Source organism: Malus domestica, chromosome 05 (genome assembly GCF_042453785.1).
Source record: "Malus domestica chromosome 05, GDT2T_hap1".
In the NCBI taxonomy this organism is placed as follows: Eukaryota; Viridiplantae; Streptophyta; class Magnoliopsida; order Rosales; family Rosaceae; genus Malus; species Malus domestica.
The window spans coordinates 1,219,944-1,292,032 of NC_091665.1; the positions used below are offsets into that span (position 1 = coordinate 1,219,944).

General features: G+C 40.7%; 1 protein-coding gene and 1 long non-coding RNA gene across 2 annotated transcripts; both read left to right on the top strand.

Moving 5' to 3' along the window:
• The first annotated feature begins 26,315 nt into the window (after window positions 1-26,315).
• Window positions 26,316-28,382, top strand: LOC139196312 (uncharacterized). The gene is made up of 4 exons (XR_011581128.1): window positions 26,316-27,213; window positions 27,297-27,394; window positions 27,570-28,184; window positions 28,339-28,382. It is a non-coding gene; the product is annotated as an uncharacterized lncRNA (long non-coding RNA).
• An 18,079-nt stretch (window positions 28,383-46,461) lies between these two features.
• Window positions 46,462-57,252, top strand: LOC103455061 (dynamin-2A-like). Its single transcript, XM_008394654.4, has 22 exons — window positions 46,462-47,156; window positions 47,917-47,967; window positions 48,059-48,179; window positions 48,432-48,521; window positions 48,611-48,672; window positions 48,780-48,897; window positions 49,225-49,561; window positions 50,311-50,458; window positions 51,119-51,220; window positions 51,301-51,420; window positions 51,734-51,817; window positions 51,928-52,055; window positions 52,389-52,473; window positions 52,629-52,773; window positions 53,514-53,590; window positions 54,293-54,349; window positions 54,650-54,794; window positions 54,897-55,054; window positions 55,843-55,956; window positions 56,046-56,113; window positions 56,261-56,439; window positions 56,764-57,252. The coding sequence occupies exons 1-22, from the start codon at window positions 47,013-47,015 to the stop codon at window positions 57,012-57,014; spliced, it is 2,784 nt and encodes a 927-aa protein (XP_008392876.3). The 5' UTR covers window positions 46,462-47,012; the 3' UTR covers window positions 57,015-57,252.
• Window positions 57,253-72,089: the final 14,837 nt, after the last annotated feature.

Consider the following 72,089-nt stretch of genomic DNA (forward strand, 5'->3'; position numbering starts at 1 on the left):
TAAAAAAAAATATACAATCACTCATAGTGACAAACTTTACAACTTTCATGAAGGGGTCAGCTTCGAAATCCAACACTATAATTCATAAACCTTAAATTTATATTTAACCATCGATTGTCATTTACGCTTTAATCTTCTTACTGAATTTCATTTTTAAAATTTTCTTTTTTGAAAACATGATCATCTGGCGGATGTAAGAAGATGAATGGTCTTTGATATCACGTTTCGATATTTATGATTAACTGAAATATGAGTCGATGTCATATAGTTTGTAGAAACTTTATAAACATCAAGCAATATTTTCACTAACCGTAAAACTCTGAATATAATATCAACGATCCAAACCGTTCATCTTCCTACATCCTCTAATAGATCAAGTTTTCAAAAAAAGAAAATCTGAAAAAAAAAAAAAAAACAAAATTTGATGATAACAATGAAGAGTAAATGTAAACAACAATCAACGGTTAAATTTTGATCTATGATTTATATGATTAATATGATTATAATGGCGAATTTCGAAGTTAAGCTCTTCATGAAAGTTGTAAAGCTTGTCATTACGAGCGTTTATATATTTTTTTCTATATTTTTAGAAAACTAATGAAAAGGGCTTGAAAACTTTGAGTTTTAATGATAAGGACAAAATAAAGGGTAAAGTGAATAGTACCATGATTGACTTTTTAGTGTAAAAATGTGGTTTTTCGTTAAAGTGAACAGTATCGGGTGCTTTTCGTTAAAGTTCCCATATTTTTTTACACTTCTACATTAATTATAAACTATTACAGACTTTAGGTAAGTGAAAATATACTTAAAAGAAAAATGTGTTTTTATGTTTTGGATGTGACAATGTAGTATGTATATACTTATTTAGTATTATGTTTTTCATTTGATTATTTATTGGTTTAAAATATATTTTTCTTAACAGGTAACGGGTCGGGTCATATTACCTGTTAATATAATCGGGTCAATTTCAGGTCGGGTCATTTTACCCGTTTATTTTAACGGGTGTTACACGACACGACCTGTTAAGATATCGGGTATGACATGAAAACGACACGAACACGAAAAACACGACATGAATGCCAGGTCTACTGCCGAAGCACAAGAGTTTCCTTCCACCCAGGAGGTCAATCACAATACGTCATATGTCAACGTCAGAATAAAGCTCCTAGAGTCCCACATCAACTGTGGACGAAAGCCGGAAACTCTCCTTAACTATAAAAGAAGACCATTCTCCTACAATTAAGGAAAAATGTCATTATTGTACTTAAACTAGTCATTAGAACTCACTAATGATGATTATGTTTGAACCTATGTATTTGTGTAAACTCTTTTCTATTAATGAGAACTCCTCTACTCCATGGACGTAGCCAAACTTATGGTGAACCACGTACATCTTGTGTTTGCTTCCCTATCTTTGTATCTTTACATATTTATTCTCACTAGTGACCCAAGCAACCGAGCAAATGTCACAAACTTGACACTTTATGTTGTTCTAAAGTCTTCATAGATTTTGTGCATTAACATTTGGCGCTTTCTGTGGGAATGACACTTATTCCTACTCTCGCCAGCTTTGTCAAACTGGTTTTCATCGTTCGTACACTCTCCTTTGATCATGCATCCTTCTCCAACATGTGAAGCTAAGGAAGCAACATCACACAGAACAACACCTCTTTCTTGCCTAGTGTGAGACAGAGAAGAAAGGAAAGAAAGAAGTTTGTTTTTCAGGCTAAGGTCGAAGAGCTTGAGGCTCAGAACAATAAGATAGCAATGAAGAATAAGATCCTCCAAGAACAGTATGAGAAACTCTTCGAGATGCTCCATGAGGCTAGGCAGACTCAATTTCACAAGCCTATCGCCCCTGTGGATGGTAACCATCACTTTTGTGCCCCCCAACATGGAGAGTCATCGGTCTTCAACATGGATACTCCTAATGACGAGCGAACTACCCATTAATATGTTGATCAACGTGAGACTTCTCTTAACCAAAATGCTTCCATCTGAGGCATGAGAAGTGGAGAGAGGCACCTCCTCACAAAAGGAATGGAAGGATCGAAGGCTATTTATGGCAATTGTCGAGACTTCTTGAGGCAGCGTTGAGAAAACCACATCCACATAAGCTTAAGGATCGAAGACCCAAAGGTCATCGAAGGGCTCAGTCCTCTACCACAACGTAGGCCAGCCCTCATTCCAGGAAAGGAACCACAAGCCTTAGAGGGACAAGAAGATGTAGGAGACTCGGAGGATTTCCAATGGGCATGTTCCGGAAACAAGTACGGTGAATCTGAAGAAAGGTCAGATGCCTTTAACCAAACTTCCCTACTTCCAAATGATGAGGAAAACTTATGAAGAAGCGTTCTAATAGGGCCCAACTCCACTGAATACCCCCTTATCTTGCAGCGTCTCGAAGAAGTGAACAGGCTGAAGGCCAAGTGTAAAGCCAAAATACCTGGCTGGAGTCAGCCAAGGCCATGCCCTCTAACAAGGAGGATTATTTGACCCCTCTACAAGGAAAAACTAAACATAAGCTTGGCTTAGAATCGTATACTGGGAGGAAAAATCCAATTGAGCATATTCGCGTCTTTGAATTTACCATGGCATACCGAATACACAATGATGAGGAACAATGTCTTATATTCCCCTAAACTCTCTTTGGTGGAGCTGTCAATTGGTATTATCGTCTTCAACCTAATACTTTGGATTCATTCGTTGAGCTAAGAAGACTCTTCATGGCTCAACACATCTTCCAAGATGATCGTTTACACTCCGCTGATGAGTTATACACCATTCGTCAAAAGTCGGACAAGTCATTATGTGAATATGTTGGTCGCTTTAGGAATACTCTCGTTGCACTGAAGCAGATGATAAAACAGCACTCAGAGCCTTCATGGTAGACATGTGTGAATGCTTCTTCAAGTACATGATCAATGTTAACACTTGGAAGACTTACTCTGAGGTGATGATACAAGCTTACAATCATGCCTTTGCCGAGGCAAATACATACCAAGGGAACCCTCCTATGAATAACCTCTATCAACAAGTAGGGAATGGAAGTCAAGTTCTACTAAGTGAAAATGTTTTAACTATCCAGACACCCATTGCATCCTCTCCTGCCTCACTTAGCTACCCACTAAGTCACCAAACGTATTTGTCTTTTGGCAAGAGAAAGGATTTTTACCCTCAACGAGCTCATTACAACAAGAAGGATAAAGGTTCGTATCAAGACAACCAGAAGTGAACGTACCTTCAACTATTATGACCATGGGGTCAAGCCTCACTCTTTCAAAATGGGAGAATGGGTGCTAAAGGAAATGCTTTTACAAGAAGGTATACGCATTACAAACTTAACACTTTCTGATGTACCAAAGTTCTCACTGATTTTGTGCATCAACAAAAAGTTTACAAGGTTTTTTATTTATGAATCCTAACATAACATTTTTCAAAACAGGGATTACAATAACTGACCAAAGTAATATTGTAGAAGAATACAAAAGTATAAGTATAGAAGAGTCTAGTGGCCAAGATAGTTATCATTTAGAAAACTCAAAAGAAAATGATGAGCATAATAACATAAGAGAGTTTGATGAAGAAATATTTGAACATGAATATCCGATTTTAAAAGAAGGAACCTGTATAGAAATATTACAGTTAGATAAACCAAAGAGTTTAGAAGAATTATTACAATTAGCAGAACAAACTAGAATCATAGGAGAACACCAACAATTACATTCGAGTAAAAATAAAATATTAGCAAAATTAGATATAATTAATCTAGATTTAACCATTAAGACAACTGATATGCCTTGTAGTTTAATAGACAAACAAGAATTTGAGCAGCAAATAAAAGAGTTGTTAAATTTAAAAGTAATTAGACCCTCTAAGTCTAGACATAGATCAGCAGTATTTATTATGAGAAAGCATTCAGAGCTTAAGAGAGGTAAGGCTAGAATAGTTTATAATTACAAGAGATTAAATGATAATACATATGAAGATAGTTATAAGTTACCAAATAAGGATGAGCTCATAAATAAAATTCAAGAAAGTAAATATTTTAGTAAATTTGATTGTAAATCAGGATTTTGGCAAATATGATTAGCAGAAGAATCAATTGAGTGGACAACTTTTACTTGTCCAGAATGACATTTTGAGTGGCTTGTTATGTCATTTGGACTTAAAAACGCTCCATCGATCTTTCAAAGAAAGATGGATCAAATTTTCAAGAAATATTAAAATTTTTGTAGTGTTTATGGAGATGATATTTTAGTACATAGTATAAATAGAAATGAACATAGAAAGCACTTAGAGATAGTTTTATAAGAATTTATCAATAATGGAATTATGATTAGCAAAAATAAAATTGCATTAGAAAAGCAAGATATAGAATTTTTAGGAATGTATATCAAGTCAGGTACAATACAATTACAATATTATATAGCTAAAAAGGTTTTAGAATTTCCAGATAAATTAGAAGATAAAAAACAGTTACAAGCATTTTTAGGATTGTTAAATTATGAAAGAAATTTTATCCCTGATTTAGGAAGAAAAATAGCAGTATTACACAGTAAAACTAGCAAAACTGGACAAAAGTATTTTAAAAGTGAAGATATTAAATTAGTTCAAAATATAAAGGAAGAAATTACTAAACTTAAGCCATTAACATTACCATTAGATGATAGTTACAAAATAGTTGAAACAGATGCTTCATCATTAGGATGGGCAGGTATACTATACTAGAAAAAGCATAAGGAGTCACCAAAGTCTGATGAACAAGTTTATAGATATTCATCAGGAAAATTTAGTGATGTACAGTCAAGATTACCATCAACAGATTTAGAAATTTTAGGAATAATTAACTCACTTGAAGCATTCTCTTTATTTTTACATAATGAAGTATTTACGATTAAAACAAATTGTCAAAATATAAACTTCATTAAGGATGTGTTTTATGTAAGTTATGTGTTCTATTGATAAGGATTCTAAGATGTGGTCTGATAATTGTTCTAGGCGCCAATCGTTCGTGGCTCTTTGATATTCGTGCTAGGGAGTTGTAGCGTGGACTCCAGGTCTGTGCGCTTTTGTTTTCTATATATACGTATATACGCTTTACGATTTCCAGAAAATGCTTTTAAATGAATTTACGATTTAAATGCCATGTCAAGGATGCATTATGTTTTAGTATTGCATTAGTATAATTTTGAAAAATTTTGAATGACGATGTGGACGCCAAGGTAAGCTTTAAGTGAGTGCATGTTGATGATAGTGATTGCATTATGTATGGTTATGTTTAGATGCATTAGTGCTCATTATCTTGCACCCCGGTGTTGGTGCTCCACCCGAGGCGGGGTTATTATTATTTTGGAAAGAGAAATGGTTTCAAAAATCTTTGTTTTTGCCCACTAACATTTTCGGTTTTGCGCCCCTCCAGGTTTTAGTTGCTGAAAGTTCGTATCGACGAGGATTCTTGGAAAATCTCAGTATAGGTGGCTACCTCTAAGGGTATGATCATTACCCACACTACTGTACTTTACTTATGCTTGATAGGATTAAAAGCACACCACAAAGTAGCACACATATATCCTATTGATTTTCCTTATTAAAGCTAAGATTTGTCAATTATAGCATATGAAAATAAGGGTCTTTCCCACAGAAGATTGTTTTATCTAACTACTTAAAATGTCACAAAAACTGGTTGCTATCCCTACTGACCAGCCACCGAAAAATAATTATTAGACTGACTTACACTAATCTAAAGTCTACGACATTTTATAAGCAAACACTAGACACACAGAGCTACACTTCTACAAATTTTTGGGATTTTTGGAGTTGATTTGCTATTTAAATTAAATCGAACAAAAACAGGACAGAAACAGATATTAAGTAATTCATAAATTAAGAAAAACGAGTTAGGGGTATTGCTATCCACCACCAAATAATCATGCAAACAAGTTATGTTTCATTCAAATTCCTTTTATTTCCGGATGAAGATGCTCAAGTTGGCTCAATGTTAGAACTCAACCTATTACTCTTTCTTACGTAGTATGTTAAGAGAATGGCGTTTTCAACTTAACTTAGTCCCTAGCATGCAATCTAGAATGGCGTGCTCATAGATTTAACAAGTAGAAATCATTAAGAATGAAAAGAGTTTGAGTCATCACAAGGCATCGTAAGTACTGGCGTTGTCTTACTTATCCTAGAAATTGATTCACATGTTAATCGCAATTAACAAGTACTACTCTAGAATATATCTAGGTCCTCATTCGACAAGGGCAGGCACACACATATTCATAGCATTAGAATCCTATATATGCTTACTACGTATGCATCCATAGAAAACAAATAAAGAATTCATCAATGAGACAAGTAGTGAACCAATTTTTATCCATTCATAAAAGTAATTCAACGAAATGTCATAACAAAATTGCAATCATATTCGAGGCTTCAAAACAGCCCCTAACCTCTAAAAAATTAGTTACACATAGTTCTCAAAATAAACCAAAAGAAAGACATGAGTTTGAGAAGATAAAACCGAGAGAAGAGAATGCCAAGATTTCCTCCTTCCTTTCCTTCCTTTCTCAACGTAGCAGCCTTGCTTTTTTTTTCTATCTTTTTTTTTCTCTCAAGAACTCTCATTTGCTGCTACAACCTGCAGCCTTTATGCCCATGCTTGCTGCCCCATTTCTGCTCCATAACTCACCCCACTAACAGCCATTTAGTGATGACAATAAGTGAGAGGAAATTGTAAAACAATTGTAACTCTTTGGGCAACCTTTATGCCAATTACTCCCACTTAATCCTCATCTTTAATTCCATTTCATCTGATATTTGAGGAGATGTCAGCTGGCTTGTTCTTGGCTGCAAGTTTTATTGGATTTATTGCCTTCAATGCAGTTACAAACTGTACAGCGTCTTGGAAACCTTTCAGTGTTAAAACGGCCATAACTTCTTCTACAAAAATGCTATTAACAATCCGCAAAATGCTCCAGAAAATAGACATCCGTGGATTTCTAAGCATATAAGGCTCATTATCTAATTCATTCTGAGCTGTTCGCAACTTGCTTCCAAAGTCAGTTGACCTGCACAGGCAGTTTTGACGAATTTGTCATTTAATATCCAACTTGTGCTATTTTTCTTTTATTTGCTTGACAAATCCCACAAAACACAAAAACAAAGTAAATAGCTCAAAAATATAAGCAGCTAACTAAGAAAAGACAAGTGAATTTGATGTAAAATATATATATAAATATGAGCTTATCAAATACCCCCACACTTAGCTTTTGCTAGTCCTCGAGCAAAACAAAGAAAACATGAAAAACATTAGCTTCCCCCTATGTGGCCCTCATAGAATTTCATTCAAGAAAACAAATCATCAAAAACCTTAGCTAGCACCAAACAAGTTAATCCAAGCTCATCTTTCTTATTCAAATGTTAGCAGTAACCTTTTAATCATCCATGAAGTGTAGTGTGTGTAATAGCCATGCTAATGCAATTTCAGTTTTTTTTTTAAAACACCACATGCTAACTAGTGATCTTCTCACGGGACATACACTCAATCACACATATGTTTAGTTTAACGTGTTTCACTCAAAGAATCAAATGTGAAAGATCTACCATAAGCTTGCATAAAGATCTCATCTCCACAATCATAATTGCAAAACTTAAATCAAGAGGACTTTTATTGGTTGTAATGAGGCTTAGGGAGAGGGTTGTAGAAATGAAGGGATAGGTAAACACAAGTTCCAAGCTACATTGCAAGCAATTCTCTTGTTGAGATTTATAAGAACTCAAGCTCTCCAACCACTCTGCTAATACCTCCAACCACACCCCTATACTGAAACTTAGAAGAAAAAAAAAACTTTTTATTTGCTTTGTATACAATTTTTCTTTTCTTTTTCTTCTTTTTTTTTTTGTTTTGTTTTTGTTTTTTTTTTTTTTTGAACCAATTTTGCACATAACTAAATACAAACATGAAATACCCCCACACTTATTCTTTTTCCAAACTCCTTCAAAGTACTTCACAAATATTTCTCATAAGACAATCTCACATTGCTCACTAGCTAGCTTGGAAAGGGTAAGGAAAAATGTTTAAGGTATAAGTGTAGACAGATCTGGTGATAAGAAATAAAAGGCTCAACATATACGGCTCAAATTGGCAATCTAATGATATCATTTTTCTTTAGGAAACATGCTTATTTGGGCCATGGTGATAAACCTAATGCCTCTATCCTTTTCAAGTTCATGCAATCAATGACAAACATTTCAAAAGATCGTTACGCAAGTTCTAGAGATGTAAGTCACATAAGTTCATCACACATGAAAGAATATGAGTGTATGAAAAATGCACACACTTTCAATTGGCTCAAAAACTCACATAGGCTGTATATGGTCACTATGTTCACATGCGAAGCTTTAAGTCATGCTTTAGTTTCACATCAACAAGGTTATGTACATTTGGTTTTTCAAAGATGATTAAACATGTGTAAGGCTAACAAGAGAATAAGGAATTTCACACAACACATGCTTACTAAGTTCTTGATCACCGTGGTTCAAATTCACTCCAATTATATCATTGAGTCGGGAAACTAACAAAAATATAGTTCAAAACGATAAAGAAAATAAGATAATATTTTTTTGAATTTTCACATTTTCTGAATGTTTTTTTTTTTTTTTGGTTTTTTTAAAGTAAACAAAACTAATTAAGAAAACAAAAAGAAACAACACGGAAACAAATCAAACCAGTTCTTAGTCGAAGGTATGAAAATTTTCAATTTCGTCAGTTTTTCAATCCTTACCCCCAAACCTAAACTGGACATTGTCCCCAATGTCAAAAAACACAATAATGCATAAAATAAAAATAAAAATAAAATAAAATAGTAAGAAACAAAATAAAGCATTTTGATTGAAAACTTCCCCAATTTGTATTTAAATCAAGCGATGACCCCCAAACTCCAATTTTACAATCAACTTCAAGGGTGGACATGATCAAACTTTCCGAGAGTAATCATCCAAGGGGGGCTGGTTCTTGGACCTTCGAGTATACATATACTACGAAGAGTACCTGACATAAAAACAAAAACAAAAACACTAATTAGACAAGAAAAGAAAACAATAGAGAAATAAGTAATTAGAAATAACAATCCCCGGCGACACGGCGCCAAAAATTTGATAGGATTAAAAGCACACCACAAAGTAGCACACAAATATCCTATTGATTTTCCTTATTAAAGCTAAGATTTGTCAATTGTACCATATGAAAATAAGGGTCTTTCCCGCAGAAGATTGTTTTATCTAACTACTTAAAATGTCACAAAAACTGGTTGTTGTCCCTACTGACCAGCCACTGAAAAATAATTATTAGACTGACTTACACTAATCTACAGTCTACGAAATTTTATAAGCAAACACTAGACACACAGAGCTACACTTCTACAAATTTTTGGGATTTTTGGAGTTGATTTGCTATTTAAATTAAATCGAACAAAAACAGGACAGAAACAGATATTAAGTAATTCATAAATTAAGAAAAACGAGTTAGGGGTATTGCTATCCACCACCAAATAATCATGTAAACATGTTATGTTTCATTCAAATTCCTTTTATTTCCGGATGAAGATGCTCAAGTTGGCTCAATGTTAGAACTCAACCTATTACTCTTTCTTACGTAGTATGTTAAGAGAATGGCGTTTTCAACTTAACTTAGTCCCTAGCATGCAATCTAGAATGGCGTGCTCATAGATTTAACAAGTAGAAATCATTAAGAATGAAAAGAGTTTGAGTCATCACAAGGCATCGTATGTACTGGCGTTGTCTTACTTATCCTAGAAATTGATTCACATGTTAATCGCAATTAACAAGTACTACTCTAGAATATATCTAGGTCCTCATTCGACAAGGGCAGGCACACACATATTCATAGCATTAGAATCCTATATATGCTTACTACGTATGCATCCATAGAAAACAAATAAAGAATTCATCAATGAGACAAGTAGTGAACCAATTTTCATCCATTCATAAAAGTAATTCAACGAAATGTCATAACAAAATTGCAATCATATTCGGGGCTTCAAAACAGCCCCTAACCTCTAAAAAATTAGTTACACATAGTTCTCAAAATAAACCAAAAGAAAGACATGAGTTTGAGAAGATAAAACCGAGAGAAGAGAATGCCAAGATTTCCTCCTTCATTTCCTTCCTTTCTCAATGCAGCAGCCTTGCTTTTTTTTCTATCTTTTTTTTCTCTCAAGAGCTCTCCTTTGCTGTTGCAACCTGCAGCCTTTATGCCCATGCTTGCTGCCCCATTTCTGCTCCATAACTCACCCCACTAACAGCCATTTAGTGATGACAATAAGTGAGAGGAAATTGTAAAACAATTGTAACTCTTTGGGCAACCTTTATGCCAATTACTCCCACTTAATCCTCATCTTTAATTCCATTTCATCTGATATTTGAGGAGATGTCAGCTGGCTTGTTCTTGGCTGCAAGTTTTATTGGATTTATTGCCTTCAATGCAGTTACAAACTGCACAGCGTCTTGGAAACCTTTCAGTGTTAAAATGGCCATAACATCTTCTACAAAAATGCTATTAACAATCCGTGAAATGCTCCAGAAAATAGACATCCGTAGCTTTCTAAGCATATAAGGCTCATTCTCTAATTCATTCTGAGCTGTTCGCAACTTGCTTCCAAAGTCAGCTGACCTGCACAGGCAGTTTTGACGAATTTGTCACTTAATATCCAACTTGTGCTATTTTTCTTTTATTTGCTTGACAAATCCCACAAAACACAAAAACAAAGTAAATAGCTAAAAAATATAAGGAACTAACTAAGAAAAGACAAGTGAATTTGATGTAAAATATATATAAATATGAGCTTATCAATGCTTTGACGTCGCGTGTGAAATGAGTTCATTCCCATTCACAGCACACTCTGGTATTTAGGTATTTATGTATTTTTAGGTTTAAATTTATTCACATTTTCCACATCACTATACTTTATGGCTTCGTCAACTTCCAGTTGTCGGCCAGCACGGCTTGATTCGAAGTCCTAGTGGACATTACGGGTTGGGGTGTGTCAATATGTAAAGTTACAATGACTGTATCAAATCATAATACAATCAGCTATTTATTAAAATATTATATTTTCTTTTTTTAAACACATGTAAAACATCTTAAGAGGCGCGTAGCACCTGTGATTCAAAAAAAAGCATGGTTTAAAAAGAAAATGTTAATGAAGCACAAAGCAATTCTTGAATAGACTAACATATGTAATTATATTTGAAAAAGAATTTGTAGTTTGATTGCAAACATTGTGAAGCAACAAAAAAGAATTTGTAGTTTCATGAGGAACCATTAATTCACCAAGGATTTGAAGCAGCAAAAAATGATACGCAATGCACCAAAGCATCTCGAGGACTTTTTTTGTAAACAATGTGAGCCTTTCTTCGTTCATTAATGTGTGTTATTTTTTATATGCTAGCTTTTTCATGTAATTTTGTTGTTCAATGTATTCAATTAGGGTGGTTTTTCCTTTTCTTTCCAGACTATTTGATTTGGTTTGTATCATTGTTTGTTTTATTAGGCACAAGAGACCTATAAATGGCGTTTTACCTTTTTTTTTTAATAATCTTGTTGATGCACAAAATCAGTGAGGACTTTGGTACAACAGAAAGTGTTAAGTTTGTGACATTCGCTAGATTGCTCCGGTCACTAGTGTGGATAAGTATGTAAATGGATATGGACAGGGAAGCAAACACAAGATGTACGTGGTTCACCCAGATTGGCTATGTCCACGGAGTAGAGGAGTTCTCATTAATTGTGAAGGGTTTACACAAGTACATAGGTTCAAGCACTCATTTAGTGAGTACTAGTGAATGATTTAGTACAAATGACATGAGGAAATATTGTGGGAGCATGATCTCCTTTTATAGAAGAGAGTTTCTAGCTTTTTTTTTTAACATTGACACGTGTCGCGCTATGATTGACTTCTGATGTCGATACGTGTTGCGCTGTGATTGGCCTCCTAGTTAGAGGGAAACTCTTCTGGGTCCTTAACAGTATAACGTTGACCGATGCTCAGTAGTTTCGGGATTGGTCAAGTATGATACAAACAGTGCTCCCCTAAGTTCCCGAATGAGGGAAGCTCCTCGGTTGGGGACTTGCAAGATCCAAGCAGCTGAGTAATCATGAAACTTCTAAGTACCGAAGTGTGGTATCGTCTTCACTTGCCTTATTTGTCTCATAGGTAGATGTGGCATCTTCTCTAGAAGTACTCTTCCTCCATCTAGGGGTGGTATCTTTAACCGGTGGAGATGCACAAGGTAATGTATCAATTTCGCTTGAAGCTTACTTGTAGTTTTAAGTTTGGTCAAGCGTGATAAAAACTATGTAGTAGGAGTCCCCCAAGTCGCCGAGCTAGGAGATTTGCTGAAGAAGGTAACAGACAAGGTAAGCAATCAAACTTCCAAGCAAACAACCTGGATCAGAGGTTAGACTTCGGCTTCCGGTTGATTGTTATCCTTCTCCTTGTGTCGTAAACAGCAACAAGGATAAGGAGAAGCAAATGGAGAATAGATGATATGAGATACTTTTGCTTTTGAAGAAGTAACTTTCCACAAGCTTATTCTTGAACTAGGCTGGAGGGTTTTCTGGTTTCCTCTAGAGTATAAGGCCGACACAAGAATTTGAGGGTCAAAACAAGTCCATCAAATCTAGAGTACGTTTGACCCTGATGATATGGGATACTTTTGTTGTTGACAAACTAGTGGATGTATCGGCACGTGTTCTCTTACGCTTGTCTCCACATGCTTCCTTATATCTTTCTCACTTGCCCTATATGTTCCTTAGGTAGATGTGGTATCTTCTTTGGAAGCATAAGATGTTGAAGATGAGTACTCGAGAGCAATGTCAGATAAGTAATCAGGCAAAGGGTTCCAGGCAGTCAGTTCCTGACTGGAAGCTTGATTCCAAATGCTGACTGATTGCTCTCTTTCTCTTTGTCTTACAGGTAAGAACAAGGTCAAAGGAAAATACAGGGAAAAAACATCATATGGGATACTCTTGCTTTTAACCCTGATGATATGAGATACTCTTGCTATGGTGTGGCTTGTTTGCAGAGGTATTATCAGGGGAAAAGAAGCTGAGTATTTCGAGAGACTCTGCTAAGAATGCCCTCTCGGATGTGAAAAAAAAGTTGAGCATTTTTTTTATTTGCAGGTCTGTTTGGCTGTGGAGGATGAAGGTCAACATATATAGGAATTGTCCCAACAGCGAGTGGTAACGCTGTTCCTTTACCCTTCTCGGTCATAGCAATGTAGTGGGAGCTCCAAGATTCACGTGTTTTAACTTTGTCAGAGCACTTTAAAAAAATGGTCTGTGGTATTTGGAAAGTTGATGTTGCGTGTGAAGATTGCAGACAAGCTTTATCTAAGGAAATCTAGCTCTTGAAGTTCGGAGAGTGGTGCCTCTTCGGTTTTTGAACAAGTAATCCAGTCGGGGATCTGGCTCTCGAGATTCGAAGAACGGTGCCTCTTCGATTTTTGAGAAAGCAATTCTATTGGGAGTCTGGCTCTTAAGATTTGGAGAGCGGTGCCTCTTCGATATTTGAGCAAGTAATCCTCTTGGAAGTCTAGCTCTCGAGATTCGGAGATATGAGCCTCTTCAATTTTTGAGCAAGTAATCCTGTTGGGAGTTTGGCTCTTGAGATTCGGAGGGCAATGCCTATTCGATTTTTGAGCAAGTAATCCTGTTGGGAGTCTAGCTTTCGAGATTCGGAAAGCTGTGTCTCTTCGATTTTTGAGCAAGCAATCTTGTTGGGAGTGTTTTCTCGAATGTGAGTAAAGGTTGGCATTTTTGCCAGTCTGCCTTGTCACGGAGCACGGAGGTTGACACACATAGGGACTTTTTAGTTATCAAGCAGTGGTGCTGTTCCTTTACCCTTGTGGGTAATAGTAGGGCAGCTGGACCTTCAAAATTTATGTGGCTAAACTTTGTCAGAGATCTTTGGCAAAGTTATATGTGGTACCCGAGGAGCTAATGTTACGTGTGGAAAGTGGTGCCTCTTCAATTTTTTAGCAAACAATCTTGTTGGGAATGTTTTCTCGAATGTGAGTAAAGGTTGGGCATTTTTGCCAGTCTGCCTTGTCACGAAGCACGGAGGTTGACACACATAGGGACTTTTTAGTTATCAAGTAGTGGTGCTGTTCCTTTACCCTTGTGGGTAATAGTAGGGTAGCTGGACCTTTAAAATTTATGTGTCTAAACTTTGTTAAAGATCTTTGGCAAAGTTATATGTGGTACTCGAGGAGCTGATGTTGCGTGTGGAAAGTGGTGCCTCTTTGGAATCCGAAGAGTAGTGCCTCTCGATTTTTGAACCAACGGCCCTGTTGCCCTTTCTTTTATAAGGGCACCAATTGTGTGCAAGAAGTACATTCAGAGAGTTATTGCTTGTAGGAATTTTCCCCTTACTTCAGAGATTTATTGCACCTCATTTCTCCTTCATCATTTTTTAGAATGTCTGGCTCATCTGACCGTCGTTTTGACTTGAACTTTGGTGAAGAGGCAGCCATGCCTTCTCAAGAAAACATATGGCACCCATCCTTCTTATCCCCTACTGGTCCTCTTACTGTTGAGGACTCTGTGATGAAGAATGATATGACCACTGCGGTGGTGGCCAGGAACCTTCTCACTCCCAAAGATAACAGACTACTTTCCAAACGGTCTGATGAGTTGGCTGTTAAGGATTATCTGCCTCTTAGTGTTCAGTGTGCAACTTCTGTGTCTAATATGGCCCAATGCCTATTTGCTCGAACCCACCAAGTTGAATCATTGGCGGCTGAAGTGATAAGTCTCAAGCATGAGAATAAACAGTTGCATAGGCTCGCACATGACTATGCTACAAACATGAAGAGGAAACTCGACCAGTTGCAGGAATCTGATGGTCAAATTTTACTTGATCATCAGAGGTTTGTAGGTTTGTTCCAAAGGCATTTATTGCCTTCGTCTTTTGAGGTTGTACCGCGTAATGAAGCTCCAAATGATCAACCTTCGGTGCCTCCTCCTTCTAGGGTTCTGCCTAGTACTGAGGCTTCGAATAATCACCCTCTGGTGCCTCCTCTTTCTGAGGCTCTGCCGACTGCTGAGACTTCTCCTGAGCAACCTTTGTGAAACCTCCCTCTTGGTTTGTTTATTTTGATTTATGTATATGTACATATTTGTAACTTATCGGAGATATCAATAAATAAGTTTTGCTTCATTTCAACGTATTGTGTTAAATACACCAAGGCCTTCTTCACTAAGTTCTTTGAATTTTTCCTTTTGTTGAAGCTTGTATGTTGAAGCTTTGTGAGTGAAGCATGTAGGTTGAGGTAGTGCTCCCTTAATTTCCCGAGTGAGGAAAACTTCTCGATTGGAGACTTAAAAAAATCCAACTCACTGAGTGGTCGTGAGACTTCCGAGATTCAAGGTGCAGTAACATATGGTAGGAGTCCCCCAAGTCTCTGGTCGAGGGAGTTGACGAATAAGCTGTCTTGCTAGTAGCCAAGTTTCCAAAGTAACAAAACTTCACCATTTTCCTTTCTAAGTACTAGCCCAAAACTCTTCCTTCATATATATTTGTTATGAAAGTTGTTAGGCCCAAAGAAGATGAGACCTAGGCAATTTGGTTTTTTTTTTTTAATGTTCGATTTTTTTTTTTTTTTTTTTTGAATTTTTGAATTTTCAAATTTTCAAATTTCTGAATTTTTGAATTTCCGAAAATATATATATATATATATTAAGCTTTATAGGTGAAGCTTTGTAGGTGAAGCTTTGAGGTTGAAGTTTTGTTAGGTACCATGAATTGATTTTGCTTTACACTATCTTGATCAAGATAGTGTGAAGCTTTTGTAGGTGAAGCTTTTGTGTTGAGGCTTTGTAGGTGAAGCTTTTGTGAGTGAAGCTTTTGTGGTGGGGGAAGCTTTTGTGGGTGAAGCTTTTGTGGTGGGGGAAGCTTTTGTGGGTGATACTTTTGTTGGTGAAGCTTTTATGGGTGAAGCTGTTATGGGTGAAGCTTTTGTAGGTGAAGCTTTTGTGGTGGGTGAAGTTTTTGTTGGTGAAGCTTGCTTTTGTGGGTGAAGCTTTTGTTGGTGAAGCTTTTATGGGTGAAGCTTTTGTGGTGGGTGAAGCTTTTATAGGTGAAGCTTCTGTAGGTGAAGCTTTGTAGGTGAAGCTTTGGAGTTGAAGCTTTTGTTGGGTACCATGAATTGATTTTGCTTCACACTATCTTGATCAAGATAATGTGATGTTTTTGAGAATTTGTAGTTATCCTTCATCGATGAAGCTTTTGTTGGTGAAGCATCTGTGGTAAATCTTTGTTGGGTACCACGAATTGATTTTGATTCACACTATCTTGATCAAGATAAGGTGAAGCTTTTGAGAATTTATAGTTGTCCTCCATGGATGAAGCTTTGTTGAATTTCTAAATTTTTTTTTTTTTTTTTTGGAAACTAGAAATTTGAAAATGTGAGAGAGACAACATATACAAATTTTGCTTCCCCACTGTTGAGAAAGAGATTGTGAAGCAAGCCACACCTTGTAGTAGTCGAAGGTTTGGATGAACCATATAAATTGAATTTGTTTCAAACAGTCTTGAATTTTCTTCGAAGGTTTGAGAATTGTAGTTGCCTTATATTGATGAAGCTTTTGTTGGCACCATAAATTGGTTTTGCTTCACACTGTCTTGATCAAGAGTGTGTGAAGCTTTTGAGAATTGTGGTTGCCCTCCATTGATGAAGCTCTTGTTGGCACCACAAATTGGTTTTGCTTCACACTGTCTTGATCAAGAGTGTGTAAAGGTTTTGAAAATTGTGGTTGAACTCCTTTGATGAAGCTCTTGTTGGCACCATAAATTGGTTTTGCTTCACACTGTCTTGATCAAGAATGTGTGAAGCTTTTGAGAATTATGGTTGAACTCTTTAGATGAAGCTTTTGTTGGCACCATAAATTAGTTTTGCTTCACACTGTCTTGATCAAGAGTGTGTGAAGCTTTTGAGAATTGTGGTTGCCCTTCATTGATGAAGCTCTTGTTGGCACCATAAATTGGTTTTGCTTCACACTGTCTTGATCAAGAGTGTGTGAAGCTTTTGAGAATTGTGGTTGCCCTCCATTGATGAAGCTCTTGTTGACCCCATAAATTGGTTTTGCTTCACACTGTCTTAATCAAGAGTGTGTGAAGCTTTTAAGAATTATGGTTGCCCTCTATTGATGAAGCTCTTGTTGGCACTATAAATTGGTTTTGCTTCACACTGTCTTAATCAAGAGTGTGTGAAGCTTTCTATGAGTTATAGTGTTCGCATTGTTACAGAGGGGAAATGTCTGAAGCAGATGCAAGAGGGCTGAATAGCTTGATCTTCTTATGCCATGCACTGAAGTTGTTATTAGCTTGCAATAAGACTTTGTTGGTGACTATAGCTTTTGTTGGGCATAAGTGCTCCCCTAGTTGAGTTGTTAAGCTTGAGGGTTTTTGATTATTTATGAATGCTAGGAGTTCACATGTACAAGTTGTACGACTCTTCTTCTGGTAGGTGGAATGAATGGTGAGTTGCTTTCATCACTTGGTTGGTGGTACGAATGTGAGTTCCTTCATCACCTTTCATCACATTTCATCAACTGGTTGGTAGCACGAGGATGAGTTCTTTCTTCACCTGTTTGGTGGCATGAATGGCAAGTTGCCAAATGATATTAGGGTACGGGTTGTACATTTCATCACCTGGTTGGTGGCATGAAGGAGAGTACGGGTTCTATATTTCATCACCTGGTTGGTGGCATGAAGATGAGTTCCTTCTTCACCTGGTTGGTGGCATGAGTGGCAAGTTGTCAAATGATATTAGAGTACGGGTTGTACATTTCATCACCAGGTTGGTGGCATGAAGGAGAGTACGAGTTGTACATTTCATCACCTGGTTAGTGGCATAAGTGGCAAGTTGCCAAATAATATTGGAGTACGGGTTGTACATTTCATCAGCTGGTTGGTGGAATGAAGGAGAGTACGGGTTTTACATTTCATCACCTGGTTGGTGGCATGAAGGAGAGTACGGGTTGTACATTTCATCACTTAGTTGGTGGCATGAAGATGAGTTCTTTCTTCACCTAATTGGTGGCATGAGTGGCTAGTTGCCAAATGATATGAAAGTACGGGTTGTACATTTCATCACCTGGTTTGTGGCTTGAAGAAAGTACGGGTTGTACATTTCATCACCTGGTTGGTGGCATGAAGATGAGTTCCTTCTTCACATTTCATCACCTGGTTGGTAAGAATAAGGGCAAGGTGTCGAGGCACATTATAGAAAGTGTCGAATGACACAAAGTATGTTGAACCCTTTCAAAGCACAGTTAGCTTATGTATGGATGTGTTGGAATGTATGGATGTGTTGGAATGTATGATGTTTATGTATAAATGTGTTGGAATGTATGATGTTTATGTATGAATGTGTTCTAATGTGTGATGTTTATGTTGATTGATATGATTGATGCTTATGAATGTTTTACTATACATGAAGGGATCCATGCTTTTGATATGTGAACCATGTTGGTTGTAACACTTAGTATCACATACTTTGTGTCAAAGTACGCATGTTGAAGCTCTGAGTTGGAGTATAAGGATAGGTCAGTGTAGACCAAGTGTTCCAGTGCTAGGAACGCAAAAGACTTAGAAGAAGTTGTCTGAATTCCCTTTTCTTTAAATATTTGCCGAATGGCTTGTGTGACAAAAGATCTCAAGCGGTTGAGAGTCAAAACATTTGTAATGTGTATGCCTTCTTATAATAGCATTTCCTTTAGTACCTAGTCCTCCACTTTGAAAGAGTGAGGCTTGGCCCCATAGTCATAATAGTCGACGGTATGTTCACCCCTAGTTGTCTTGATACGAACTTTTATCCCTCTTGTTGTAATGAGCTCACTGAGAGTAAAAATTCTTCCTCTTACCAAGAGACAGATACGTTTGGTGACTTAGCGAGTAGCTAAATGAGGCAGGAGATGATGCAATGGGTGTCTGAATGGCCAAGATCTCCTCACTTGGTAGAACTTGACTTCCACTTCCCACTTGTTGATAGGGGTTAACCATATGGGGGTTCCCTTGGTATGTCCTTGCTTCGGCGGAGGCGTGGTTGTAAGCTTATGCCATCACCTCAAAGTAAGTTTTCCAAGTGTTGGCATTGATCATGTACTTGCAGAAACAATCACGTAGGCCTACCGTGAAGGCCTTGAGGGTGGTCTTGTAATCTGCCTCAGCGCAGCGAGAATACTCATGGCTGAATCGCCCAGCATACTCTCGTAGTGACTCGTCCGGCTTCTGGCGAATAGTGTACAAGTCATCTGCAGAATGTAAGCGATCGGTCTGGAAAATGAGTTGAGAGACAAACAGTTTCCTCAGTTCCTCAAATAAGTCTACTGTCTCAGGTGGAAGACGGCAATACCAGTTTAGAGCTCCGCTAGAGAGGATGGAGGGGAGGAGAAGACATCGCTCTTCGTCGGTGTGCATCCGATATGCCATGGTGGACTCAAAGAGGTTAAGGTGTTCAATTGGGTCATCTCTTCCAGTGTAGAGTTGTAAACCAAGCTTTTGTTTTGTCTTCGCTTGAAGGGGGTGTCGAGGATCCTCCTTATGAGAGGGCCAGGCCTGGGTTGGTTCCAGTTAAGTATCTTGGCCTGACGTTCGGCCTTCAACTTGTTTACTTCCTCAATGAGTTATAGAACAAGGGGGTTCTGAGTGGAGTCATGTACCATTGGAATTTTCTTTTTAAGTCTCCATCGCCTCTTGGAAGTAGGAAAGTTTGAGCAAGGGCGTGTGGTTTTTCCTTGGACTCGCCGTACTGACTTCTGGGACGAGTCTGTCAAAATACCTCAGAGTCTCCTACTTCAAGTCGAAGCATCTAGGTTGAGAGAAGTATCATGTTGATAAATGTTTTGATGATTAGCTCGCTCCTCATCAGGGATACCTATGTCGAAAGAAGGTGACCCTCCGTGTTGGGGGGCACCCAGATGATGGTTGATGTCCACAGGAGCAACGAGCTCACGTGTTTGAGTACGCCTAATTTCGTGGAGCCTCTTAAAGACTTTCTCATACTGCTCTTGGAGGATCTCATTCTTCATCGTTATCTTGTTGTTCTGAGCCTCTAGCTCATCGACTTTAGCCTGAAGAACAAACTTCTTTTGTTCCTTCTTTCGTTGCTTCACACCAGGTGCAAGAGGGGTGTCATTCTATGTGCTACGGTTTCCTTCGCTCCCCATGTTCGAAAGGGATGCCTAGTCAAAAGAGAGTGTACGAATAGTGGAAACCAACTTAACAAAGCTGAAGAGAGTGGGAATAAGTGTCGTTCCCACAGACGGTGCCAAATGCTGATGCATAAAATCAGTGAGGACTTTGGTACAACAGAAAGTGTTAAGTTTGTGACCTTACTACAAGTGATGATTAGCTTGCCCCTTGGCCTTATTTTCACCAACCAGGTGATGAAATGTACAACCCGTACTCTAATATCATTTGGCAACTTGCCACTCATGCCACTAACCAAGTGAAGAAAGAACTCATCTTTATGCCACCAACCAGGTGATGAAATGTACAACCCGTACTCTCCTTCATGCCACCAACCAGGTGATGAAATGTACAACCCGTACTCTAATATCATTTGGCAACTTGCCACTCATGCCACCAACTAGGTGAAGAAGGAACTTATCTTCATGCCACCAACCAGGTGATGAAATGTACAACCCGAACTCTCTTTCATGCCACAAACTAAGTGATGAAATGTACAACCCGTACTCTAATATCATTTGGCAACTTGCCATTCATGCCACCAACCAGGTGAAGAAGGAACTCATCCTCGTGCCACCAACCAAGTGATGAAATGTGATGAAAGGTGATGAAGGAACTCACCTTCGTACCACCAACCAAGTGATGAAAGCAACTCACCATTCATTCCACCTACCAGAAGACGAGAGGTATAACTTGTACATGTGAACTCCTAGCATTCACAAATAATCAAAAACCCTCAAGCTTGATAACTCAACTAGGGGAGCACTTATGCCCAACAAGAGTTATAGTCACCAACAAAGTCTTATTGCAAGCCAACAACAACTTCAGTGCATGGCATACGAAGATCAAGCTATTCAGCCATTTTGCATCTGCTTCAGACATTTCCCCTTTGTAACAATGCAAACACTATAACTCATAAAAAGCTTCACACACTCTTGATCAAGACAGTGGGAAGCAAAACCAATTTATAGTGCCAACAAGAGCTTCATCAATGGAGGGCAACCACAATTCTCAAAAGCTTCACACACTCTTAATCAAGACAGTGTGAAGCAAAACCAATTTATGGTGCCAACAAGAGCTTCATCAATGGAGGGCAACCACAATTCTCAAAAGCTTCACACTCTTGATCAAGACAGTGTGAAGCAAAACCAATTTATAGTGCCAACAAGAGCTTCATCAATAGAGGGCAACCGCAATTCTCAAAAGCTTCACACACTCTTGATCAAGATAGTGTGAATCAAAACCAATTTATGGTGCTAACAAAAGCTTCATCAATGGAGGGCAACCACAATTCTCAAAAACTTCACACACTCTTGATCAAGACAGTGTGAAGCAAAACCAATTGACAATGCCAATAAGAGCTTCATCAATAGAGGGCAACCACAATTCTCAAAAGCTTCACATACTCTTGATCAAGACAATGTGAAGCAAAACCAATTTATGGTGCCAACAAAAGCCTCATCAAAGGAGTTCAACCACAATTCTCAAAAGCTTCACACACTCTTGATCAAGACAGTGTGAAGCAAAACCAATTTATGGTGACAATAAAAGCTTCATCAACGAAGGGCAATTACAACTCGTAGAAAGCTTCACACACTCTTGATCAAGACTGTTCGAAGCAAATTCAATTTATATGGTTCATCCAAACCTTCGATTACTACAAGGTGTGGCTTGCATCACAATCTCTTGCTCAACAGTGTGGAAGCAAAATTTGTATATGTTGTCTCTCCCACATTTTCAAATTTCTAATTTTCCCACAAAAAAAAAGGAAATTGGGTAATTCAAAAAAGCTTCACCACAAAAGCTTCATCAATGGAGGACAACTACAAATTCTCAAAAGATTCACACTATCTTGATCAAGATAGTGTGAAACAAAATCAATTCATGGTACCCAACAAAAGCTTCAACTCCAAAGCTTCACCTACAAATCTTTAACTCCAATGCTTCACCTACAAAAGCTTCACCCATAAAAGTCTCACCAACAAAAGCTTCACCCACCACAAAAGCTTCACCCATAAAAGCTTTACCCACCACAAAAGCTTTACCTACCAAGCTTCACCCACAAAAGCTTCACCCATAAAAGTCTCACCAACAAAAGCTTCACCCACCACAAAAGCTTCACCCACCACAAAAGCTTCACCCACAAAAGTTTTACCCACCACAAAAGCTTTACCCACCACAAAAGCTTCACCAACAAAAGCTGCACCCACAAAAGCTTCACCCACCACAAAAGCTTCACCCACAAAAGCTTCACCCATAAAAGCTTCACCAACAAAAGCTTCACCCACAAAAGCTTCCCCCACCACAAAAGCTTCACCCACAAAAACTTCCCCAACAAAAGCTTCACCCACCATAAAAGCTTCACCCACAAAAGCTTCACCTACAAAAGCTTCACACTATCTTAGAAAGGAAAATGGTGAAATTTTGTTACTTTGGAAACTTGGCTACTAGCAAGACACCTCCTTTGTCAACTCTCTCCACCGGAGACTTGGGGGACTCCTACCATATGCTACTGCACCTTGATACTCAGAAGTCTCAGGACAACTCAGTGACTTGGATGTTTTCAAGTCTCAAACTGAGAAGTTTTCCTCACTCGGGAAATGAAGGGAGCACTACCTCAACCTACATGCTTCACTCACAAAGCTTCAACATACAAGTTTCAACAAAAGGAAAAATTCAAAGAACTTAGTGAAGAAGGCATTGGTGTATTTAACACAATACGTTGAAATGAAGCAAAGCTTGTTTATTGATATTGTTGATGCACAAAATCAGCGAGGACTTTGGTACAACAGAAAGTGTCAGGTTTTGTGACCTTCGCTTGGTTGCTTCGGTCACTAGTGAGGATAAGTACGTAAATGAATAGAGACAGATAAGCAAACACAGGATGTACGTGGTTCACCCAGATTGGCTACGTCCACAGAGTAGAGGAGTTCTTATTAGTAGTGAAGGGCTTACACAAGTACAAAGGATCAAGCTCTCAATTTAGTGAGTTCTTGTGAATGATTTTAACACAAATGGCATTAGGCAATATTGTGGGGGAATGACCCCTATTTATAGAAAAACTTGTAGCTTTGTCACATTGACATGTGTCATGTTATGATTGGTTCTTGATGTCGACACGTGCTGCGCTCTAATTGGCTTCTAATCTTGACACGTGTCGAGTAGTGATTGGCCTCCTGGTCGGAGGGGAACTCTTCTGGGTCCTTGACAGTATAGCGTTGGCCGGTGCTCGGTAGTTTCGGGATTGGTCAAGTATGGTACAAACAGTGCTCCCCTAAGTTCCCGAGTGAGGGAAACTCCTCGGTTGGGGACTTGCAAGATCCAATCCCTTGAGTAATCACGAAACTTCTAAGTACCAAAGTGTGGTCTGATCTTCATCTGCCCTTCTCTGGAAGTACCTTTCCTCCATCCGGGAATGGTGTATTTAGCTGATGTTGACGCACAAGGTAATGTATCAATTTCACTTGAAGCTTACTTGTAGTTTCGGGCTTGGTCAAGTGCGATACAAACCCTATAGTAGGAGTCCCCCAAGTCGCCGAGCTAGGAGATCTGCCGAAAGAGGTGACAGACAAGGTAAGCAGTCAAACTTCCAAGTAAGCAACCCAGGAGCAGAGGTTTGACTTCGGCTTCCGGTTGATTGTTCTCCTTCTCCTTGTCTCTCATTCAACTGCCAGGATAAGGAGAAGCAAATGGATAAGAGATGATATGAGATACTTTTGTTTTTGAAGAAGTAACTTTCCACAGGCTTATTCTTGAACTGTGCTGGAGGGTTTTCTGGTGCCCTTCAGAGTATAAGGCCGACTCAAAAATTTGAGGGTCAAAACAAGTCCATCAAATCTAGAGTACGTTCGACCTTGATGATATGGGATACTATTGCTGTTGACGGAATAATGAATGTGGTATGGAAAGGTGTCGTGCTGTAGTGATCTGTTTCAGCCCACCGTTGAACCTTCTGCTTCAATCTTTTGCATGGCAGAATTGGTGTGCAACCTTTGCATTTAAATGGTCCTTCAGAACATTCCTTCATAGTGACTCATCCACGCTTGGCAGCTTCAGTGTAAAGAGCCAATATCTGATCAACTGTCATGAGGTATTTGCAGGTGGAATTCGTGACCTTGACAGCAGTTGAGGATGAGTACTCGAGAGCAATGCTAAGTAAGCAACCAGGCAAAGGCTCCAGGCAGTCAGTTCCAAATTGGAGGTTTGATTTCAGGTTCCGACTGACTGCTCTCTTTCTCCTTGTCCTGCAGGTGTGGACAAGGACAAAGACAAAGACAGGGAGAAAGCATGATATGGGATACTCTTGCTTTCGACCCTGATGATATGAGATACTCTTGTTCTTGGTGTGGCTTATTTGCTGAGGTATTATCGGGGGGAAATAAAGCTGAGTATTTCGAGAGGTTATGTTGAGGGTGCCTTTTCGAATGCGAGAAAGGGTTGAGCATTTTTGCAAGTTTGCCTGTCCGTTGAGGAGGGAAGTCAATGTATATAGGGATTTCCCAATAACAAGTAGTAATGCTATTCCTTTACCCTTCTTGGTCACAGCAATGTAGTGGGAGCTGCCAGCTTCACGTGTTTTAATTTTGTCAGAGCACTTTGAAAAAGTGGTATGTGGTATCTGGAAAGCTGATATTACGTGTGAAGATTACAGACAAGCTTTATCTAAGGAAATCTGGCTCTCGAAGTTCTGAGAGTTGTGCCTCTTCGGTTTTCGAACAAGCAATCCCGTCGAGGATCTGACTCTCGAGATTCGGAAAGCGGTGCTACTCCGGTTTTTGAGAAAGTAATTATGTTGGGAGTCTTTTCTCGAATGTGAGTAAAGGTTGGACGTTCTTGCCAACCTGTCTTGCCGCAAAACACGGAGGTCGACACACATAGGGACTTTCCAGTTGTCAAGCAGTGGTGCTGTTCCTTTACCCTTATGGGTAATAGTAGGGTAGCTGGAACTTCGAAATTCTCGTGCCTAAACTTTGTCAGAGATCTTTGACAAAGTTATATGTGGTACCCGAGGAGTTGATGGTGCATATGGAGAGCGGTGATTAAACAGTAAGATTCACGTGCTTTCTACTTCACCAGAAATCTTCGACAGATTGCCCGTAATTTCCGCAAAGCTGAGTGTGCATGTGACAGGTGCTGACGAGGCTGAAAAAGCAGGTGCTTCTTCGATTTCTGAGATCGGCCCTCGTGGTCTCTGAGCAGCCCAGCTTTTGAGAAAGCAAACGCCTCTTCGATTTCTGAAGCTCCGTCGAGTGCAGATTTTTATAGAGGCTGGCATTAAGTTCCACAGCACACTTGAATCTCTACCAGTAGAAGCTCATTTCTTGCACTTCTAAGATCTTGATTTGTCTGACCTCTTCCTTCTTCAACACATTTGAAAATGTCTGGACCCTCCGACCGTCGTTTTGACTTGAACCTTGGAGAAGAGACAGCCACGCCTTCTCCAGACAACATATGGCGCCCATCCTTCATATCCCCTACTGGTCCTCTTACCGTTGGGGATTCTGTGATGAAGAATGATATGACCGCTGCAGTGGTGGCCAGGAACCTTCTCACTCCCAAAGATAACAGACTACTTTCCAAACGGTCTGATGAGTTGGCTGTTAAGGACTCTCTGGCTCTTAGTGTTCAGTGTGCAGGTTCTGTGTCTAATATGGCCCAACGCCTATTTGCTAGAACCCGCCAAGTTGAATCATTGGCTGCTGAAGTGATGAGTCTCAAACAGGAGATTAGAGGGCTCAAGCATGAGAATAAGCAGTTGCACCGGCTCGCCCATGACTATGCTACAAACATGAAGAGGAAGCTTGACCAGATGAAAGAATCTGATGGTAAGGTTTTACTTGATCATCAGCGGTTTGTGGGTTTGTTCCAAAGGCATTTATTGCCTTCGTCCTCTAGGGTTGTACCTGGTAATGAAGCTTCAAATGATGAACCTCCAATGCCTCCCTCCTTCTGGGGTTTTGTCAAGTACTAAGGCTCCGGATAACCACCCTCCGGTGCTTTCTCTTTCTGGGGCTTTACCGACTGCTGAGACTTCCCCTAAGCAACCTTTGTGAAGGCTCCCTTTTGTTTGTTTATTTTGACTCATGTATATGTACATATTTGTGGCTTATCGAAAATATTAATAAATAAGCTTTGCTTCATTTCAACATATTGTGTTAAATACACCAAAGCCTTCTTCATAAAGTTCTTTGAATTTTTGCTTTTGTTGAAACCTGTATTGTTGAAGCTTTGTGAGTGAAGCATGTAGTTTGAGGTAGTGTTCCCTTAATTTCCCGAGTGAGGAAAACTTCTCGGTTGGAGACTTGAAAAATCCAAGTCACTGAGTGGTTGTGAGACTGCCGAGTATCAAGGTGCAGTAGCATATGGTGGGAGTCCCCCAAGTCTTCAGGCGAAGAGAGTTGCCGAATGAGGTGTCTCGCGTGTTACTAATTTGTCAAAGTAACGAATCCTTGTTTCGATGTCACACATTCGTATATGCTTTATCTAAAAATATTTCCAACTTTTGTGTGTTTGATGCTGCATGCTATTGACTAGACAAGATCAAGTGCAATTAGTAGCTTTTCTCTCTTTTTCATCTTTTCTTTGGTGGAATTGCTTTTCGTTTCCACTAATCAGCCTGAGTGGATGCAAGATAACACCTTTCTCTATAGCTCAGATTGCAAAGTCGTCTTCATGAAAGTTTTTCCTTATCTTGTGAACTACAACATATCCAAATTTGAGATCCATCGGAGTAGTACAACTTCAGAAATTCAAGTATGATGAGTAACTGTTCATCAATGTTCTGTTAATCCGTCAGACTTGTTGTGAGCTTCGAAACTCCATTTTCTCTTGTTCAGATCAACATACTTTCTTCATCGAAGTTGTTCCTTAACTTGTGAACTACAACATATCCAAATTTGAGGTCCCTCGGAGCAGTATAACTCCAGAAATCCAGGTATGATGAGTGACTGTTTATCATTTGTCTGTCAACCCGTCAGATTTGTTGTGAGCTTTGAAACTCTATTTTCTCTTGCTCAGATCAGCATTCTTTCTTCATTGAAGTTGTTCCTCAGCTTGTGAACTACAACATATCCAAATTTGAGATCCCTCGGAGCAGTATAACTCCAGAAATCCAGGTATGATGAATGACTGGTTATTATTTTTCTGTCAACCCGTCAGATTTGTTGTGAGCTTCGAAACTCCATTTGCTCTTGTTCAGATCGGTATGCTTTCTTCATTGAAGTTGTTCCTCATCGACTCTTTCATAACATATCAAAAATTCAGGATGAACTAACGGTTAAATATATCCAGATCTTCGAAACATCACAACAGCTTCGAAATCTGCAAGAAGCCGACTATCATGTTTGGAGCTTCAACACTGTAATTTCCGTCGCTCAAACAGAAATGGTTCCTTCTTGAAAGTTGTTCATATGCTCAAGAACTATAGGGTGTCTAAAATTCAGCTCCATTAGAGAAGAGCAGAGGTTGCAGAAATTTGATAGATGAAAGGAGGCGGAAGAGGGAGAGAGAGAAAAAGTCTCTTGGGTTGGATTTCTATTTTGGGGCAGATTCCAATTTTTGTAGCACCTTCATTATTGATGAATTGCTTGTACTTTTGTCCATTATGAAACTTGGGACTTTGGCTTGTTGTTGGATCTATTATAATATGTTTGGGAACATATATAAGTGAATAAATAAGAAGGAAAATTTTGGGCCCTTGTGGGTGTAAAACAAAAAATGTTTATGTTTACCCAAGTGTTTTTGTACAAGTTCAAGGGCATCTTGGGTTTTGTGAACAAAATTTGTTTATTTGGAGCAAGGTTTTGTGTTGAAGCTTTGTAGGTGAAGCTTTGGTGTTGAAGCTTTCTAGGTGAAGCTTTGATGGTGAAGCTTTGTAGATGAAGCTTTGTAGATGAAGCTTTCTAGGTGAAGCTTTGATGGTGAAGCTTTGTAGATGAAGCTTTGTAGATGAAGCTTTCTAGGTGAAGCTTTGTAGATGAAGCTTTGTAGATGAAGCTTTCGAGGTGAAGCTTTGATGGTGAAGCTTTGTAGATGAAAGTATGTAGAGGGAGCTTTCTAGGTGAAGATTTTTTAGGTGAAGCTTTGTAGGTGAAGCTTTTTTAAGTGAAGCTTTTCGGGTGAAGTTTTTTTTTGGGTGAAGCTTTGTGGGTGAAGCTTTTTAGGTGAAGCTTTGTGGGTGAAGCTTTGGAGGTGAAGCTTTTCGGGTGAAGCTTTTTGGGTGAAGCTTTTTAGGTGAAGCTTTGTGGGTGAAGCTTTGGAGGTGAAGCTTTTCGGGTGAAGCTTTTTGGATGAAGCTGTTTTTTTTTTTTTTTTTTTTTTTTTTTTTTTTTTTTTTTTTGGCGCTTGACACGGTCTTCATTTGCTTGTTTTGTAGTGACTGTGGAAGACGGATTGCTTTCTGATTGAGAAGGGTTCCGGCATCGCTTACTATGAATGTAAAAGAGTGAGGGCTGAGTTGGCGAAATTACCTCTTTATTGAATTCATTGCCAAATGGCCTTCATTACATAGGATGCCGAACGGCTATAGCTCAACACTTGTACATCGTGAGTCTATTTGTAGTAGTACTTCAAGTGATCAGCGTTCCATGGATGGCCAAGGGTCTTGCCATCGGAGCTTCTAAGTGTGTAAGAGCCAGGGCGACTGATGCCAATGACTTCATACGGTCCATCCCAGTTTGGACTAAGTGTGCCTTCACTCGGGACTCTGTCGCAGAGTAATCTTTTCTTTAAGACCCAGTCTCCTATTTTGAAAGAACGAGGCTTGACCCTAGAGTCATAATAGTTGGAGATGCGCTGCTTGTAGGCGACATTCCTCAAGTGAGCTTGGTTTCTGTGTTCCTCGACTAAATCCAAGTTGAGGGTGAGTTGTTTGTCATTTTCACTTTGAATGTAGTTCTGGACTCGGAATGTTGCTTGCTCGAGCTCAACAGGGACAACCGCCTCTGTGCCAAAGGCAAGTGAGAATGGAGTTTCTCCTGTTGAAGTCCGATATGAAGTGCGATATGACCAAAGAACTTGGGGTACAAATTCTGGCCAACAGCCTTTAGCTTTGTCCAAGCTGGTTTTCAAAGTGCGCTTGATTATTTTGTTGATGGCCTCAACTTGTCCATTAGACTGGGGATGAGCTGGAGAGGCAAAGCATAAGTTGATGTTGAACTTAGAGCAGAACAACCTGAACTTCTTGTTGTCAAACTGTCGCCCATTGTCAGTGACTATCGCATTGGGAATGCCGAATCTACAAAGGATGTTCTTCCACACGAAGTCTTCTATCTTTGCCTCAGTAATGGTTGCCAAGGGTTCTACTTCGGCCCACTTTGTGAAGTAGTCCACTGCAACGACTGCGTAACAGACTTTGCCCTTCCCTGCCGGCATTGGGCCGATCAAATCAAGTCCCCACTGGGCGAAGGGCCAAGGGCTGATCATAGGAGTAAGAGGCTCTGGAGGGGAATGAGGAATAGTTGCATATCGTTGACATTTGTCACATGAGCGGGATACTTTGATGGCATCCTGGTGGAGTGTTGGCCAGTAATATCCTTGGCGAAAAGTCTTGTGTGCTAGGGATCGAGATCCAGCATGATCTCCACAGACTCCCTCATGTATTTCCCGAAGGACGATTTCCGCCTCGGCAGACGTAAGACACCTTAAGTATGGCAAGCTAAAACCTCGCTTATAGAGTTGATCATTGATGATCAGGTAGCGGGTAGACTTGTATCGAATTTGCTTAGCCTGGACTTTATCATTTGGGAGGGTGCCATGAGCAAGGAAATTATAGATCGGGGTGATCCAACTATCCCCCTGTTGTAAGTTGCATACTTCTGCGGCCATGGTGCTTGGTGTTGCCAACAGTTCGACATGAATTTTTCTTCCAATCTTGTCTTCCACAGCTGAGGCGAGGCGAGCCAGGGCGTCTGCATGACTGTTTGCCGCTCGAGGAACTTGGGTGATCTGGTAGTGGAAGTGCTTGAGCAAAAGTTGTGTTTGCGCAAGATATGCTGCCATGGAGCTGTCTTTAGCATCAAAGTTGTTGGTAACCTGGTTGACCACTAATTGGGAGTCACTGAAAATATCAATTTGTTTAACCCCGAGGTGTTTGGCCAAACGTAATCCTGCTAGAAGGGCTTCATACTCGGCCTCATTGTTTGATGCCTTGAATTTGAAACGAAGAGCATACTCCATTGCTACTTTGTCGGGCGTAGTCAAGACTAGTCCCGCTCCACAGCCCTGTTGGTTGGATGAGCCATCAACATACAGACTCCATGCTGAGGTCGTTGATTCTACTTTCTGAGCTTCCGAGGGTAATGAAGCCACTGCTTCAGGTGTAGAAGCAATGTCAACCGGATATGTGAAGTCGGCAATGAAGTCTGCCACTGCTTGGCCCTTCTCAGCTGGCTTTGGTTGGTAGGAGATGTCAAACTCACCCAACGCTATTGCCCATTTGATCATTCGCCCTGAAGTGTCAGGACTTTGGAGTATCTGTCGAAGAGGATAATTGGTAAGCACGATGATGGAGTGCGCTTGGAAGTAAGGGCGGAGTTTTCGAGCAGACATGACCAATGCCAGAGCCAATTTCTCAATGTTAGAGTACCGTGTCTCCGCATCTTGTAAGGCTTTGCTAGCGTAGTAGACAGGTCGCTCAATATTCCCATCCTTTCGAATGAGAACGGAACTTACGGCTGAAGCTGATACCGATAGGTAGATAATGAGAATGTCTCCTACCTCGGGCTTGGAGAGTAGAGGGGCTTTACTCATGTACTCCTTGAGGTTTTTGAATGCCTCGGCACATTCATCAGTCCATGTAATGTACTTCCTACTTCCCTTAAGTGCTTTAAAAAAGGGAGCACATTTGTCTGTGGCCTTAGAAATGAACCTGGTTAAGGCTGCCACCTTGCCAGTAAGGCTCTGGATGTCCTTTGAAGTTACCGGTTCCTTCATGTCGAGGATTGCTTTGATCTTCTCGGGATTAGCTTCAATGCCTCGTTGGCTAATCATGAAACCTAAGAATTTGCCAGAGCCTACGCCGAAGGCACATTTGTTGGGGTTTAACCTCATTCGATACCTCTTCAAAATAGTGAAAGTTTCAGATAGGTTGGTGATGTGTTGGTCAGCATGTTTGCTCTTGACTAACATATCATCAACGTAAACTTCCATGCTCTTCCCAATCTGCTCGGCGAACATTGAGTTGACTAGTCTCTGATAAGTCGCTCCTGCATTCTTTAGGCCGAAAGGCATGACTTTATAGCAGTATAGTCCTCTGTCGGTAGTGAAGGCCGTGTGTTCTTGGTCCGAAGGGTTCATGAGGATTTGGTTGTATCCTGAGTAAGCATCCATGAAGCTCAGGAGTTCACACCCGGCCGTAGAATCTATAAGTCTGTCAATAAGAGGAAGAGGGAAGCTATCTTTCGGACACCCTTTGTTTAGGTCGGTGTAGTCAACACACATTCTCCACAAGACCTTTTGAAGCAAAAGACTTTCTTTGGTCGGATTTTTCTTAACAATGACCACATTTGCTACCCATGTCGGGTAATTGACTTCGCGGACAAAGCCTATGCCTTTGAGTTTTTCAACTTCTGCTTTCATTGCCTCGTATCGTTCAGCGTCATAAGATCTTCGCTTCTGTCTCACCGGCTTGATCTTGGGGTCAATACTCAAACGATGACAGATGACATCGGGAGAGATGCCTGGCATGTCCTCGTATGACCAGGCGAAGACTTCAGTGTTCTCTTTCAAAAAAGATATCAATGCTAACCGAAGGGGTGGTGACAATGTGGTGCCAATCTTCACCATGCGATCTGGATAATCTCTTGAGATAGGTACCTTCTCCAACTCTTCAGCAGGTTGGGCTTGCTGGGTGAAAGAGTCATCTCGAGGATCATCGGGTTGATTGTTGCTATCAGGAAGATCCAAGTTCGCTTCATCTAGGCTGGTCTTTGTGACTTGGTCATGTACAGACAGGGTTTCCTTGGGTCCGGGCAAGTGTTGTTGCTTAACTGAAGTGTTGTAACATGATCGTGCACTAAGCTGATCTCCTCTGATGTAGCCGTTGCCATGGGGGGTTGGAAATTTCATCAACAGCATATGCGTGGATACCATAGCCTTGAGATCATTGATGCCTGTGCGCCCAAAGATGACATTGTATGCCGTTGGGCAGTCAACCACTAGGAAGTTAGTGGTAATGGTAGCCGTGTAAGGGCCTGTACCAATAGTAAAGGGTAAATGTATGCTCCCTAAGGGTTGCACGATATCACCGGAGAAGCTTTTCAGAGGAGAAATCGAGCGATCGAGCAAGCGTTCAGCTACACTGAGTGCCCTGAAAGCTTCGGCAAACATGATATTGACCGAAGCCCCTGTGTCTACGAGGATTCGTCGAACATCAAAGTTGGCTATGTGAGCCTCCACGATCAATGGGTCGTTATGAGGGTAGATGATGCCTCTTTCTTCCTCAGGGTAGAAACATATCGGATCCCAGTTAGGCTTTTGATACTTCCCTCCCCTGATGTCTTCCACGTGAAACACTTGGTGACCAGGCCTCAGAATTCGTTCACTGTTTTTCATGGCCCTATTGGAAGATTCAGATATGGGTGTGCCGCCGCTTATGGAATATATGACATTCACTTGGCGTTGGTTACGGTTATCCCTTTGAGGGTGAAGGAGGAATTGATCAATTTTTCCTTCTCGTGCCAAAGCTTCAATACGATCACGGAGGATGATACATTTCTCGCTATCATGGCCGTTATGCTCATGGTAGCAACAAAACATGCCCGCGTTATTCGGGGGCGTGTAATCTGGGTGCCTCGGCTTTGGCTTTGGTATCAGGTGAGCTATGCTGGGGTAAATGGCCGCGCATGTGGCATTCAAGGGCGTGTATGTCTCATACCTTGGGGTAGGGGGTATCTTGACGCGGGTTTGACCCACTGCATTGACTGCCTGGGGGCGAGCGTTATTGTGGCGATACCCTTGGTTATCGGGATAGTGTCCCTTACTCTTTTTACTGAAATGAGAGTGGTGAGGATGGAAATCCTTCCTCTTGCCTTGAAATTGATATGTCTGTTGATTCGGCGAAGCATTATGCAAGGCATGGGGAGGTGCCACTGCTGTTTGGAAAGTCGAGGTCTTCTCATTTAGGTGAGTCTGGCTTCCATCTCCCACTTGTTGATAAAGGATGGTTGTAGGAGGTTTCTCCTGATATGTCTTTGCCTCGGCGGAGGCATGGTTATAAGCCTGCGCCATCACCTCAGAGTAAGTCTTCCAAGTATTGGCATTGATCATGTATTTAAAGAAACAATCACGTAGGCCTGCCGTGAAGGCTTTGAGGGCAGTCTTGTCGTCTGCCTCGGCACACCGGGAGTATTCATGGCTGAAGCGGCCAGCATACATACGTAATGACTCGTCTGGCTTCTGACGGATAGTGTACAAGTCATCTGCAGAGTGCAAGCGATCGGTTTGGAAAATGTGTTGGGAAACAAATAGTTTCCTCAATTCCTCAAATGAGTCTACCGTCTCAGGTGTAAGATGACAATACCAATTTAGAGCTCCGCCAGAGAGGGTGGAGGGGAAGAGAAGACATCGCTCTTCGTCGGTGTGCATCCGGTATGCCATGGTGGACTCAAAGAGGTTAAGGTGCTCAATCGGGTCCTCTTTTCCAGTATAAAGTTGCAAGCCAAGCTTTTGCTTTGTCTTTGCTTGAAGGGGGGTGTTGAGGATCCTCCTTGTAAGAGGGCCAGGCCTGGGTTGGTTCCAGTCAGGTATTTCAGCCTGACGTTCAGCCTTCAACTTGTTTACTTCCTCAAAAAGTTGTAGGACAAGGGGGTCCTGAGCGGAGTTATGTGTCACTGGAGCTTTCTTTCGTAAATCTCCATCTCCTATTGGAATTAGGAAGGTTTGATCAAGGGCATGTGATTTTTCCCTGGACTCGCTGTACTGGCTTCCAGGGTATGTCTGTCGGAACACCTCTGAGTCCCCTGTACCCTCATGTCTCTCTAGGACTTGTTGCCCCTTCCCCAAATTGGTGGCCGGCTTGGGCCGTGGCAGGGGACCGAGTCTCTCAGAAATCCTTGGGTCATTAATCTTTGAGCTTATATGGATGGAATTCTCTCGACGTTGCTTCAGGAAATCCCGACAATCGCGAAAGACGGCTTTCGATCCTTCTGCCCCTTCAGCAAAGAGGTGTCTCCCTCCACTTCTCATGGTTCGGGTCGAAGCAACTGGGTTAAGAGAAGCCTCATGTTGATTATCAAGTCGAGGGGTAATCTGTTCCCTATCAGGGATATCTATGTCGAATGCATGTGACCCTCCATGTTGGAGGGCACCCAGTTGATGGTTGACTTCCACGGGGGCAACAAGCTCGCGTGTCTGAGCTTGCCTAGCTTCGTGGAGTGTCTCGAAGAGCTTCTCATATTGCTCCTGGAGGACCTCATTCCTCATTGCTATCTTGTTGTTCTGAGCTTCCAACTCATCGACTTTAGCTTGAAGAAGAACTCGTTTTCTTTCCTTCTTTCGTTGTTTCGCACTATGTGCAAGGGGGGTGTCATTTTGTGTGCTGTGGCTTCCTTCGCTTCCCATGTTGGAGAGGGATGCCTGGTCAAAAGAAAGTGTACGAATGATAGAAACCAGCTTGACACAGCTGAAGAGAGTAGGAATAAGTGTCGTTTCCCACAGACGGCGCCAAATGTTGATTATCAAAATCAGCGAAGACTTTGGTACAACAGAAAGTGTCAGGTTTTGTGACCTTCGCTTGGTTGCTTCGGTCACTAGTGAGGATAAGTACGTAAATGAATAGAGACAGATAAGCAAACACAGGATGTACGTGGTTCACCCAGATTGGCTACGTCCACAGAGTAGAGGAGTTCTTATTAGTAGTGAAGGGCTTACACAAGTACAAATGATCAAGCTCTCAATTTAGTGAGTTCTTGTGAATGATTTTAACACAAATGGCATTAGGCAATATTGTGGGGGAATGACCCCTATTTATAGAAAAACTTGTAGCTTTGTCACATTGACATGTGTCATGTTATGATTGGTTCTTGATGTCGACACGTGCTGCGCTCTAATTGGCTTCTAATCTTGACACGTGTCGAGTAGTGATTGGCCTCCTGGTCGGAGGGGAACTCTTCTGGGTCCTTGACAGTATAGCGTTGGCCGGTGCTCGGTAGTTTCGGGATTGGTCAAGTATGGTACAAACAGATATCTTCGATAAGTTACAAATATCTACATATATATGAATCAAAATAAACAAACAAGAGGGAGCTATCACAAAGGTTGCTCAGGAGAAGTCTCAGCAGTCGGCAGAGTCTCAGAAAAAGGAGGCACCAGAGGGTGATTATTCGGAGCCTCAGTACTAGATAGAACCTCAGAAGAATGAGGCATCGAAGGTTGATCATTTGGAGCTTCATTACGCGGTACAACCCAAGAAGACGAAAGCAATAAATGCCTTTGAAACAAACCCACAAACCTCTGATGATCAAGTAAAATCTGACTAATAGATTCCTGTAACTGGTCAAGCTTCCTCTTCATGTTTGTAGTATAGTCATGTGCAAGCCTGTGCAACTAATTATTCTCATGCTTGAGCCCTCTGATCTCCTGTTTGAGACTTACTACTTCAGCCACCAATGATTCAACTTGGCGGGTTCGAGCATATAGGCGTTGGGCCATATTAAACACAAAACCTGCACACTGAACATTGAGAGCCAGATAATCCTTAACAGCCAACTCATCAGACTGTTTGGAAAGTAGTTTGTTATCTTTGGGAGTGAGAAGGTTCCTGGCCACCATCGCAGTGGTCATATCATTCTTCATCATAGAGTCCTCAACGGTAAGAGGACCAGTAGGGGATAAGAAGGATGGGCGCCATATGTTGTCTTGAGAAGGCATGGTTGCCTCTTCACCAAAGTTCAAGTCAAAACGACGGTCGAATGGGCCAGACATTCTCAGAAATGATGAAGGAGAAATGAGGTACAATAAATCTCTAAAGTAAGGGGAAAATTTCCTACAAGCAATAACTCTCTTAATGTATTTCTTGCACACAATTGGTACTTTTATAAAAGAAAGGGCAACAGGGCCGTTAGTTCAAAAATCGAAGAAGCACCACTCTCTGGATTCCGAAGAGGCACCACTTTCCACACGTAACATCAGCTTCTCGGGTACCACAGATAACTTTGCCAAAGATCTCTGACAAAGTTTAGACACATAAATTTTGAAGGTCCAGATACCCTACTATTACCCACAAGGGTAAAGGTACAGCACCACTGCTTGATAACTGGAAAGTCCTTGTGTGTGTCAACCTCCGTGCTCTGTGGCAAGGCAGACTAGCAAAAATGCCCAACCTTTACTCACATTCGAGAAAACACTCCTAACAGGATTACTTGCTCAAAAATCGAAGAGGCACTGCTCTTCTAATCTCGAGAGCCAAACTCTTAACAGGATTAGTTTCTCAAAAATCGAAAAGGCACAGCTCTTTGAATCTCAAGAGGCAGACTCCTAACAGGATTACTTTATCAAAAATCGAAGAGACACCGCTCTCCGAATCTCAAGAGCCAAACTCTCAACAGGATTGCTTTCTCAAAAATCGAAGAGGCACCGTTCTCCGAATCTCGAGAGTCAGATCCTCGATAGGATTGCTTGTTTGAAAACCAAATAGGCATGCTCTCCGAACTTCGAGAGCCAGATTTCCTTGGATAAAGCTTGTCTATAATCTTCACATGCAACATCAGCTTTGCATATACCACAGACCACTTTTTCAAAGTGCTCTGACAAAGTTAAAACACGTGAAGCTTGCAGCTCCCACTATATTGCTATGACCAAGAAAGGTAAAGGAATAACATTACTACTTGTTGTTTGGGAAACTCCTATATATGTCTACCTCCACCCTCCACAGACAGGCAGACCTGCAAAAATGCTCAACCATTCCTCATATCTGAGAGGGAACTCCCAACGAAGCCTCTCGAAATACTCAGCTTCCTTTCCCCCGATAATACCTCTGCAAACAAGCCACACCAGAGCAAGAGTATCTCATATCATCAGGGTTAAAAGCAAGAGTATCTCATATCATGCTTTTTCTCTGTCTTTTCCTTTGGGCTTGTTCTTACCTGCAATATAAGGAGAAAGAGAGCAATCAGTCAGCACTTGGAATCAAGCTTCCAGTCAGGAACTGACTGCCTGGAACCCCTTGCCTAATTACTTACCTGGCATTGCTCTTGAGTACTCATCTTCAACATCTTATGCTTCCAGAAAAGATACCACATCTGCCCGAGGAACAGATAGGGCAAGTGAGAAGGATACAAGGAAGTATGTGGAGACAAGCGCAATAGAACACGTGCTAATTCATCTATTACTTCGTCAACAGCAAAAGTATCTCATATCATCAAGGTCGAACGCACTCTTAATTTGATGGACTTGTTTTGACCCTCAAATTCTTGAGTCGGCCTTATACTCTGAAGGAAACCAGAAAACCCTCCAGCCCAGTTCAAGAATAAGCCTGTGGAAAGTTACTTCTTCAAAAGCAAAAGTATCTCATATCATCTCTTCTCATTTTTCTTCTCTTTATCCTTCATGCTGCCTGCAAGGAGAATGAGAACAATCAGCCTGAACTCGAAATCAAACTTCTGATCTGGGACTGATTGCTGGGAGCTCTAATTGCTTACCTTGTCTGTCACCTCTTTCGGCAGATCTCCTAACTCGGCGACTTGGGGGACTCCTACTACATGGTTTGTATCGCGCTTAACCAAGCCTGAAACTACAAGTAAGCTTCAACTGAAATTGATACATTACCTTGTGCATCTCCACCGGTTAAAGATACCACCTCTGGATGGAGGAAAAGTACTTACATAAAAGATGCCATATCTACCTATGAAACAGATAAGACAAGTGAAAATGATACCACACTTCGGTACTTAGAAGTTTCGTTATTACTCAACGGCTTGGATCTTGCAAGTCCCCAACCGAGGAGCTTCCCTCACTCAGAAACTTAGGAGAGCACTGTTTATACCATACTTGACTAATCCCGAAACTACTAAACACCTGTCAACGTTATATCGTCAAGGACCCAGAAGAGTTTCCCTCCAACCAGGAGGCCAATCACACACGACACGTGTCGACATCAGAAGCCAATCATAGCACGACACGTGTCAACATCAGAAGCTAATCACAACACGACACGTGTCATTTTCAAAACAAAGCTAGAAACTCTTCTATAAAAGGAGATCATTCTCCCACAATATTTCCTAATGTCATTTGTACTAAATCATTCACTAGTACTTACTAAAGGAGAGCTTGAACCTATGTACTTGTGTAAATCCTTCACAATTAATGAGAACTCATATACTTCGTGGACGTAGCCAATCTGGGTGAACCACGTACATCTTGTGTTTGCTTCCCTATCTCTATCCATTTGCATACTTATCCACACTAGTGACCGGAGCAATCTAGCGAAGGTCACAAACTTAACGCTTTCTGTTGTACCAAAGTCCTCACTGATTTTATGCATCAACAAGAGGAGTTCTCATTAATTGTGAAGGGTTTACACAAGTACATAGGTTCAAGCTCTCCTTTAGTGAGTACTAGTGAATGATTTAGTACAAATGACATTAGGAAATATTGTAGGAGAATGATCTCCTTTTATAGAAGAAAGTTTCTAGCTTTCTTTTGACATTGACATGTGTTGCACTATGATTGGCTTCTAATATCGACACGTGTCGCGCTATGATTGGCCTCCTGGTTGGAGGGAAACTCTTCTGGGTCCTTAACGGTATAACGTTGACCGGTGCTCAGTAGTTTCGGGATTGATCAAGTATGGTACAAACAAATCTTAATTATGCTTTTACGTGTAGAATATAATATGACAGGAAGATAAATGTGAAAATTTGCTACCAGTAGAAAATAAAAGAAGAAATCAACAGAGAAATTACACATTATGGATTAATCTAAAGTAAAAATTGAAGGAGCTAGAGCTAGAGCTAGATTACATATAAACATCGGATATTTAAAAGATTTTAGGGCCACACAATGCCCTTAATAAATAAAAGCCTAACAAAGGAAGAAATCAATAGATAAATTACACATTATGGATTAATTTAAAGTAAAAGATAGAGGGACTTTGAGCAAGAAACTCTGTACGTAGCTGTGAGTGATGTAAAAAAGGACTTTTGCACGCGCAAGGCATGAAGAACAAGTATGAATTGTTGTTGTAGTAAAGATGTCCTTATGTATGCATAGATGTGAAAGGAAAAAAAAACTCTGAATGCAGCGCGTAGCACGCCGTGATGTAAAAAAGGACTTTCGCATGTGCAAAGCGCGTGCAGAAAGGTTAGTTTATATGGAATGAGAGCCCCAAATGGAATAACCTCTCCTCCATTTTAAGAGAAAATATTAATCTAACAAAATTTTATTAAAAAATATCTAAGAACTTTATATTGCTCTCCATTTTAGGAGAGATATATTAAGCAGAGAATTAAAATTTGTTTTATTGAAAAAAAGGAAAAAAAAGAAAAAAAGAAAAAGAAAGGAACATGAACAAGGAGATATTAATATCTAACAAAATTATATTTTAAAAAAAATAAGAAACAACGTGGGAGAAAAAGGGTAAAGGTTGTCATTAGTTTTTAAAAAAGGGTGAAGTTCTCCCACTACCAAGCAGTAACTTCCCAATTCCCACGTACATTTCCACTTTTTTCGTTTTGGCTACAATATTATTATATGTACTCCCCATCTCCTCCGATTATGTGGCCGAATCTTATACTCCCCATTTTTTTGCTCCACCTTCTTCGCATGCGATGCTATTTGAAATAATTTGGTGAGATTCTTGACTCAAAAGGCTTTTGCCAACCATTCATATCCATCTTCTGTGAAATCTTGGTGCTTTTTATTTCAATTTTCTTATTCTTTCTCTCTCATTTTTGTTATAGGGTCAAGATGATTCTATTAGGCTCCAAAGTTCAAAGGTTTGAGTAACTTTGGGTAAATCTCAATCTAAATTTACCTTTTTAGTTTTTATGCGACAGCCCGTCCCGAAGATATGTATCATTTTATTATTGAGGACGTGAATTTACTATTTTACCCTCGGTTATGAGCGTTGTGGTGTGTTATGTATGTAAGCGTTGTTCCAAACTGGTATTTCCTTAACTTTTGGAACAAAAATTTAATTGGAAATTTGGTTTGTGGTTTTGGTTGGTGACCACGTGGACCACTCACACACACACAACCTCTTCTTATCTCTTCTTCCCCGTGCTCTCTCTCTCTCTCTCAGACTCTCTCTTTTTCCCTTCTTCGTACGGACAAGCTTTGACCTCCCCATTTCAGGCACGAATCGAAGCTTTAAAGGTAAGATTCTTGTTCAGTGTAACCTCCTGAGTTTATTGGTACCCTTGTTTGGACGTGAATGCTTCGAAAAACCCGAGAAACCCTAACCCCGATTTTGTGCATTGTTCATGCACACGTAAAACCTTGCGTTTCAGGGAATTCTAAGGACATAAGAGGCTTAAGGAGGTCCTCACGAGTCTCGGGGTACTTCGTTGGAAGGATTTGGACGTCGGAGGGCTAAGATCGATGTTTATCTAGGTAAGCCGAGCTATCGACCTTTCTCGAGGAAATTATAGAAGAATTTAAGTCTTGAAACTTGTATAACGTGATTCTACATGTTATTAGCTTCATTTTGGTACCAATTTCATGAAAAATGGTGAAGAAACGAAGGAGAATAGTGGTTTTAAAGTTTTACCCAGAAACCGACGAAGTCGCCGGCGACCGCCGACTCATCGGAGAAGAAAGGGGAATATTTCGTCAGTTTTGACGGAATATGCTAATGCCATCAGTTAAGGTTAACGGTTACCGTTGGGTTTTAAAGAAATATTTAGGGGAATATTCCAAACGGCAGTTAGAGAATCCATCAGGATTCCCTGAGCGTGGCGGCGCGTCTTACTGTGCACTCGCTGGCGCGTGGCGGCGCGTGAGGGGTCCAAAAATTAATCTGAAAATTTGGGGATGATCCTGAGGTTGTGTAGATCATTGTGGTATATTCATATACCCAATTTGAGCTTTATTTGAGAAGTTATTTCCAAGGTTTCGTTTATGTGCTTAAATAACGTTATTTCAGTACTTATCCCATAGGCGAGACCTATCTGGAGGACAAGGTTAACCAGACTAGGCATGGGAGTTATGACCCAGCTGCATATCTGTGAGTGGGTAGTTATTTTCAGTATATATATATATACTTGATGTTTTTCCCAGAAAACGTATTTAAAGGAAATGTGATTTAAATGTCATGCTATGCCAATGCCTATATTTTATTTTAGTATATGCATTATCATAATTATGCATATTGTTGCATGGTGCTGTGGAGGCCCAAGTAAGCTCAGGTGAGTTATGTTTGGTTATGTGAATCATCGATGATGCGATTGGTGATTGAAAAATGTTGAGCTCATAAAACTGCACTTAGGGTGATTGTGATTTAGCCAGAGATATGATACAGGCCCGTTTATTATGTCACCTCCCACACCATATGCTCACATTGGATCCAATTTAGGTGCACAGTCTTGTCGTACAGACCTTATTTATGGTTCCGACTCGTAGGTGACTAACGATTTATCACCAGGCTACTATGTGAGAGTAGTATTGAGAATAATTATATTACACCCATTATCGTCGTACAGACCCTTGCATTTGGTTCCGACTATTGTGCAGTATGTTTGTATAGGTCATTGTAGTGACTCCGGCTAGAGTGACTTTTGAGCTATGAATTCAGCCGTACAGACTACCACAAAGGTTATGACTAAAATGTTATATTTCTATGAAATTATTCTTACCTGGATTGCTTACTCTATTATATATAGGCATGACATACATTCAAATATGAATCTTGATTTTTGAGCATGATTTGAAATATATACATATTTATGTATTCTATTTTCTGGGAAAGCATCTATATATTTGTTTTAAGGCGAGGGGTTAGTATATTCAAAGGAAAATAAGGTTTTCATGTAAATGTGTTTTACTAACCCTCTCAACTTTGTTTTTTGCCCCTCCAAGTCTTTGGTAGCAGAGTTTGGTGGCCATGAGGAATCCAACGGTGTTCTGACAGAATTTGAAAAAGTAGGATTCACCTTCGAGTGTTGTATTTTAGAAATTGTCCTACTTGACTGCAACTAGACTTTCTTATGGCTCTGAAAGTGTATTTATACACTTAAACTCTCACTAGCATCCTTCCTTAATTGGGATTGTTAGTTGCTTGGTTTTAAATTGTTCGTATTCCTTTACTCTTTATCGCTTCCGCTTTGCGCACATGGCTGCGTGACTCTTACGTGACGGCCAGCACGCCTCAACTTCGGTCGGGGTGTGTTATTTTAGGTTTTTTTTTATGGTTTATCTTTTAGTTGATGAATTTGATGCGCTCTGTGGAGCCAAAAATAATCAAGAGGCGACACGTGGATTTTTAGGTGAAGAGGACAAAATTACCCTCGAGACACACTAGATTTTCTACACGCGAGCAGTGGAGAATCTTCCATCAACCGAGTCAAGAGTGCCCAAAAATAGGTAACAAGTTCAAATTTATCTCATCCATCTTAACTCCATATCCTCTACAAGGAAATCATTCCATAATCTTCAAAACCTTCCACATAAATTACATAACCTCCAAAAAAACATTCATTTTATTATGTTAATTAGCCAATTAATATATTTATTCCTAATCAATATATTAATTACTAATTAAATCACCAAATAACACCCAAAATATACATAAAGGACCAGCCATGCCCTATAAATATTACTCACTTTTCTCTAAAAAGGGAGGTTCCACACTCTTGCAAAACTCTCAAAAACTCTCAAAACACTTTTCTCTCTAAATTCTAACTTTGGCATCGGAGGTTCTTCGGCCAAAGCCCCTCTATTCATCATGGGCGCGTGAGGCTCTTGGCTTTAACCCTAAGGTGTTAATTGTTTTGTAGGTGCAATTTTGTCCAAGAAGAAGGAGGCGGAAATTTGCATCCACACGCTCTATTGCAACTTTGAGGATGTATATATGAGTTTGTATTTAGTATTTCTAAGTCAATTTTAGTTTTTTTTTAACTTCTTCCTTTGAAATCTTCATTGTGCGTTATTTATATTTTGGTCAGATTATGAGTTTCAATTTTGATTATCTTAATGTGCTAAATGTGTGCTATGATAATTTAAAAAATTATTTGTTTTCATTCTCATGATATTTACAAGAATACCGATAAAAAATGGAGAAGGAACTACCTATTGATAAGATCCCAAACAAACATGTCTCTATTTTTACACATGGTTTAGAGATATATGTTGGAGTAAAAACTACTTATCTAAGCCAACTGATTCTCAAAGAGTGGAAAAAGAAAAAACATGAGCAGTATGTATTCTAAATTCTCTATATCATTCTACAAATTAATTATCTCAAATTATTAAAAAATAATAATTTATGGGTGCAGGAAAAAGATTAATAGTGACCAAACAACTTTTCTAAATATGGTAAGTCTTCTCTTATTTTCATACGGAAGTATACTATAAATTCAAATTGCATTCAATTTTCAAATAGAAATAAAATTGCATTTTTTGTCAGTTTTACAAGCATCACACCCGTCTCAAAGTACAAAGGTTGAAGTACAAGATTAAGGTAACCTTTCTTATTATTCAATTTTGTAAACATGATTACAGTTTGTTACCTCAAACTTGACAAATTATTTATCTTTCAGTATTCTAAAAGTAACTGGAGTAAAAATATTGCCATGAGAAAATTGTCAAAGTTAAAGGTATTTATGTTAAATTGCTTATAACCTTTATATTTGGGATTGTGCATTATAGTTAGACTTCTTATTTTATCATTATTGCTTGTAGATTAACTATGAAAATCTAAAGCATCAAGTGCAAGCAAATGAGTGGCAATCATGCCTTTGATTTCACACGAAGACGTTATGTTTACATATGTACATGTTGTCCATATTTTGCTTTGCTTCATATATTAGGAGTTCATCCCTAGCTAGCCTATAACTTTGACTGAAAACTTATGAATCTAAAAATTTTGATTTAAGGACATAGGTAGATATTTGACATTTTGCATCAGAGAGAGAAGAAGAGAGATTTATTCTGTTCTCCATTTTGTGTTTTTCCTTTAATTTTCACTTATTGGGTCCAACCTTCATGTTGTTCATACCTTAAATTTCATCCTTTAGTAGAGTGAATGGGGCAATGTAACATCTCACATTGACCAACGAAGAGGGGGTGCTGTGCTTTATATGTACATGCCCACCTTCTATAGCACGAGGCCTTTTGGGAACTCACTGGCTTTAGATTCCTTAGGAACTCCAAAGTTAAGCGAGATTGAGCAAGAGCAATCTTAAAATGGGTGACCCACTGGGAAGTTGCTCGTGAGTTCCCAGAAACAAAATCGTGAGGGAATGGTAAGCCCAAAACGGACAATATCGTGCTACGACGGAGTTGAGACTAAGATGTGACTGAATAGTATTAGAGCCACTCTGGTGTTTGGTGTGGATGTGCTGGTAAGGACGTCAGGTTCCCCTTAAGTGGGGTGGATTGTAAGATCTCACATCGACCAACGAAGAGGGGGTGATGTGCCTTATATGTACATGCCCACCTTTATATAGCACAAGGTCTTTTGGGAACTCATTGGCTTCAGATTTCATCGGAACTCCGAAGTTAAGCGAGTTTGGGCGAGAGCATTCCCAGGATGGGTGACCCACTGGGAAGTTCTTATGTAAGTTCCCAAAAAAACAAAACAAAATCATGAGGGCATGCCCGGGGCCTAAAGCGGATAATATCGTGCTACGACGGAGTCGAGATTGGGATGTGACAGAATAGTATCAGAGCCACTCTGCCGTTAGGTGCGAGTGTGCTAACGAGGACATCGGGCCCTTAAGGGGGTAGATCATCCTACATCGACTAACGGAAAGGGGGTGATGTGCCTTATATGTACATGCCCACCTCCTATAACACGAGGCCTTTTGAGAACTCACTAGCTTCGGATTCTATAGTAACTCCGAAGTTAAGCGAGATTGGGTGAGAGCAATCCTAGGATGGGTGGCCCATTGGGAAGTTGCTCATGAGTTCCCAGAAACAAAATCGTGAGGGAATGGTAAGCTCAAAGCGGACAATATCGTGCTACGGCAGAGTCAGAAGTTGCTCGTGAGTTTCCAAAAACAAAACCGTGAGGGAATGGTAAGCCCAAAGCAGACAATATCTTGCTACGGCGGAGTCAAGACTGGGATGTGACAGAATAGTATCAGAGACACTTTGCTGTTCGGTGCAAATGTGCCGGCGAGGACGCTGGGTTCCCCTTAAGTGGGGTGGATTGTAAGATCTCACATCGACCAACAGAGAGGGGGTGATGTTCCTTATATGTACATGCCCATCTCCATATAGCACGAGGCCTTTTGGGAACTCACTGGCTTCGGATTCCATTAGAACTTCGAAGTTAAGCGAGTTTGGGCAAAAGCATCCCTAGGATGGATGACCCATTGGAAAATTCTTGTGTGAGTTCCAGAAACAAAACAAAATCGTGAGGGCGTGGCTGAGACCCAAAGTGGACAATATCGTGTTATGGCGGAGTCAAGACTGGGATGCGACAGGCAATGTGGCAACTTATTAGGTTTAACCTTACTCGAGTTGTTTTGTTTGTTGTTGTTTGGATTGGAGTAGAAATTTATTGCATTGCAGCTGAGTAGCAGTCTTGAATTTCAGGAAAGTGAGATTAAGGATCAAGGCCCAGCAAATTAAGCTTTAGAAGAAGTATAAGGCCAAGGTCCCTACTCCTGTCATCAAAAGCTTCACATTACAACACCCTTTATGCATTGATGTTCATGTTCTCAAAAAAAAAAAAAAATGACACCATAATAATCAGCAAGCAAAAAAAATGTGGAATGGTTAGTGTACCATTAATAAATTTCATTTTTTTCTGTATAATGAGTGGGTGTAAAAGATTAAGTTAGATGATTGAAAATAATAGGAAATTGTAAATAATAAGAAATTATTGTGATGGACACACACCCACAATTTATAAAATAATCACTTAAGAAATATAAGAATATATAAAAGAACACATTTTTAGGACGCGTAACACCCGTGAAGCAAAAATGATTCTCGTATGCACATGCGGAGAGGCTAGTAATAATTAATGTCATAAATACATCTCACATGATACGGTGAATGTGAATGTGATAATAAAAACAAGATTTAGCTAGTGTTACTCGAAAGAAATCTGCAAAAAAAAAAAAGGAAAAAGATGAGAGAATTTGAGGGGAAAAAGAAAGAAACAACAGAGAGAAAATAGTGGAGCAAATTGAAAACATTGAAAAGGAACCGGAACCGAGCTAAATACTTGAAAACAAGATTCAAAATAAAGAAAGAGGACAGAGAGAGAGAGAGAGAGAGAGAGAGAGAGAGAGAGAGAGAGAGAGGAGAGAGAATGGCGAGAAGACTATGAGATTTCAAAACGCAAGAGAGAGAAAGTGGGAAGAAAGAAAGAGATAGAGAGAGAGAGTCGAGAGAGAGAGAGAGCTTCTCCCACATTTCCCCTTTCCTTACGTTCGTTCGCTCGCAGTTCGCTCGATATCTCTTAATCCCTCAATTTCAGTTTCCTCCAAAGAAACGAGAGATAGAGCGAGCGAGAAACCCAGCCACACCAAACGAGATCGTTTTGGTTCCCGAATTCCCAATTCCTAGGGTTTGAATCAGATCCGTCGGTCTCCCTCTCAGATCTTTGATCCTCAACCCTCTGCTGCGATGGAGGCGATCGAGGAATTGTTGCAGCTATCAGACTCGATGCGGCAAGGCGCTGCTATCCTTGCCGACGAAGATGTTGACGAGAACACAACCTCCTCTCGCAGGGCTTCCAGTTTCCTTAACGTCGTCGCTCTCGGCAATGTTGTAAGTCAACCAATCCCCTTTCGATTCGATTCGTTCGCAGTTTGATCTCTTTGAATCGGCTTGCTCAGTCTCAATCGGAGATCTTTGAATCCACGCTGCGTCTTTGGATTCCTAATTCATGTTTCGTAATCGATGTGGGTTACAGTCTGAATACCCTGTGCGTTTGTCTCACTAACTGATGACTGAAAATCATAGCTCCCAGAAGACAGATATGTTGAATCTGAAATTTAAACGGTTAATGGAGTTTGATTTGAAATTGCGAACTTTGAGAATGACCACCAAACGCGATAATGATTTCACAGTCTCGGGCAGTTCTTGGCGATCTGCATCTACTTTGTTTCCACGATTCGCCTTACTTTGTTGCTCTGAATTAACTGAAGAAAGTTACATTCAACAGTTTTCACTGCTTCTGTTCTTATAAATTCCTTATATATAGGGAATAAACTTTTTCTTAATTGACTTGTTCTCTAGCTGTGCTTATAGTGTGCATTGTCGGGCATGCCCGGATATGTGCATTTGTTTGTTCATTGTTTATATATGTTTTATTCAATGGTTATCTATTCTTTTAAGCCACGATAAACAGCTTGAAGATGAATTTACATTTTCTTTTTTGAGAAGAAACGAAGAGATGAATTTACTTTTGAGATATTAAATTTGAATGTTGTTTTTCTTTGTCTGGAATTAATCTTCCACTTATCCATAATGAGCTCACTTGCAGATCCTGATATATATTTACTTTTCTCATGGTTGTTATTGCCAGGGTGCGGGTAAATCAGCAGTTTTGAACAGTTTGATTGGACATCCTGTTTTGGTAAGTAGGATAAAATATATAATGTTTGTGTGGCATGTGACCTAATAAAAGCTCTAATTTGTCCTAAAGTATGTTTCTCTTCTCCGTTCAGCCAACTGGTGAAAATGGTGCTACTCGAGCTCCCATTAGCATTGATTTGCAGAGGGATGGTTCCTTGAGCAGCAAATCTATTATATTGCAGATTGACAATAAATCTCAGCAAGTTTCTGCAAGTCAGTCACTACACTTTTGTGTTCTTACATTAGTTCAAGTTCATGTTTTACTGTTGCTTGTGTTTGGATATCTTTGGTCAACATTAGGAATCCCCTTTTGAATGGCCTTTTAACTCATGCTGGCTTATACTCAGCTGAAGCCTATGTGATACTAGAAATACTTCATGATGTATTGAATACATAATGTGTCATAACCATGCTAATCTCATTCTTATTGTGTCAACTTTAAACTTTAATGTGCTTGCTGTTCAGGTGCTTTACGGCATTCTCTGCAAGGTAGGCTGGGAAACGCCACAGGAAAAACCCGTGATGAAATTAATTTGAAACTACGAACAAGTACAGGTTAGTTTAGTTATTACCTATCTTCACTGAGTAATTAATGATAAGTGGTTATTGAAATTTTATGGTTACTAACATGATTTTTATTGCAGCCCCACCCCTCAAATTGATTGATTTACCTGGGCTTGATCAAAGGATCATGGATGAGTCTATGGTATGTGATTGTTTGCAGTTCTAGACTATTTAATGTCTCAGTGGCGCCACCACTCCCATTACTGAATTTCAACTTGGTACTGAAATGAAATTCTTTAACTTTTGTAGATTAGTGAATATGCTGAGCACAATGATTCAATTTTGCTCGTTATAGTTCCTGCATCCCAAGCACCTGAAGTTGCTTCATATCGAGCCCTCAGAGTCGTCAAGGAGTTTGATGCAGATGGTAAAAACATTGCTATTTAGTTTGTACGACCCTTTCCCTACTTTAGGGAGTGGGTTGCTTATTCTTTGATCTCTAATTGTTTTAATAATTATCAGATCTGTTAGTAATGCTGCATGTTAGAGTTCCTGTAGATTAATTGACTCCCTCCAATATCATTCATCTTCATCCCCCCATTATTTTATTCTAGTGTTATGTTTAGTTGTTTGAAGTGGTTAAAAGGACAAAGGCTTTGTTGCACCCCACTTAGTGGGAAAAGGTTTTGTTGTTGTTGTGTTGTTGTTGTTTAGTTGTTTGAAGTGATTCAAAGGACAAATCAAATGTTGACAGGTACCAGAACTGTTGGTGTTATTAGCAAGATAGACCAAGCTGCTTCAGATCAGAAAGCACTTGCTGCAGTCCAGGCTCTTCTGTTAAATCAAGGACCATCAAGAGCATCTGATATCCCTTGGGTTGCTTTAATAGGTCAATCGGTTTCAATTGCTTCTGCACAGTCTGGAGGTTCTGAAAGTTCTCTAGAAACTGCCTGGAGGGCTGAAAGTGAAAGTCTGAAGTCTATTTTGACCGGAGCTCCTCAAAGTAAGCTAGGAAGAATAGCGTTGGTGGATGCTCTGGCACAGCAGATTCGTAGCCGTATGAAAGTTCGACTTCCAAACCTCCTTTCTGGGTAATTTTTCATGAATTCTGTTTAACTTGTTTTATAATATTCTTATACATTTCTCATATTATTCAAAACACTCAACTTTAGAATATGTTTGTTGCCATTTCACAAAATGGTCCCTTATGAACTGGCTATTGTGCCAGTATCTGAACCTTGAACCTAGCTTCCACTAGAAGAAAAAAACCTTGGCTTCAGTAAAAATGAAGAAAAACTTAGCCCACCTATGAGTTGCCACCTGCTCCCTTCATTGTCCGCTTCTAGGGAGATGGGCCCAGTCATGGTCACATCATACCTCCTATTATTTCTATGTTTGGAGACTTTTTGCTGCTGTTTGGTCAGGGTTTTTTTCTTGTTACCTTGCTCTCCTTTTTGGGATAGATCTGGAGTTGTGGATTTGTTTTTCTACTGGATTGATCCACTCCATCCCAGATGTTTTGTGGGGGGATTGTTTTCTAGTACCTTTACTAATTATGAGATACACATTCCTCAAAAGATTTAGGATAATTTATTAATTTACAGTGTTATGTATTTCTAAGTGCTTCTCAGATCTCACTTGGCCATTCCACTTTCATTGACCTAATAAAGTTAGATCAATCACCACTTTAATATATCTGTAAGTGTCAGTGTAGAACATGAAAACTTACTGATCAAACTGCTACGTTGAATAATATACGTTCCCTGCTTCAACTTTGGTAATTTTTTTCCTTCATTAATTGGTCAGTTTCAACTTAATAGTTATTTTTATTCTTTTCCAGGTTACAAGGGAAGTCTCAAATAGTTCAGGATGAGTTAGTAAAGCTTGGTGCATCTATGGTGCAGAGTGCTGAGGGTACCAGATCACTAGCTTTGGAGCTTTGCCGTGAGTTTGAGGATAAGTTTCTCCAACACATTACAACTGGTGAGGTGAGTTCTTTAAATGGTCGACTTGTGTGTGCTAAGTATTTTGGTATATATATATTTTTATTTCCTTTAAATTTTTTATAAGTGAAAAAACAAGAAATTGAATGGTTCATAACCTCATATATGACAAGTAGATGAGTGGCAACAAGATAAAATTCCTCCCAAGTCAATTTCCCACCTTAAAAGTGTATATTTAATTTAAAATCTTGTAATGTATTGGGCCTTCTTTTTTAATCAAGAAGTTTGTCCGATCATTGTTGGACTTTGAGACCTTCTTGAAGGTTGGCTTACAATCTCATAATTCACTCCTTGCTTTTGGTTTATAGATGTAGGCCATATTGTACTTATAGAAGAGTTAGTCTTAAGTATCTAAGAATAATATTGTGTTCTATTCCCAAGCTTCTATCAGTTGGACATTCAATTTATTTTTTCCATTGTAATGGATCGTAAACCTATTAGCTTCAATTTTTTTTTTTGGAGTTAAACTGGTCAGTTTGTTAGTACTCTGGTTTATCACATTTTTTTATGATTTTGTGAATAGTTGAATCTCTTAGGGTATATAGTACTATTTAGTTTCCTATGATGAAATAGAATGTTTCTGGTACATGATTGTCATGGATTTGTTTGGATTATTAGTTCATATGGTTTTCAAACTCTATGCAGGGTTCTGGATGGAAAATTGTTGGAAGTTTTGAAGGAAATTTCCCAAATAGAATAAAACAACTCCCATTAGACCGACATTTTGATATCAATAATGTGAAAAGGGTATGTTTTGTCCTGGTTTTGTTTTTCTGAGGTTTAAAATTTCTTAACTTCGCATGACCTTTTGCTATCTTTCTATTTAGATTGTGTTGGAAGCAGATGGTTATCAACCTTATCTCATATCCCCTGAAAAGGGGTTGAGGTCTTTAATAAAAGGGGTCTTAGAGCTTGCAAAGGAGCCATCACGTCTCTGTGTGGATGAGGTAATTCTAGCTATGTCTTTGCATCTGCACTTGTTTGAATTCCATGTACCCTTTCCGTTTTCGATTCTACAGAAGGCTAACCTTTCCTTTCATTCTTTCCTCCATTTCTTATTGAGTTAATTATAATTTGATTTTCTGTGTCTGGAGCCATTGAAATGATGAAAATCGCTTACTTTGATCTATTTTTTTAGTCTTCAAGATTGTATTTACAGTATGCTTTCTGTTTTAGACATTATTTGCTCTAAACGTCCTTGGGTTTATTCTAATATCAAGTAATAAAGAAGTCCCATTTTTTTGTTGATTGATTAAACAGGTACATCGTGTCCTGGTAGATATAGTTTCTGCTGCTGCAAATGCTACGTCAGGTCTTGGAAGATACCCTCCTTTCAAGAGGGAGGTAAGATACCTTAAATATTAGTCTTTTTGCATTTAGCTCTGTATTTTACAGCAGTTAATCCAATGAATAGATTCTGTACTTCTTAATTTCATTTCTTCAACTCTTTCAAGGTTGTGGCCATTGCAAGTGCTGCATTGGATGCGTTTAAGAATGAAGCAAAGAAAATGGTGGTTGCACTGGTAGATATGGAGCGTGCTTTTGTGCCTCCCCAACACTTCATTCGCTTGGTGCAAAGGAGGTAGTCTCTATTTTTCTGTTTGATTGTTGACACATAATACCGGTTCCAGGCACAAAATGTTTAAGCTGCTTTTCTTGCATGTGCTGTCAATTCCTTTTAATTGCAGCATTATGGCATGTGTAGTTGATTTTTGCATGTGCAGATGGATAATCAAGAAGTGGATACCTTAATGTCATATGGTTTATGAGAGTTCATAGAATGTCTGCCTCCTCATGCTCGCAACACATTTCGTCCCTGTGGGCTAGTTTATTAAAATTCTTTGTTTTGAGTCAGTATTCTGATGTGTGTTTATGCAGCTTGTTATACAATATATTAATTCCTGGTCTATTACAGGATGGAGAGGCAGCGTAGAGAGGAAGAAGTGAAAAATCGATCTTCAAAGAAAGGACAAGAGGCAGAGCAATCGATAATGAATCGGGTATGGACTGACTCTTTGTAGTTATGTTAACCAAAATTAATGAAAATGAAAATATTATGTAGACATGAATTTCGTTTGCATACAGAGCTAATTTCTCTTGACCTTTAATTATCTAAGCTGCTTGTTCTTACTGTTCATTATCCGCTTTTTTTTAGGCAACGAGTCCTCAAACAGGGGGGGAGCAAGCTAGTGGAAGCATGAAATCAATGAAGGATAAGGATAAATCTGGTAAGGAAGGCAAAGAAGTACAGGAGGCAACTGGTTTGAAGACCGCAGGTCCTGAAGGAGAAATAACAGCAGGTTTGTATGCAAATGCTTGCAATATTGACTTCTTGGAACAGGGTTTATGTGAAACGGTTCTATTTTATTGATATATTTGGGAAACAGGTCTGCTGCTGCCATTTTTTTCTTGAGTTTTCCTAATTGAATGCCCTTTAAGTGGTATTTATTTTTTCATTTAGCTAAACACCAATACTTATTGTATGTGAAACAGTTCTATTTTATCTTGTAACTTAGAATTACCTAAACAACATTCCATGGAGGTTTTTCTTTTCGTATGCATGTTGTTAGTGCATTATCCTGAACTTAGAATCCTTGAAAAATATTTGGCAATTACGTCATTTTTTGTATAAAGTTTTGCAAAAAATGCATGAACATATTCTTTAGAGACCTTTGAGGGTCACTCAAGAAATGTTGAAACAAACATGGCAGGTCTTTTATGTTCTCATTCAATCACCCGTCCCCTGATTCGTAATTAATAAGATGATGATATTAACTCTGAGATTTTGAACTCAGTGTAATTAATCAAGGAACTGTAATGTGCGATTCTGGTCATTTATTTGTTATTGCTTTTTCTTTTACAATTTTACATTAGTATGCTAGGCGTGAGAACTTTGAATTCTTGAAAGAACCTGGCAACTTAAACAACTTTTAATTTTGAAACCATCTTGGGTTGGTTTAACAGGGGTTTGCTTAACCATGTAGATTTCCTAAGTTTTATAAATTGCATGTATTAATGTTGTAGTTTCAAATATCTGCAGGTTTCTTGTATAAAAAAAGTGCCAAAACTAATGGATGGAGCAAGCGATGGTTTGTTTTGAATGAAAAGACTGGAAAGGTTTGTAAAATTACTCATACGCCTGAGAAATCCAGGTGTACATAACGCTTATGGATTATTGTGTTCCGATGGATATGACGCATCAAATAGGTGACACATGGTGGTGTGATCTTTGTATATTTTGATATGCATGAAGTTTAAGGCAGTGATCATTTTGAGTTTGTTTAAACTATTATTATTTTCTTTTGTTGGTGTGTGTGGTTTGTACAAGTTTGGTGCATTGTAAATCAAAGATATACAATTTCGTGACAATATGTTGAATTCGTTGTAAAAATGAGCAATCATCTTTAAAATGCCCCGTACCAGTTTACATCTTTTTCAAAGAAATAAAGAGCAAAATAAAGTTTAGGAGTTAGTCATGCCTCATCTTTTTTTGGGTGAAGAGTGTGCCTCGTCTTAATGAAGAAGATAACAAGAGTTGTGATTTGTTTGAGTCTTGATCTCCATCATAAATTATTCTATGCCTTTAATGTTCTTGCGTCTCTTTCAACTTTCTCATTGCTAGACAGCAATTGCTAGCTTGCAGATTATATACGTGTCGCAAGATGTTGGAAATGGTGTCTTTTGTTTGCTTCTTACATTATTTATCTTTATTTCACTTCTGAACTCTAGATTATGAATGTGTTTATATTATTGATGCTGCTTTTACACTTGCAAATTGTTATGTTGATATATCTTGGCCACCCTTCCTTTATTTCACAGCTTGGTTACACCAAAAAGCAAGAGGAGAGACACTTCCGTGGTGTCATCACTTTGGAGGTATTGGAATCCTTCAATGCCTTACCTCGTTAAAATTCATATAATTTAATTATCATACTGCCCATCTGTTATACTTGCATAGGATGTCCCCTGGAAGGAATATATAGTGTAACCTGATGACTAGAAAGTAATGTTTTGATGGTTTTTTTTTTTGGGTGAATGTGTTTCCATGATGTTATATACTACTGTTTTGACTGGACTTGAGATTAGCATATTAAACATGTCAAAACAGCGTGTATGTGCATGTTAACAGCAATTATGCCAGTGGCGTCAATGACCAAGCCCATAATTGTATTGCAGGAGTGTAATATTGAAGAGGCTTCAGATGAGGATGAACCACCTCCATCAAAGAGCTCAAAGGACAAAAAGTCAAATGGACCAGAAAAATCACCGAGTCTTGTGTTTAAGATAACTAGCAAAGTTCCATATAAAACTGTTCTGAAAGGTATATCCTCATTTTTGGTTGTTGTAGTTGTCTGCCAGTGGCTTCACCCGGTCTCCCGCATGAGTTCATTATCATCTTTCTAAAATCTGTTTTTCCTTGCAGCGCACAGTGCCGTTGTGCTAAAGGCAGAGACTGTGGCAGACAAGCTAGAGTGGATAAATAAGATTGGAAAGGTTATTCAACCTTCTAAAGGACTAATGAGGGGTGCTTCAACTGAAGGCGGTCCTACAATGCGACAAAGTCTTTCTGATGGTTCTCTTGTGAGTTGTTGACTTCGATAACTTTTATAATTGTGATACTATGAATGGATGCTTGTGTATGTGTGTGAGTGTCCTTTGTGCATTTTGATATTTATTCTTTCAGTATCTTCTGAGGCTTACCTATTTCTTTGTAGTTGGGATTCTTTATGGCTATGTGTGGTGAGGGATCTCTAGGTTCCAAGGGATACAGCTCAATGGATCGCAAAAAATTAGATAGGAGGGATTAGAAAAGCCCTCCATCAGCATAACAAAGGCATGTAGGAGGGATTTGCAAATGACACCTTCCAAGTAGGGTTTTGCATTTCCTTCTAACAAACCTTTGTAATGCTCATGGAGGGAGTTTCTAATCCTTCTCATCTAATTTTTTGTGATCCATTCCTTGGTAACTTGACCTCAATTCCTTTGGGCTAGGAATTTTTTTTCGCTCACACATAGCCTATGTATGAATTTGCCACACTACAATTATGCACATAGTAAAATATGGAATGGGAGTATTATTAGGCAACTTTGTTAGAAATGCACTTCAAAAAATTCGGCCATTTTTTTTGAAAATTTAATATTTATTTATATAAAATATTTATTTTTTCAATAATATGTTAAAAATACGAAAAATTTATGTGTATTATTGAAATATGAGTCTAAATAACATGTGTTAAACATGAAAAGTACGTTAGTACGTGTATCATACGTTGGAGTTTTAAAAAACGTGCAATTTAACGAATTATTAAGACGTGTAGCCTTAGCTTTGTATTTCTGAAGTGTCAAGTTGTCATGTAACCTCTTTTTAGGATACAATGACTCGAAGACCGGCTGACCCTGAGGAAGAACTCCGGTGGATGTCTCAAGAAGTTCGTGGTTATGTTGAAGCTGTTTTGAATAGTTTGGCTGCTAATGTCCCTAAGGTAAGCTTGGAAGATCAGCTTTGTATTTGTTGTCCTTATGATTGGACACTTGGAAAATTCTTTAATGCATTTTGTTATCGGTTGAGCAGGCAGTTGTTCTTTGCCAAGTTGAAAAGGCCAAGGAAGACATGTTAAATCAGCTATATAGCTCTGTCAGGTTAACTTGATATTTTCTTTCCTTCTTTCCATCTATATATTTATTTTTAAATATGGACTTGTTAAGCCTTGTTAGGCTGCTTTTCTCATGTTATTTGTGTCAAACAATAATTATGTTTGATAAGTATTTTCATTTTTCTGTGGGTAGTGCTCAAAGCACAGCAAAGATTGAAGAGCTGCTTCAGGAGGATCAGAATGTGAAGCGGAGGAGGGAGCGCTACCAGAAACAGTCATCACTCCTTTCCAAACTAACACGCCAACTGAGCATTCATGACAACCGAGCAGCTGCTGCATCCAGCTGGTCCAATGGTGGTAGTGGTGCACCAGGTATGCAATAGGAAATGTTATCGTTTTGTTTTGATGTGATTATAAAATTATATAATCTCGAGACTTGCTTATTAATATATAAATAATAGAAAGTGCTTGTAATTTGCAACATATATTGCGAATATTACCTTTGTAATTTTAGATTTCTTTGCTTTTCTTGTCACTTGGGAAGACCCCAGATGGTGTTCGGCCAGGGAATTCTTATGCAAATGCATCTTGTTTTTCCCAACAATGGGGGACCTTAAAATTGATCTAAACTTTTACCTCTGTTCTTTTGACTTTTATTTGCTTGGTAATTTATGGACACTGTTGTTAATTTTGCAGAAAGCAGCCCAAGATCTTCATCCAGTGGTGCATCAGGTGATGACTGGAGATCCGCCTTTGATGCCGCCGCTAATGGCCCAGTTGACCGTAGTTCTTCATTATCTAGATCTTCATCCAATGGTCACAGCCGACATTATAGTGATCCAGCACAAAATGGTGATGTGAACTCTGGTCCAAACTCTGGTAGCCGTCGTACTCCAAATCGGTTGCCACCTGCACCGCCAGGTTCTTCAGGCGGCAGATACTTTTAGATGCGCTACTAGACTGATATTAATTGATGATTTATATTTTACTTTGCATGCATTATTGGTGGGTGAGGGCGGCGCCGCCCCACTTAATGATTTTTCTAGTAGAATATCCTTTAGGCGAGGAGAGAGGGTGTGTACATACAAGTTTACATTCCTATCAGCTTCTTACAGCTTTCCCGAGTATTACGAGGATGGGTTCAAGGCTTACTTGAAAACATTTATCATATATTTGTCGATTCAATTTTTCTTTCTGCTCGTAGAATTTTTTTTTTCCTCTTTTTTTTTTTCCTTGTCCAATTCATTTTTGGATACTAAGCTGTATTTGCCTGTCATGATTTTGATTTTTGATATGTATGTCCAAGCTTTTGATGGGTTTGTAACGTTTGGATCTGGAGGATGGATATATATAGTGCTTCAGCCGTCCTAATTTATCATATTTCTTCTAGTGGAATCCCACTTCCACAATGGTTCTCGTTTGCTTTTGTACTTTTCAAGTCTAAAACACTTTTAATTCACTTTTTTTATTCTTTGAACAAGTAAATTTACGTTATGTATAGGTCTTTAGCATTTGCTGAAGATGTTAAAATACACTATTTTTTTTTTCTTTGAACAAGTAAATTTACGTTGTCATAGCCTGTCCCGAAAGATTTTCTTTGTTGGTCTGAAGTGTATAATTTACCCTTAAACGTTTGTGGTGTTGTGTTGATGGCCAATTATTTTCTTTCCTAAATTTTTGGACCCAACTAGAACTAAATTTTTTCCTAGTTTTGGTTGGTGGCAAGTAGGACCACACACCCACACACACCCAATCTTGTTGACCCTTTCTCTCTCTCCTTCTTAGTTTTTCTTCATTTTCCGTACAATACGTACGGACAAACCTCAAACCAAGCAATTTCTTCATGGATCGAGGTTTTTGAAGTCACCCTCGTGTTCCTTGTGAGCTCAGGAGCACATTTATATCGTTTTTAAATCGTGAAGACCTTATTTTCTCGAGAACCCAGTTTTGGGTTACTGTTCATGCACTCGTGATTTCGAAGTTTTTAGGAGATTTTAAGCTGCTAGGAATCTTTAGGACGTCTTCGTGAAGCTCGGAGAAGAAAAACGAAGTGTTTTGGACATTGGGAAGTTGAGTTTGACAAGTTTCAAGTTTGGCCGGAATATCGAGGTTTCTTCGGTGAAATCCTGTGGATTTCAAGGCTTGAAAGTGGTAAGGTTTTGTTCTTCTAGTCCTAAGCTTCATTTTGGTACAAATTTCATGAGTTTTGGTGGAAAAATGAGCAAGATATTGAAGTTTTAAACTTCCCCAATTTCCGGCGATCCCAGTGGTGGCCAGCGCCGGACACCGGCAAACGAAGGAAGAAGGAGGAGAATATTCCGTCAAAGTTGACAAAATATTCTAACGCCATCAGGTAACTTTAACGACATGTTCTGATTTTTGACGGAATATTCCATAACGCCGTTAGGGAATCCATTTGGTGTGCCAAGCACGTGCCTGCGCGTGAGCCACGCGTTTGGCCGTGCCTTGGTTGGTGCGTGAGGGTGCGTGGGGTCATGAAATTTTTTTCTGAAAATATGGGGATGTTCCTGAGGTAGAATGGATCATGGTGGTATATTCAAATACCCTATTTGAGCAATGTATGAGAAATTATTTCCTAGTTTTGTGTATGTGCTTTAAATAACGTTTATTCAGTTATTTTGCATATAGGTGAGACTTATCCTGAGGATGAGCGCCATCAATCAAGGCTCAGGGGCTACGACCCTTCGACATATCAGTGAGTGGGCTTTTGGTTTTCCGTATATACCTATATACTTGAGATTTTTCCCAGAAAATGAATTTGAATGATTATACGTTTTGAAATGCCATGCAAAGTATCTACATATTTTAATTATGCATTAGTAGTTGCATATATTTATGATTGGTGCTGCGGACGCACAGGTAAGTTCATAAATTAAAGATTTAAGATTGCTTCAATTATGCGAGAGATAATGTGATGTTTTGAGAGCTCATAAACATGCACCCCAGTGTTAGTGCTCCCGCCCAGAGTTAGGGCACAATCCTTTACGTGATGTTCACCTCCCGCACCATATGCTCACCTTGGATACAAGTTAGGTGCACAAGCTTGTCGTGCTGACCACTTTAGGTGGTTCCGACTCGTAGGTGACCTGCGATTATTCGCACAGCCTTCACGTGATCGTAGCACTAGAGCATATTTATTTTACACCTAGGCTTGTCATACATACCACTTTAGGTGGTTCCGACTTATGTGCAGGATTTGATTTGATATGATTGAGATTGGTTATGAGCTTTATACTCAGCTGTGCAGATTGAGTTAGAGGGATTTGGCTGATGTGATATTTGACATTGATATATTTTGCCTGGATTACTTATAATATTGCATTGAGATACTTTGACCTGGTATACTTCTATGGATTTTCATCTTGAGTACGATTTTTGATACAGCTTATTATTATTATTATTATTATTATTTTCTGGGAAATTATACAGGTTTTATGGCGAGGGGTTAGAACTTTTGAGAAATGAAATGATTTTGAAAAGTTTTGTTTTTGCCCACTCACACTTTCTGCGCCCCTCCAGGGTTTAGGTAGAAGTGCTTTGGTGGATCACGAGGATTTCGACGGGGGTTCTGACAGAACATCATAAATGTAGGATCACCCTTGAGTGTTGTTGTTGACCCTAAAAACTATCAAGCCTACGTGGCGCGCAGGCCGAGTAATCTATAAGCTAACTACGTCCTTCGGTGAATGCGGGGCGTGCCAACTCGTCGGCCGAGGCCGGTCAAGGAGTAAATTTGTTGATGTTGCGTTGGGTGCGCAACTGACTTTTGCGTCTTGCGATTGCGACCGAGGAAGGAACACGTCTGGGCCTCTTGGGTTCTTGAACTTGAAGACAAGGCTACTATTCTTACGAAGTTCACGAATCGTCGTCGTCGGATTCGGTCACAGTGATGGTATTCGTCAGAGTAAACTCACGCCGAATCGACACCAAAGTGTAAGGGCACAAATACTCAAAGCGGATATAAGTCTTAATAGTGAACGTGGTTCGGCCGTTTGAATGTCGAACTCTAAATCCCATTTGAGAGTATCCAATCATAAAATAACTCGGCGTGCAATGCGCCGAGCTCAGAAAGCTGTAACACCTCACTTCGTCGAGAAGGCTAATGAGATGACCTCAATCACTAAGGATTCGGAAACTCTTCTTGACCGAGACTTGGATAGGTAACCAACCGTCCTCGCCGCAGTGCTGTTGATGCCAATGGAAGATGTTGTGAGATCGGCTGATTCTACGGCGACAGAGCTATCTATGCCGACTGAAGATATCACCGGTTACTTTCACAGTGCTGTTGATGCCAACGGAAGATGTGTCAGCGAAAAGAGAAAATAAAAATCTCAAAGTTGTTGAGAGAGTTTGCGCAGGGTAGTTGTGTGTTGAATTGGAGGGCGTTTGAACGATGCACAGCCTCCTCTATTTATAGCACCGGATACCTTCTAGGTCGAGTTAAAACCCTACTCGGATTGGGACTTCTTCTAATCAAACACCATCTCAAGTACTCCTACTCCTATCAGGATTTTGAACCTATCCTTTCATCGAGCCGGATTCACTTCCGAGTTATTAATCTCGCCGAGACTCCTTATTGCACAAGGATTCAACCCGTCTTGTAGCATGACTTTACCGACCTAGGTTTGGAAGTCCACGAACTAAACGATCCATGGTGCCCTTGTCGTAAGGCCTTCCGAGCCAAGAATGATTCTATACTCGGCCCAAACTAATATTTTAGGCCCAAACATTGCCCTCTCGCTTCTGAGGGCCTCAACCTGAATTCTCTGGTCGAGCTCCGACCTTGAAGAAGCGAAACTAATACTCAGAATCCAAATACTCTATTTCCAAGGCGCACTTATTAAGCACGATTGCACGATCTTGATCCTGCTGACCAAAACACCACGTGGCATCCTTTAACACGGCTAATCCCTAATAATGACGTTTAAAGTGTGCGGCTCCCTGAACTGTCATACCATCATGACCTTGTTGCTGAGCACAACCATGCCACCTTAATCCGCGAACCATTCAACATCGTGCAGACGCCAAAACGTCTTTCACCATAAATCTCGCCGCCACACGCAATCGTGCGCCCCCAAAACACGAAACCCTTGATCATCTCAACTGGATTTTCTGAATGTTCATAATGATTAGCGAATTCCTTGGTCGATTTTACCCTTCATTTTGAATTTCGAACGATTGCCCTTCCTTCCACAATTCTATAAATACCGAAATTCTCTCATTTGTACTTTATGCTTTCAAATTCTCTGAAATTCTTGCCATCGCTCTCCAGTGAATCCCCTTCTTCCAGATCTTCGTCTTTAAACCCCCTAACCCAGAAAATTCCTCTCGTGTCGCATCTTCAACCCACTTACAATGGCCTCCTTCTTCTCCAAGCTTTCCAAGGAATGTGACCAATGCCAGAAAATTATTGATCGAAGTTCGATTAAAACCATACATTTTGAAAGCGACATGAGCACCCCTCATCAAATCCTGGGTCCTCTCTTCAAAGCGGCAGTACCACCAACCATCATTGGACTTCTCAAGGAGCACTGCCTATCACCCTTGCTGCAAGGGTTTGAATGGTCGAAGTGGGACTTGGCAAGGCCTCAAGGTTCATGGCCCTCGACCACTACAACCTGGGCAGCTTAGGTCGTACGAATGGAAAAAATCTTCGGCGAGCAATAGAAAGCCCTAGGCATCTACAACGCCATTCGCCTCTCATCCATAGAAGTCATCCTAGACAAGGAGCTCTTCTTAGCGGCCTTATGCTTCTGGTTTTCGGCCACCAACACCATGGTCCTCCCTCTTGGCCCCATTGGTCCCACCATCCTTGACATTACTGCCATCTTGGGGACTTCCCCAACCAGAATCCCAATCGACGCCGCCCTTTCTGGGTACCCGTCGAACCTTGACCCAAAGGTGCTTTTCGACAAACGGGCCCTTGAGACGCTGAGCGGTGAAGGCCAATCACCCTCAAAAGAAGAGGTTCACAAACTTTACAAGAACTTCTTCAACTATAACACCCTCTATCTCCATTTTGCTGGTCGAGGAGAAGATGCTCTGCGAGAAGGGGAACACGAGGCTTTCCTTTTTTATTGGTACAACAAATTTATCTGTTGTGCCAAATCCAACAAGTGTCTAGTCGAGAACATGCCAGTGGCTGAAGCCCTAGCTAGCGGTCACACTTTGGCACTCAGCCCGGCCATTCTAGCCCATCTCCTACGCTCATTGGCCGAAACGACCCTAGATAAGGTTGACTTGTACCAGACTGGTCCCCTCTGGGTCTTCCAACTCTGGTTGCAGGTGTAATTTGCCTCTCTTCGGCCAAAGATTGCCGATTTCTCGCCTATGGAAGCGTTCGACCCTCAGCTAGCTTCTCGGCCAACACCTCATCACCAAGCTGAAGAGGTGTTCAGATACTTTTTTTCTCTCGACGATCTTTCTAATGACGAGCGCAGATGAAGATGCTGACCTTCGTCAATCCTAGGGGTCTTTCGTGCTTACCCGCGACCTGCCTCTCGGCTGTGATGGTCACCGAGCGGGTTGGGAAGTGTATCATCCCAACTTCCTCGCTCGGCAGCTTGGCTACCTTTAAGGTTGCCCGGTCCCCCTTCTCTCCTCACGGTCATTCCTAAGCTGCGGACGCGAACTCGGTTCTTCAAAAAAAGGAATGTAATGACGCCAAAAAAGAGTTCCAGGAGCGATGCCAAAAATTCCGCCTTCGACCGGTCATTCTAGAATCTCTTAGCACCGATACCTTCGGCGATTGGTGGGAAGAATACACTCATAGCTTCTTCAGCACACCGGTCGAAGACGTCATTAACAAAATCTTCGGCGATCGTCCCCATAAGGCTCCTGCTCCCCAACCTAAAGAGGCTACCCATGGTATATAGCTTCCTTTACATATTTAGAGAGAGATATATATATATATATATATATATATATATATATATATCCTTACTGTTATTGACTTGGCTCTCAATTTTCAGGTAGCCGAGTGTCGAAAAAGGTAAAAGCGGTGGCTGTAATTGCAGCCAAGAAAAAGACAATCCCCTCTTCCAAGCTTAGCAAACGACCCCGACAGAAGACTGAGACGGCCGCTGCAGTCCCTCGTCCTACAAAACGCGTCAAAAAATTGGCAAACAAAGGGCAACGAGAAATTCATGTCATCGCTAGCCAAACGTCAGGAATAGCCACTCCCGATGTTTCTCCTTCCACCCCAGCTGTACACATCCCGACGGTCGTGCAGTCGGCTCCGACAAGTCAGGCGCCCAAAGCTCGTCCTGACCCTCTAGTCGTGACTGGGCCAAGGACTGCTCCATTGGTCAAACCGTCTGTAGTTTCAGGGTAGACCGCTGCACCTGTTGTGGAAGAGGTGGTCCCCCTAGCCAAGAGAACTCCCTCTAAAAATCCAAAACACGCGGCAGTCATTCTAGAAGAGAGCGACGGGAGCAACGAGATTCCGCTGGCGGGTCCCCCTGCGTCCGAGGCGGCTGTCCAAGTCGGCCTTTCTGCGGCCGACTGTGGCAAACGACCTGTCGTAGAGCCAGAGGAGAGTGATGGGAGCGACGAGATTCCGCTGGCGGGTCACCTTCAACCCCGCAATCAACCTTCCCCTGCGTTCGAGGCAGCTGTCCAAGTCGGCCCTTCTGCAACCGACCTTGGCAAACGTCCTGCCGTAGAGCCAGAAGCGACGGCAGAAATGCCCGTTCACCCGTAGGACTAGGACTTTAACATTCCTCCCCAAGAAGCCTCTTCGGCTTTCGTAAGTACCCCAACTGCTTCTCTTTTGGTTACTTTTCTGCCTTAGAATTCTAAACCAGGAAGATACTAAATGTTAGGTGCCTACCCATTCTTTTCATCGAAAATTCTCTGCGTCGAAGAGTGTTATCTATATTTCTTGGCCGCCTCCGTGGCCATCGAACGTAGATAACCTTAATCGGCCGCGTGAATTGAAGAGCAGTCTAAGGTACTGGGCTCGGCCATTAAGTTCTTTAGGTTCGAGCAATGAACCTGAAGACATGGCCGAAGTCTCATCTCGGCAGGTTTAAAACAAAACTTTCTTGTTATGTTCTTTTGTGATATCATTAAGCTTAAGCTAATTTTTGTGTGCAGCCCTCATAGGAAGTCGAGTTTAAAGCCCTCCTGTCAAGCACTACTGGAGCGGCTGGCCCTTCGGCCACTACAACTGACCCCGCCGATTCAACTGCTCTGGTTCGGGTGCAAGAAGTTTTGTCCCTCTCTGCGTCGCAAGTTCTTGAACGTAAAAGCCTCGATTTATTGGGTGTATGCCTAAACGACCTCGGCGCAGATGGTCAAATGAGCGCCGAAGCCATCGTTCAGGCGTCGTCCGCCTTAGAGCTAGTTCGGAAAACTTTTAGTGTCCTTGAGAACGCTCTTCGGGCTGAACAAGATCTGAAAGCTGCCATGGCCGTCCAAGACACTCTTTGTCCAAAAATTGATGCTTTAAAGGCGAAAGGGGAAGCCTTGGCCGACCTCGACTGTCAAATAACCGAATTGGCAAAACGAAGGTCGGTTATTGTTTCTGAGCTTGCGAAAGACTTCGAGTCGGGCGGTAAAGATTGTTTAACCGAGTATGCGGCGAGCGCGAAACAAATCGAGCAGTTGAAGATGGACAAGAAGAACCGGCAGGCCAAGGTCATAATGGGCGAGGTGCGGTGGCTGGAGTTGAAGGCCCTTCTCGGCACTTTTCTTCCTTCTTCGCCCTGACTTTATTTAAATGTAAACTGATCGACCCACTCAATTTGTGTATTCTTTTATCGACCTTAATGAAATGAATTTCTATTCCCGCATTTCCCATGTGACCGGATAGTACTTCTTTAAAAACTTCCCATTGATTGGTAATCTGTGAACTAAACCGGTCCGGTCTCTAAGATGATATGTGCCTTTGCCGAGAACCTTATGTATGACAAACGGCCCTTCCCAATTTGGCGACCATTTTCTGAACCTGGGGTCTTTAATTCCTACGGGCAACACCGTTTGCCAAACTAATTCTCCTTCGCCAAATGTTTTTTGTCGGACCTTTTGATTATAGGCTCGCTCGGCAATCTGTTTTTGTGCCACCAGCAAGTTATAAGCATCAAGTCGCGCTTCTTCTAAGTCTTTTAACTCCTGTCTCATGGACTGATTATATTCGGCGCTAAACAGACTACTTTGTTCAATTATTCGTAACGAATTTATGCTTAACTCGACTGGTAACATTGCATCGTGTCTGTAGGTTAGTGCATACGGGGTTGTCCTAGTCGCCGATCGGAGCAATCTCGAGAATGCTGATCAACATTTTGTTACTTGCCTCGGCCTGCCCATTTGCTTGTGGATAATACGGTGTAGACTGTTCAAGCTGAATTTTCAAACTTGCCATATATTCTTTAAACCTCTCGGCTGTAAAGATTATGCCATTGTCAGTTATGATCGTTTCTGGTACGCCGAATCTGGTCACAATGTGTTCTTCCACAAAGTCGCAAACTTCTTTATACGTTAGCTTGACATACGATTTTGCTTTGCCCCACTTAGTGAAGTAATTGGTTGCTACCAGTATCCATGCGTGCTTGGCAGCCCCGAAAGATGGTGTGATTTTTCCTATTACGTCCATGGCCCATCCTCTAAACGGCCATGGTTTAGTGATCGAATGTAATGACTCGACCGGGACCCATTGTATAGGACCATGAATCTGACACTATATGCACCCTCATGCAAACTCGATACAATCCTTTAATATTCTTGGCCAAAAATAGCCGTGTCGTCGAAGCAACCACCGCATTTTACATCCGAACTGATGAGCTCCGCAAACCCTTTCATGGACTTCTGTGATTGCTTGAGCACCCTCTTGGGGGCCGAGGCATAGCAGTAATAGACCATCCTCACCCTTTCGGTATAACTTGTTTTGATACGTGACATAGTTTGTGGCGTGAACTCTTGTCTTGCGACTGTGTTTGCCATTGGGATTGTCAAGATATTGCATAATGGGCTTTCTCCAATCATCTGGTATTGCCTCGATAGCGCAAACATCTATAAGGTCTTGTCGGTCTAACAACGAAGGTAAGGACATGACTCTTGTGCGTATCACGTTGTCGCGTCGGAGGACTTGCTGGTTAACCAAGGCCGGGTATAGCTGTCGTAACATGAGTATTTCTCGGCCTAGCTTGCCCCCCCAAAAGTTGTGCATCGGAGGCAATTTGAGCCAATTCGTCTGCGTCGGTATTATGGATTCGGGAAATATGTTCAAATGTAATACCGTCGAAGGATTCGGCCAAATAGCTGGCGACCATGTGGTAGGGTGCCAGGGTACAACTCATGCATCAAAAAGAACCATTAAGTTGGTTAATCACAAGTTTGGAGTCGTCGAGGATGAGGGCACGGGTTGCCCGCAAATCATGAAGGATTCCAAGGCCGATGATAAGGGCTTCGTATTCGGCGTGATTATTTGTGCATTCAAAATCCAGCTTGACCGAAAAATACCAACAATCGTGGTTTGGGGATTGAATGACAATTCCAACGCCATCCGAGGATGAAGTACTTGAGCTGTCAAAGTACATCGTCCAGTAGTTATCGCGCGTTTCAACCATGCTGATTTCGACGTCGATGCCCCCAAAACCATATGGGGAAGGGTGTTGAGCAAGGAAATCAGCCAGTGCCTGACCTTTGACAGCTTTCTGGGGCACGTATTGCAAGCTAAACTCGGACAACGCCATTGTCCACTTCCCAATTCGGCCTTTTACGATTGGTTGGGTGAGCATGTAGCGGATGACGTCGGTCTGGGCAATGACTTGGGTGACCGATGGGAGCATGTAATGTCAAAGCTTAGAGGTGGTGAAAAATACGGCTAGACAGAGCTTCTCGACGGCGGAATAATTGATCTCCGGTTGATTGAGATTTCAACTTAGGTAAAAAATAGCCTACTCTCATCCGGTGTCGTTGTCTTGCGCGGGGAGGCAGCCAATGGACTCTTCGGCCGCCGAGATATATAGCTTGAGAGGCTTATCGCGCCGAGGTGGGACAAGGACAGGTGGCGTCGTGAGGGAGATTTTGATTTACGTAAACGCCGCCTGATGCTCGTTTTTCCACTCAAATTTATCTGAGTCCTTGAGTTTCAAAAGTGTAGAGAACGCTTTCATTTTACCCACCGAGTTAGCTATAAATCGGCGGAGAAAATTTATCTTACCGAGTAAGGACTGTAATTGTTTCTTCGTCGTCGGGGGTGCGGCATTGATGATTGCGCGTGCTTTATTTTCATCCACTTCAATCCCACGGTGGTGCACGAGGAAACCGAGAAAATTACCGGCTGACACACCGAAGGCACAATTGGTAGGATTCATTTTGAGGTTGTGTTGACGCATGCGGAGGAAAGCCTGTCGGAGATCATCCAGATGTGTCTGCCGGCGTTTAGATTTGATTACAACATCATCGATGTAGACTTCGACGATGGTTCCAATTAAATCATGGAATATGGTGTTCATTGCTCGTTGGTACGTGGCATCGGCGTTCTTGAGGCTGAATGGCATGACAACCCATTCGTATGTACCGAGTGCCTCTGGGCAGCGAAAAGCGGTCTTGTGCACATCGGCTTCGGCAATGAAAATTTGGTTGTACCCGACATGTCCATCCATAAAAGACAAGATCACATGATTCGCTGCAGCATCGATTAACAAATCCGAAATCGGCATTGTATACTCATCTTTAAGAGTTGCCAGATTCAGATTTCTGAAGTCGATGCAAATGCGCAATGCACCACTTTTCTTTAAAACAGGAACGATATTTGCCAACCATTCGACGTATCGAGCTGTCCGAATGAATCTTGCTTTCAAGAGACGAACAAGTTCATCTTTGATGCCGATTTGCACTTCGGTCGAGAATCGTCGAGGTGGTTGACGGAAAGGTTTACACCCAGGTTTAATACGTAACTCATGCTCGACGAGAGTGCGATCTAAGCCAGGCATCTCATGGTAGCTCCAAGCAAAACAATCTTTGAACTCCTCAAGCAAAGCACGAAGTTCAGCTTTCATAGGTTGGGGGAGCAAAGCACTAATAAATAAAGGTCGTGGGTCATTGGCCGTCCCAACATTAATTTCGTCCAACGGGTCCTTGACTTAGGGCTGATTGTCTTCGAGCTCGACCGGGGCAACTTGAATTTTGTTAAGAGATAAGACAGGACCATTTTCTCATTCGGCGAGGAACTCTACGAGGTTAACGCCTAAATTTGGTTGCTTAGATATAGTATACCAATGAGCCAGCAGTTGTTCCATAGTAGATGAAACCGTGGCCCTACATTTTTCCCGATCGGTGTCAAACATCGGGGTCGGGGATGAAGTCAGCTAACCCGAGTCTCACCGAATCCTAGTGGACAGTTTCGGCGCCAACCTCGATAGCTTTCTGCACAGAAATCTGAGTCGGCTGTCCTTCATCATTGAAACCTTGTAGGGTGATGTAGCCGATGTGGTCATCATAATACCGTGCTTGGATCATGTTAGCTTCGAACAGCTGACTATCAACGGGGTGAACAATGACCGATTTGCCGTCCCAAAAAATAAGCACTTGATATAATGACAAAGGGATACAGCTGGTTTAATGAATCCAGTCTCGACCGAGCAGTGCATTATACTCGGTCTTGGAGTCGACGATGAAAAAGGTGGTCATGTGATTACGGCCGGCGATGTTTACTGCTATAGGAAGCACCCCTTTGGTTTGGGATTTGTCTCCGACGAAACTGCTTATTGTGATCCCAGAGGGGATAAGTTCGTCGTTGGAACGACGTAACACCTTCATGATGTTTACAGGCATGATATTAACAGTGGCTCCATAGTCGACAAAAACTTTGGAGACTGCATACCCTTTGATATGGGCCGTTACATACAATGGCTTCAAATGATGAAGTTTGGCCGATGATGATCAAGGAAATAATTCGGCCAAAGCTGCCTTGAGGTTGTCATCTTTTGTTGTTGACTCGACTTCGGCAACAGTTACAAAATCAATGTGACCGGCTTCCTCGGCAACTACGTCGTTGTCTAGGAAATTCAATTGAGATGTGCTCGACTGAAAATCAGTGGGAAAAACATGGACCATACTGATTTCCATGTTATCCAAGACCGACGGGCCCATCGGGTTACGATCATCCTCTTCAGGCTCTTCTCTTTCCTGGACACCGACTGCGGTATCTGCTTCTGTCAGAGTTGTACTAAGAGACTCCTCTGCTCCTTCTTCAATGGTTTGTTCCCGCGGTGTCTATTCGGAAGTTTGTTTGTTCTGTTGAGGTGCCTCATGTGCGTCTGAAATCAGAAATGTGTCTGGGATTAGTGCCAGGATACGAGCTTGCTCTTGGTACATTATACGGGCATCCCTGGTGTCGAGATAGGCATCCAACTGTGCGACTCGTGTTATTTCATCGGCCGTAAGGCCGAAGAGAGAAACGGCCGAAAAGACTTCGAAGTGGTATCGTAAATACTGAAGGTCCTCCAATAAGAAAGGAAGGTCTGCCGCATCGATATCAGTGTATGGGTCGACTTCAAAGCCAAGGACTCGAGCTCCTCGTATGTGCTGGAACCTAGCTTTCAACCCTGGGTTTGAAGTTTTTTTAATAATTCGCTCGGCATCCGGGCAAGTTAGGATGAGATCAATTGTATCTTGACATGCTTTCGGCAAACCATATAGATCGTTAGCCGAATGCTTTTTATGAAACTCTCGCATATATTCCAAGGCCTCCTCGAGGAATGGTGGATGTAAATTCCGTCGAATTTTGATCAAAGGTTCTTGTAGGGTTAGCGGGGAATGTTCGCTTTCGGCTTCCTGCTTGAAATGCTCGAAGCATGCCTTCATTTCCCTGGGCCGAAGAAGAAGTTTGATCCGCTTATCAGCCTCCTCAAATGTGGTTTCAACATCTCGATTGACCAGCCGTTTCCCTTGAACCAGCTCTGTCATAATAGTTGGGGATGGTCGTTCATCATCGTTGGCAACTGTTTCCTTCAGCCACCATTTAGGGATCGAAGTTTCTTAGGCTGCCCGCCGGCGGGCCATGCAGTCTATTCTTTGGTGCCGACGTTTCTGGGATTTGGACAGTGCAGTGTAGACGCCTTTCGAAGAGTGATATGTATACCAACGCTGGTCTCGAGGTTTGAGAGGTTTGAAAGTTTGGCTCTGCGATGATTCCGAGCTGTTAGAATTGTGTATGTAATAATCTTCATCATAAAATGGAGCATCGAAATCGAGGCGTCGTCTGACTGAAGGTTTCTCTTCAACCCGCACTTTAGGGCCGAGCCTATAAAAAACCCCTTAATGTTGACCTGCGTCGAGCACCTTTTGCTGTATTGCGGCTGTAGGTTGTTCCATTATAGCCGGAGATGACTCTTCCTTTGGCTCGGCGTTGACATTTGCTTTACACTTTTTGCATAAAACTGCCGACCCACCTTCTTCATCAGTGCTCTAATCTGTCATGGGCTTGACAATAACGGGTCCCGTGAGAGCTGTAGGTGGTTTGTTTGAACGAAAATCAACATTGAAACGTGGTCGAGAATTCTGATTCTGAAAGCGTTGCGTTGTAACGATCTCTGCCTTCCCTTTTCCTTTGTCCTTAGGTAGGCGAGCATCTACCCTATTTACTGTTGCCGTGGGAAATGGGTCGGTATCAACGCCTATCTTCTTCTCCGGAAATCTGAGTTTGCCGTTATCAATCCAGCTTTGGACGTTGTCTCGAAACACGACGCAGTTATTTATCGTATGTTTGCTTGAATTATGATATTTGCAATATATCTTTCCTTTAAGCTCTTCGACCTTGGGAATGTTATACCCAGGCCGAAGTTTGATGATCTTCGCTGATAACAATTGATCAAAAATTACGTCGGCCTTTGTAATATCAAAAGTATAAACTTTTGACGTTTTCATTATTTCTTCAATGGCCGAGTGGGTTTTGCCATCCTTAGAGTCAATTTGAGTCAGCGCCTTGCAAACGTATGGCTTATTTATTACTATCTTAGATGCGTCTACGCTGACGCATTGAGACTCCTCACCCTCGGTCGATGTGTAACTGATAGTTGGATTTTTGTAGATCGTCCCTCGGGATGGGGTTTTTGAGATCTTCTCTTCTCGGAGAAAATAATCATATTGCTTGACATGCTGGGCTAGTTCATACATATCCCGAAAGTTTGCCCCCAAGAATTTCTTTTTGTATTCTACGTCAAGACCATTCAGAGCAAGTCTAACAAATTCAACTTCGGGGAGAGGACTCGGCACCAATTCCTGGCCGATTTAAATTTGGTAAGATAATCCATTGGTGACTCATCAGATGCTTGAGCCATCCTTGCTAATGAGGACACTGACATTTCCATCCCTGGCCGATAAAACTGCTTGTGAAATTTCTCGACCAACTCCTCCCAGCTCTAGATGGAATTCGGTGGGAGGTTGATATACCAAGCAAATGCTGAACCGATCAACGAAAAGTTGAAAAGTCACGGCTTCTGAAAGTCACTATTGACATCTTCGCATTGCGTGGTGAAACGAGCCACATGTTCCAACGAGGATAAGGATGATTCTCCGGCGAACAGGCTAAAATCTGGAATTTTGAAACCTTTAGGATATTTGAATTTTTCCACATAAGCCGGGTATGGATGGATGAACTTAAGGAATTTCGGCCCCTTTTTCATGGCCAAATCGATCATCCGTTGGACCTCGTCATATCAACGGGTGTTGCTTCTACTCTATGGTCGGATCTGTCTGACCTACTATTTGATCCTCCTCTTTTTTCCAAGTTAATTGGTTTGAGGCAAGCAGGGATTGACTTGGCCGGTACAATTGGTAACAGATTATTTCTTTGTGGAAAGTGCTGGGCAAGATCGAAAGACCTGCCGTCGCTGACCTTATTAACCAGTATTTCGAGCAATCTGGTTTGTGCCTCACTGGTATTACGTATCACGTCATGAAGTTTATCGATTCCTTGACTAAACGTCTGTTCAACCGTCTGAGACTGAACGTCAAGTCGTTTTCGAAGAAACGATCTTGTTGGTGGATCAAAT

Coding starts and splice junctions, on each gene's coding strand:
- LOC103455061 (XM_008394654.4), top strand. CDS start 47,013: ATGGAGGCGATCGAGGAATTGTTGCAGCTATCAGACTCGATGCGGCAA. Junction 54,350..54,649: donor GTGGTGTCATCACTTTGGAG/GTATTGGAATCC, acceptor ATTGTATTGCAG/GAGTGTAATATTGAAGAGGC. Junction 55,957..56,045: donor TGGCTGCTAATGTCCCTAAG/GTAAGCTTGGAA, acceptor TCGGTTGAGCAG/GCAGTTGTTCTTTGCCAAGT.